The following is a 72,089-nucleotide window of genomic DNA, read 5'->3' on the forward strand; positions in this document are numbered from 1 at the left end:
ATTTGGCCCGTCATGCTCTCCTTTTACTACCTACGGAGGGAGAGAGAATGAGGAGGTTTATTGAGGGACTCACTCACCCTATCAGACTTCAGATGGCCAAGGAAATCGGAAGTGAGATTTCTTTTCAGGCGGCTGCTAATGTCGCCAGGAGAATCGAGATGGTTCTTGCACAGGAGAGAGGGCAGAGGTCTAATAAGAGGCCTCGTTAGTTCGGTGGTTTCAGTGGTGCCTCGTCTGGAGGCAGGGGTAATTTTTGTAGGGGTCATCCTCCTAGATTATTTCATTCAGCACTTCATGTATCTCCCGGTGCTTCAGGGAGTCACGGTCCTATTATGCCTTACTCTGGACAACCAGTATTCAGTGCACATTCAGCTCCTATCAGTGCACCACCACTCTAGAGTTACTACAGTGGTTATCCGGCCCATCTAGGTTAGCTTCAACTTCAGCAGCCACGGCATCAGGATGGGTGTTATGAGTGTGGAAACATTAGCCACATAAGGAGGTATTGCCCTAGATTGGCGAGTAACAGGTCTCGACAAGATTCTCGTGCCATCATACCGGCACTGGTTGCTTCACCGCTTGCTCAGCCAGCTAAAGGTAGGGGTCAGGGAGTTAGAGGTAGAGGTCAGGCTATTAGAGGTGGAGGTCAGGCCATTAGAGGTGGAGGTCAGACCGTTAGACGTGGAGGCCAGCCAGTCAAAGGCCGTCCTAGAGACGCAGTTCAGAGTGGTGGGACCCAACCCCAATTTTATGCTTTTCTAGCTAGGCCTGAGGCCGAGTCATCTGATGCTGTGATCACAGGTATTATTCCAGTTTTCCATAGAGATGCTTCAGTTCTATTTGATCCAGGATCTACTTATTCCTATGTGTCCTCCTATTTTGCTTCATATTTGATTGTGCCTTGTGATTCTCTGAGTGCTTCTGTGTGTGTATCTACACCGGTGGGAGATTCTGTTGTAGTAGATTATGTCTATCGTTCGTTTGTGGTTACTATTGGTAATCTTGAGACTAGTGTGGATCTTCTACTTCTTGATATGGTAGATTTTGATGTCATCTTGGGTATGGATTGGTTGTCTCCTTATCATGCTATATTGGATTATCATGCCAAGACAATGAACCTAGCTATGCCGGGGGTTACCTAAGTTAGAGTGGAAAGGATCTCCTGGCCATTCTGCCAGCAAGGTTATTTCTTATATGAAAGCTCGGCGTATGGTAGAGAAAGGATGTCTAGCCTATTTGGCTTATATTCGCGATCCCAGTGCGAATGTCCCTTCTATGGACTCATTACCAGTTGTTCGTGAATTCCCAGAAGTATTTCCTGCAGATTTTCCGGGGTTGCCACTCGACAGAGATATTGACTTCTCTATTGATTTGTCTCCGGGAACACAACCCATTTCTATTCCACCATACCGTATGGCCCCGCCAGAGTTGAAAGAATTGAAAGAGCAGTTGCAAGACTTGCTTGACCAGGGATTCATTAGGCCCAGTATCTCGCCCTGGGGTGCACCAGTATTATTTGTAAAGAAGAAAGATGGCTCTGTGCGGATGTGTATAGACTATCGGCAGTTGAACAAGGCCACTATCAAAAACAAATATCCGCTGCCAAGAATTGATGACTTATTTGATCAGCTTCAGGGTACCAAGGTATTTTCGAAGATCGATTTGAGGTCTGGTTACCATCAGTTGAAGATTAGGGTCTCTGATGTCCCTAAAACAGCTTTTCGAACTCGGTATGGGCATTACGAATTCCTAGTGATGTCATTTGGGTTGACAAATGCTCCAGTAACATTTATGGATTTGATGAATCGGGTGTTCAAGCCTTATTTGGATTTTTTTGTGGTTGTATTCATTAATGATATCTTTATTTACTCCAACAGTCGAGAGGAACATGAGCAGCATCTTCGAAGTGTGCTTCACACCTTGAAGAATAATCAGTTATATGCCAAGTTTTCAAAATGTGCATTTTGTTTAGACTCAGTTGCCTTTTTTGGGGCATGTTGTATCGGCAGAAGGCATAAAGGTGGATCCTAAGAAGATTGAGGCTGTTCAGAATTGGCCTAGACCTACTTCAGTTACAGAGATTCGGAGTTTCCTGGGTTTAGCAAGTTATAATCGTCGGTTCGTGGAAGGGTTTTCATCTATCGCAAGCCCATTGACCAGATTGACCCAGAAAGGTGTTCCATTCAGATGGTCCAACGAGTGTGAGATGAGCTTTCAGAAGCTCAACACCGCTTTGACTACGACGCCAGTGTTGGTATTATCGACAGGTTAAGGATCGTATACGGTATGTTGTGACGCATCTCACATTGGGCTTGGTGCAGTATTAATGCAAGATGGCAAGGTAATTGCATATGCGTCGCGGCAAATGAAAGTTCACGAGAAGAATTATTGTGTTCATGACTTAGAATTGGTAGCCATTGTTCATGCACTGAAGATTTGGAGGCATTACCTCTACGGTGTCTCGAGTGAGGTATTTACTGATTATCGTAGCCTTCAGTATCTGTTCAAACAAAAAGATCTTAATTTGAGGCAGAGAAGATGGTTGGAGTTGTTGAAAGACTATGATATCACTGTTTTGTATCACCCCGTAAAGGCCAATGTGGTGGCCGATGCCTTGAGTAGAAAGGCTGTGAGTATGGGCAGTCTTTCATATATTCCGGTTGGGGAGAGGCCATTAGTTGCAGATGTTCAAACTTTGGCTAATCAGTTTGTGAGGTTAGATATTTCAGAACCCAGTCGGGTTCTAGCTTGCACAGTCGCTCGGTCTTCTTTATATGAGTGCATCAGAGAGAGGCAGTATGATGATCCTCACTTACTTGTCCTTAAGGACACGGTGCGGCACGGTAATGCCAAACATGTTGCTGTGGGGAAAGATAGGGTTCTGCGAATGCAGGGTAGTATTTGTGTGCCTAATGTGGATAGGCTTCGTAAATTAATTCTTGAAGAAGCACACAGTTCCAGGTATTCTATTCATCCAGGTACCGCCAAAATGTATCAAGATTTGCGGCAACATTATTGGTGGAGGAGAATGAATAAGGATATAGTTGCACATGTAGCTCGGTGTCTGAATTGTCAACAAGTTAAGTACGAGCATCGGAGACCTGGTGGTTTGCTTCAGAAGTTAGAAATTCCTGTGTGGAAGTGAGAGCGTATCATTATGGATTTTGTTGTTGGGCTCCCAGGACTCAGAGAAAATTTGACGCAGGTTGGGTCATTGTGGACAGGTTGACCAAGTTAGCACATTTCATTCCAGTGGCAGTTACCTATTTTTCAGAGAGGTTAGCTGAAATTTACGTTCGTGAGATTGTCCGCCTTCACGGTGTGCCCGTGTCTATTATTTCAGATCGAGGTACGCAGTTTACCTCACATTTCTAGAGGGCTTTACAGTATGAGTTAGGCACGCGGGTGGAGTTGAGTACAGTATTTCATCCACAGACAGACGGACAGTCAGAGCACACTATTCAAATATTGGAAGATATGCTCCGCGCTTGTGTTATAGACTTTGGAGGTTCTTGGGATCATTTCTTGCCACTTGTGGAGTTTGCTTATGATAATAGCTACCAGTCGAGTATTCAGATGGCTCCATATGAGGCATTATACGGAAGGCGATGCCGATCGCCAGTTGGCTGGTTTGAACCGGGAGAGGCTCGGTTGTTGGGTACCGATTTGGTACAGGATGCCTTGGATAAGGTCAAGATTATTCAGGATCGACTTCGCACAGCTCAGCCTAGGAAAAAGAGTTATGCCGACCGTAAAGTTCGTGATATTGCATTCATGGTTGGAGAAAGAATATTGCTCCGGGTTTCACCTATGAAAGGTGTAATGAGGTTCGGGAAGAAGGGCAAGTTGAGCCCTAGGTATATCGGACCCTTTGAAATTCTTGAAAGGGTGGGTGAAGTAGCCTACACGCTTGCATTACCACCTAGTTTAACAGCGGTTCATCCGGTGTTCCATGTGTCTATGCTCCGAAAATATCATGGTGATCCGTCCCATGAGTTAGATTTCAGCTCAGTCCAATTGGACAAAGGTTTGACTTACGAGGAGGAGCCGGTGGCTATTCTAGCCCGGTAGGTCCGACAGTTGAGGTCTAAGAGTTATCCTTCAGTTCGGGTGCAATGGAGAGGTCAGCCGGTAGAGGCATCTACCTAGGAGTCCGAGTCAGACATGCGGAGTAAATATCTACACCTTTTCACCAGCTCAGGTATTTTTTTTCTAACTCCGTTCGAAGACGAACGTTTATTTTAGAGGTGGAGAATGTGATGACCCAAAATGTCATATTAAATTTAATAAGTAATTCTGTGTTCTAATACCTCAAAAAGCACCATTTATCATTCCTCGACTTGCGTGCACAGTCCCTAAAATTTTTCGTAAAGTTTTCAAGTGAAAAATGGATTAAAATGTGAAATAGAGCCTTAAAACTCAACTGAGTTGACTTTGGTCAACATTTTTAACAAACGGACTCGGATCAGTGTTTTGACAATTTCGGTAGCTCCGTATTGTGATTTGTGACTTGGGCGTATGCCCGAAATTTAATTTGGAAGTCCCTAACTCAAGTTATGGTCATTTAAAAGAACTAGCAATTTAAAGGCTAAAGACTTCCAAGTTTGACCATGGGGTTGACTTTTTGATATCGGAGCCGGAATCCAATTCTAGAAATTTGAATAGCTCAGCTATGTCATTTATGACTTGTGTGCCAAATTTGAAGTCATTCCGGATTCATTTAATATGTTTTGGCATACAATTTACAAATTGAAAAGTTTAAAACTCAAAGTCCGAATCGAGGTGTGAATTACAATTTCGATGTTATTTGATGTGATTTGAGACCCCGAGTAAGTCCGTATTATGTTACGGGACTTGTTGGGATATTTGGATAAGGTCCCGAGGGGCTCGGGCGAGTTTCCGATAGGCCACAGGATGTTTTGAACTTAGAAAATTTTGCTGGTATAACTGAACCTGTTGCAGGCCTCTGATCTCGCAATTGCGAGATCAGGCATCGCAAATGCGAACCTAGCAGGTATGACAATTGCGAGATTTTTATCGCGATTGCGAAAAAAGCCTAGGCCAGCAGTTCTCGCAATTGCGAGTTTATCTTCGCAATTGCGAAGGGCCAATTGTCGCAAATGCGACATAATCTTCGCATTTGCGAAGACAGCGGGATTGTGAAGGGCCTCGCAATTACGAGTGTTTCTTCGCATTTGCGAAGCTCAGGTCGCAATTGCGACACATGCAGCTGAACAAAATAACTTTTGGACGGAATTTTTGATTCATTTCCCAAATCTTCAAAACCTAAAACCTCAAGAGGCGATTTTGGGCGATTTTTAGGGGAAAATATTGGGGTAAGTGTTCCTTATCCTATATTGATTATATTTCATAATTTCATACTCATTTATATCATGAATCCATGAATTTATGGAAGAAAAATCAGATTTTTCTAAAATCTTCCAAATACAAAAATTTAAGATTTGAAGGTCCATTTGATATCGGAATTGGATAATTTTTGTATGGTTAGACTCGTCTCGGAATGGGTGTTCGGATTTCGTAAGTTTTTCCGAGATTTGAGACGTGGGTCCCACTGCCGAATATTTTAATAAATTTCGAATTTTATCCGGAAAATTAGTAAGTTCATATGGAATTAATTCCTATAATTAGTATTGAATATATTGAATTGTTTGTGAATAGATTTGAAGCTTTCGGAAATAAATTTAAAAGGAAAAGTTGTGGTTGAGTAATTGATTGGAATTTGCAAAGCGAGGTAAGTGTCGTGGTTAACCTTGGCTTGAGAGAATAGAACCCTTAAATTAATTATTATGTGAATTGCATGTGAATGGCGTATAGGCGAGGTGACGAGTGTCTATACGTCGCCAAATTAATTGTTTGCCTACTTACTTAAAAAATCATAAATTATTTTAAATCATGAATTAATTATTATAATAATTGTTTCTCTCCTATTCTTTGTCAAATATTAATTCTTGAATTCTTGCATTAATTGTTACATGCTATGTGAATTATGTGTCTTAATTATTATTTGACATTTAGTATATTATACATTAAACCGTCTATTTTCTCTCTGATTTTCATAATAACTTGCTATTTGTCATTATTTGTTTCATAATTAAATTATAATTATTGTATTCTTGTTGTCTTATAATTTTATATTAATTATTGTATTTATTGGAGAAATTTCTTCTAGAAGAATTAGTAAATGAATATATTGGAGGAGTGGGTTGCATGCCGCAACAGAATTGATCGAAATGAATAAATTGGAGGATCGGGTTGCACGCCGCAACGGACTTACTAAAAGTCAATATTTGGGAGATCAGATTGCACGCCGTAATAGACTTATTGAAAACTCAATATTGGGGGATCAGATTGCATGCCGCAACAGACTTATTTAAAAGTATATATATATATATATATATATATATATATATATATATATATATATATATATATATATATATATTGAAAACTCAATATTGGGGGATCAGATTGCATGCCGCAACAGACTTATTTAAAAGTATATATATATATATACTTGATTGAAAAAAATATATGACAGACTTGATTAAAAGGAAAAAATTGGGAGAGCGGATTGCACGCTACAATAGAATTGAATGTGAATATATTGTGAGAGCGGGTTGCACGCTGCAATAGAATTGGTTGAAATAATAATGGATTATGACTGCTGGGTTGGCTTCAATTATTATAAATGAGTTACATGATTTATTTCTACTATTTGTTGTTGTTATTAATATTGCGTACAGGTTAATGTAAGTGAACCGCCTTAGCCTCGTCACTACTTCGTCGAGGTTATGCTCAGCACTTACCAGTACATGGGGTTGGTTGTACTGATACTACACTCTGTACTTCTTGTGCAGATTTTGGAGTTGGTCCCAGCAGCGTACCATAGACTTGCTCGGATTTCAGCTACCAGAGGAGACTTGAGGTATAACTGCATAGCGTCCGCAGTTCTGAAGTCCCTGTCTATTGTACTTTAGCTCTGTGTTTATTTCCAGACAGCTTTATTTTATTCAAACCTTTATTTGTATTTATTCTATAAGCTCGTGCACTTGTGACACCAATTTTGGGATGGTATTTAGACACCGTTGTTTTTATGGATTATTTCACATTTGCTTCCGCATTTGCTTCCTTGTTATTAATAAATTTAAAATTGTTATAAAAATGGATAATATTATTCTAATGTTAGCTTGCCTAACAAGTAAAATGTTAGATGCCATCACGGTCCGAAGATGGGAATTTCGGGTCGTGACAACAATACATTCCAAACTCGATGTCATGTTGCATCCCAACGATAATCAAGTGTTTTGTTTCACCCCCCATCATTTCAAGCAAACTCCTTTCTGCCATTTTCAATGTTCCTTAGTACAGTAGCCACCATCCCAAACACAATCTGTAGACCTAGTCACTTTTCTACCATGATTCCCAAATCGCTCTAAACTTTCTTCAAACAAGTGGCTTCCTACCACATAATCCATATGCTACTCTGCCACTCCTACTTCGGTTAAACCATTTACTACTTTGAAATTAATAATTTCCAATAATTAAACAGTATAAAATTGAATTTAAAGGGTAAATGATGATAATTACATAATGTACGATAACAAACAACCAGTGGGAACTCCCAAATCCCTGTATCACAAGTGCATGAGCATTTTTCTAAGGAGTGCAATAATAATACAACATCTTACCCGAATGTAATAAGACAGAATAAAATAAATAATACAATGGAGACTCGGTGGACTGTGGTGCGTAGCCTGGAATGCAGCTCACATAATGTCTCCTCAACAGGTGCGCCTACGCGCCAAGATGATCACCAAATGACCTGTCAGATCTTGCACATTTAGTGCAGAAGTGCAGTATGAGTACGTAAATCAACGCGTACCCAGTAAGTATCTAGCCTAACCCCGGAGTAGTACTGACGAGGGGTCGACATCGACACTTATTAAAGGTCCAATAAAGCAATATAATAAAACATAAGCAGATATGAAGCATACGGCAATGATGGGTTAAATTTGTAAGTTACATAATCTTCCAAATATTTCCTTTAGAGCATGAATTCCTAAATCTCGTATTCTACATTAACATCTCATAAATGTCAAGTGCCAACATCAAATAAATAAGGAATACCATATAAAGAGCCGGGCATCAGTGGAAAGATTAGTTCGTGAATATTCGGACTACTAGCGATATACGCACGATACTGCTGAGGTCGTTCGGCCCGATCCAGAATAATGTGTACACTGTTGAGGGTCGTGTGGCACAAACCATAGATGCATCTATATACTACTGAGGCTTTCGGCCCGCTCCACAAGAAAAGGAAAGAAGTTACCTAATTACGAGATATGTGCTTACAATACAATACATGAGCAAAATATGATTATAATCTTTACCGTTCCTCCAATAACTCGCCCACAACTCAGAGTGATAAGGCTCGGTCTATTATACATATATTTATTTCTAAACCAAATTTAGTTATAACTTCAATTAATTAAGCCAACAGAATGAGTTCAAATAATTCAAATATTACATGATAGGATCCTAAGTCTACCCGGACATAAACATGCTTTAGCTATGTACGGACACTCGTCACATCGTGCGTACGTAGCACCCACAACCAGTTGCACATAACAATAAATATCACCTAGGATGTAGTTTCTCCCTCACAGGGTTAGACACGAGAGTTACCTCGCTTTGAAGTTCCATAACTGGCTCCAATGTCACTTTAACACCCCAAACGGATGCTCGTCACTCCAAAACTAGTCAATCAATGTGCAAATCCATAAATATTGTCACGACCCAAACAAACCCCTGTCGTGATGGCGCCTATCGTGGAACTAGGAAAGCCGACTCATTCCCAAAACAAACCGATATTTTCATTTCAAAGATAATTTCAGAGCCATTTAACATAAAAACCTTCGCAAAGGAGTTCAAATCAAAACAAAAGTGCGGAAGGAAAAGCCCGACATCGGGGTGTCACTAATCATGAGCCTCTACTATAATCTGTCTAACAATATCAAGGCTAACTTAGCCTGGAAAATAGCTAAATACAACTAGAGGAAGATAAGAGGGAGAAGAGCAGGGGCTGCGGTCGCCAAGCAGCTACCTTGCTATCCCCGAGAAAATCTGCAACCAAAATAATCAACAACCGCTACCGTGTCTAGCTACACCTGGATCTGCACACAAGGTGCAGGGAGTAACGTGAGTACGCCAACTCAGTAAGTAACAACAATAAATAAAGACTAAGCAGTAGTGACGAGCAATAAAGCATATAACGTTCATATCTGGAAATCTCAGTAAAATAGCACATGTTTTTAAAATCAGGATTTGAATCAAAGTATCTCGTTTAAACCCAGTTCTAGTAAAAATCATTTAAAGATATTTTTCAACAATTTTCAGACAAAGGAAAAATGCAAAGGTGAGCAAAATGATGAAATCATAAACAGCCCCTCGGGAAAAACATCACTCATATACAGCCCATCGGGCAAACCTCACAGTCACTCGTGCCAATCGGGCATACCTCACAATCACTCTTGCCACTCGGGCATATCTCATAATCACTCATGCCTCCCAGTCACTCAGCACTCGGCACTCACGCTCAGTAGGTACCGGCGCTCACTGGGGTGTGTACAGACTCCGGAGGGGCTCCTTCAGCCCAAGTGCTATAATCTGCACGGACAACTCACGTGCTGCACGGACAACTCACATGCTATAATAATAAAGTATGCTGCAGGCGGGCCCTCGGCCTCACTCAGTCATAAACCTCTCAAGCCACTTGGGCATTCCAGTAAAACAGGGCATTCGGCCCAAAACATTTATATGCATCAAAATAGAGTCATAAAACTGAGTTATGCGGTAACCAAGTATAAACATGAGTGAGTATAGATTTTCAATCAAAAATAATGAGAGGATAGTAAGAAAAAGCCCCTAAGGGTCCAAACAGCACTGGCGCAAGGCCCAAACATGGCATTCAGCCCAATTTACAGAAACTCTTTCTAAAACATATAAGTATCATATAGTTTCAACAACGTATTCAACTTTACAGTTGCTACGGGACGGACCAAGTCACAATCCTCAACAGTGCATGCCCACACGCCCGTCACCTAGCATGTGCGTCACTAAAAATAGTAGAATGATACAAAATTCGGGGTTTCGTACCCTCAGGACTAGATTTAAAATCGTTACTTACCTCGAACCGGTCAAATCTCAATCCCGCAATGTTCTTGCCTCTGGACTCGGCCTCCAAATGCTCCAAATCTATTCACAATCAGTATAATACCATCAATATACGCTAATGGAATAAATTCCAATGGAAAAGCTGCAAAATTAGACCAAAACCCGAAATTGGCTCAAACCCGGCCCCCGGGCCCAAGTCTCGAAATATGACAAAAGTTACAAAACTAGATAGCCCATTCACTTAAGAATCTAACCATACCAAATTCATCAAAATCCGACATCGTTTGGTCCTTCAAATCCTTAAATTACTCTACAAAAATTCCAAGCCCTAACCACTCATTTTCACTAATTACATGATTAAACAATAGTAAATCACCATATATACGAGTATTAGGGCTCAAGCAACTTACCTCACTGATAGCCCTTGAATCACCCTTCAAATATTACTCCAAAAGCTCCACAAACCGACTTGAAAATTGTGGAAATGTACCAAATTCGCGAAGTGTTCTATTTATGGTTTCTGCCCAGGTTTTCGCACTTGCGGGCTCTTTTTCCGCGCCTGCGGGACCGCACCAGCGGGTCAAGGTGCCGCATCGGCGAACTCCACTTAATTCCCCAGCTTCCGCACCTGCGCGTTTCCTCTGCTTCTGCAAAGCCTGCCCAGCATCTCCCTTTCTGCATCTGCGCCCCAAGTTTTGCACCTGCGGGCTCGCAGATGCGACCTCCAACTAGCACCTGCGCAACCTGCCTAGCCCAGCATTTCCCGCACTTGTGAACTCCCCACGCGCACCAGCGGCCTCGCACCTGCGACTTTTTCTTCCGCAAGTGCAAAAATAGCAGTAGCAGCAGCCTCAACAGCATTTTCCAACTTCGACAAATCCGTTAACCACCCGGAATCACCCCGAGGCCCTCGGGACCTCAACCAAAAATACCAACAAGTCATATATCAACATACAAACTTAGTCGAATCTTTGAATCACTCAAAACAACATCAAATCATCAAATTACCCTCGGATTCAAACCTAAGAACTTCTAAATTTCTAAATTCGGCAACCGATGCCGAAACTAACCAAATCACGTCCGAATGACCTTAAATTTTGCACACACATCACAAATGGCACTACGAACCTACTCCAACTTCCAGAATTCCATTCCGACCCTAATATCAAATTTTTCACTGCCGACCGAAATCACCAAATTTCTAATTTCGCCAATTCAAGCCTAATTCTACCACGGACCTCCAAATCACATTCCGGACGCGCTCCTAAGTCCAAAATCACCTAACAGAGCTAACGAAACCATTAGAATTAAAATCCGAGATCGTTTACACATAGGTCAACATCCAGTTGACTTTTCCAACTTAAGGTTCTAAATAAGAGACTAAGTGTCTCATTCCACTCCGAAACCACTCCGGGCCCGAACCATCTAACACGGTATATCATAATATAGCTTAAGAGAATAAAGGAAACAGAAATAGGGGAAACGAGGCTATAACTCCCGAAACGACCTGCCGGGTCATTACATCCTCCCCCACTTAAACATACGTTCGTCCTCGAACGTGCCGAGAGTTGTTCCAAAAGCCAAGAAATGGCTGTGTAACCTTCCCATGCACTCCAAGGGTAATCCCCCATAACCCTATCCCATACAGGTCTGATAGCACAGCATAACTGAAATTTCTCAATTCAACCTAGACCACAAACCTTCGAATCAAATTTCCAACATCTGAAATTTCCTATAAGATCAGAAGTTCGCATCTACATACCGTATACATCTGAACAAGCTGTACCAAAAGCCGTAATCATAACTCCAATACTCAAATTCAAATACTGCATAGCTCGAATGCTCGAAGCAATGATTTCTAATCACAATATCGGCTCAAATCAACCCAGTGCCAGTAATAAACCTCGTATCAGACAAAACCTCGTTCTAAAACCTTCGTACACTGCCGATGATGAAAGAAACATACCGAATTCATAACCATTCATTCTAGGCCCAATGATCTCGGCTCATTCAACACGACCACTCTAGTGACATGACACATCAATACAATCTAAAGCCACAACCCGTGCAATCCGTGCACCAGATAGCAATATTCTAAATGTACCCAATCGTAACAATGACCCAAACAGGAGAACCGTTCCGGAAGCTCGATGAGTACCACCCCGATGCAATGCTATGAACCCATCACACTCTGTAGAACCATAACACACGAATCTTACATGAGGGATCATATTTTCACATAACTCTGCTGCAATACGTGACCCTATCCAAATACTGGTCCATATGAAACACCTCAAGCCACCCTGCTAAAATCAATAACCATGCGCAATTCGACATCAAGTACCCAAAGTGCATTACCATAACCACAGAGAAGCAAATGACACCATGCCACACAAAACCCGAAAGAACATGACCAATACGCCATCAACCAAGCAATATCCAATACTATTCTTGCTCAAATTCTGCTATAAGGCCGCAATAGAACCGCACCATATGTGCATATAATAAACAAATCACAACTCCTCGTAGCGTAGAAGAGTAACTCACAGATTATTTCAGAACACGAATAAGTTTTACATCAACCGAATGGCACATCCTTCAACAATAGCAGTATGGAGCCAATCAATCCGGCTCGGTGTAGAATACACATCCTAATTGGGCCTACCAATGGGCCCCAAATCAACTATGGTCAGCCACCTATAGAAAAACAACCTCCGAAAGTCCACAATGACGGAATCATAATACCTTCTATCATCTGACTAGCTTCGGCCACAACTTCACAGTCCACAACCATGAAACAATCTGCTCCTGAGAACTCCCAATCTCCAATTCCATAGAACACATGAATCACCATATTTGATTCCACCTCCACTGCCCGAATGCCTAACACCTCTCTCATACACAATCATCCCACGAGAAATACGTAAAAAAAATTCTTCAGTGCCACCTCGCAAAAATTTGAATATCAACAGTCGATCAACTAGGAGAGTGCCGCAATACCAGTGAAGTACCCATAAATCAAAACACACTGCCCCTTCTAAAATGTACACTCTCATCAAGCTATACCAGATAGTAATATCATTTATCTAGTCATCGGAAACCGTTCATGCTGCCTAAGTATTTATGTCCTTCCCTTCAAAACTGAACTGTGACCTTGTACATGTAAATCCTATTCCCGCACAACACACCACATATGTTATGCCATCATATGACAAACATAAGAATTCGATTATCAACTCTGAGTCACTAGCAAATTACATACCTTATTAGTTAGAAACCTCTTTCTTGCTTCTTTTTAGGAGGAAATCATAACACACAACACGTTCCGTACATCGGTAGAAAATATTCGGTTCAAACCATGGTAGAACCCATCATGAACACTTTAAAATCCATTCGCACATAACCAAACTATCTGAACTGAATTCCTCCAACTCCACCAAGCCACATAGGTTTCCAAATTCGAGAGCATTGCCACGAAACACCTGTAGATACTAGCCACATCATAAGTACCCAAAGAATCGATCATACCCATTACTGTGCTAACCCAACCTACTACCAAGCTGTCCTATTTCTCCACGTTCTTTCTAAATTGCCTTTAAATTGCTACTTTTTCCTTGTTAGAACACTACTATCCTTAACTAAAACTTACCCCACGAACTCTAGCATAGAATCACGCCGCCCTAAGGCTTATAAGCCGCCGAATTCCCTTTTTATGTATCCCAAAGGTTCCACAACCAAAAATGCTTACTCCGAAGAGACTTTATGTGAACCTAAAACTGTTTCCTTCACCTTCTTGATACTGAAATTCATAATTCACAATGATATAAGATGCCACGAGTCTCAACACCGTTCAATGCAACTCCCAGTTTTCTAGCCATAATAATAAATCTGAATCCATTGGAACCATTCTCGAGAGTCATCCACTCTACTCAATTCTCGAATTAACCGACCAAACGGACCAAAATGACCTGTGCCCCATTAGCACACCAACACCCAAGGGAATAATGAGTAACTCACACTCCTACGTAATAGAGCAAATTTCCGCTCCATGTACACTACATTCTCTGTGAATAACCACTCAATTATTTTATGGTCCTCCTATAACCATAGAGTATAATACAACTTGTGTCCAGAAATACCTTTACCCGAGTCATCCTCGATCTCGACCTCTGCAAGTCATAACTGATTTACCGGTATACCCCGAACCGAAACTAATACGACCCATAACCGTGCAATCAACTCGTCGATAGCAGACTCCCCCACTTAGCCTTAAGCTGTAATTATATAAAACTAGAACCCGTAAAGATTTCTCCTTCTCAATTACCAAGGTCTCGCACCGTTAACCTGCCAGACTTCTCAAAGTCTTTTATTAAGCCTTTCATGAACATTCTGAATCTCCAGCCAAAATCATACACATGACCTCCTACCGGGTAACAAGTAATATTCCTCGCAAAAGCTTCATCAACATCACGCCACCGCTAGCTGCACACAGGAGATAACCCACATGTGGAATTCCTTACCGACATCTTCCAATGACACTGCACTGAGTGCAACGACCACTAAATCCGTAAATTCTCCTGAGTTCATGCTCGCCCACCATTTGTATAAGTCTGCACTTTCCCTATTGACATCAACTGTACGTCAACAATACCTTCTGAACTCATGTCATATTACACCTGACACGATAATCAGATCTTCATGCCTCTATTCATTTCAAACACACTCCTTTCTGCCATATTCATTTTTTTCCTTTGTACACTAATCATTACTCCAAATAGAGTCTGCGGGCCGATTCACATACTAACATGATTCCAAACCATTCTACACTTTCTCAAGGCGCACGACTACCCTACTAGTGAAATCATATGCTAATCTGCCACTCTTACTTTGGTTAAAATATCTCCTTTAAGAAACTTCTCAACCTCTACTTCTCCTACTTGACCTTCTAGTACTTCAATCACTGCGAAACACTTCCCGTCATGTCTTCCCTCATACTTTGCTACCCAACTGCTGTATCAAATAGAAATGTATCTCTGTCGCACCTTAACCAATAAAATGTTACCGACTCTAAGTCTCTTCGAAGATCATCTTTCTCGAGCCATCAATATCAAAAATACCCATTCGCAACCACAATTACTATACAATCACTTACTCTTCTTGAGTCCAAACTCATTGACAAGACATGAGAATTTAATTTGCCCCAAAATTTAACAACGTGAAAGATCCTTCAAAACATTCACACTCAAGACCGTACGTCATATCAAAATGAAAATCAAGCGCCCAATGGCCTTCCTTTACATTTCAAGGAAACATTTCTCGTCACATTCAAATCATCTTAACACATCCCACAGTTACATCATACTTATTACAAAGCCATTCTACCGCTCATCGAGCCACGAATTCCGCTCGTAGGGGCATTACCGGACATATGAGTCCAAATGTACAGGTTACAACTGAAGCTACGGAGCCAAAGCTACGATTTAAACCTGGCATTAAGTCTTCCAGACTAGCCCATCACCAAAACACATAATACACATCTCGAACCTCATTCATAGAATCACAAGCTGGCGATGCACAACTGATACCGAGCGCTTATGTGCGCATACGAATGCGTGGAAGAAATTCAAAGAGTTATGTTTTAAGCTGAATCAATTTCGCACGATAGAATACAAGAAAGTGAAATTTTCCTAAGGGTTCTGTAGCCTCTCAAAGATAAGTACAGACGTCTCCGTACCGATCCGCAAGACTCTACTAAACCCGCTCATGACTCGTGAGACCTATGTAACTTAAGCTCTAATACCAATCTGTCACGACCCAAACAAACCCCTGTCGTGATGGCGCCTATTGTGGAACTAGGCAAGCCGACTCATTCTCAAAACAAATCGATATTTTCATTTCAAAGATAATTTCAGTGCTATTTAACATAAAAATCTTCGCAAAGGAATTCAAATCAAAACAAAAGTGCGGAAGGAAAAGCCCGACATCGGGGTGTCACTAATCATGAGCATCTACTACAATCTGTCTAACAATATCAAGGCTAACTTAGCCTGAAAAATAGCTAAATACAACTAGAGGAAGATAAGAGGGAGAAGAGCAGGGGCTGCGGTCGCCAAGCAGCTACCTTGCTATCCCTGAGAAAATCTGCAACCAAAATAATCAACAACCGCTACCATGTCCAGCTACACCTGGATCTGCACACAAGGTGCAGGGAGTAACGCGAGTACACCAACTCAGTAACTAGCAATAATAAATAAAGACTGAGCAGTAGTGACGAGCAATAAAGTATGTAACGTTCATATCAGGAAATCTCAGTAAAATACCACATGCTTTTAAAATCAGGATTTGAATCAAAATATCTCGTTTAAACCCAGTTCCATTAAAAATCATTTAAAGATATTTTTCAACAGTTTTCAAACAGAGGAAAAATGCAAAGGTGAACAAAATGATGAAATCATAAACACCCCCTCGGGCAAAACATCACTCATATATAGCCCCTCGGGCAAACCGCACAGTCACTCGTGCCAATCGGGCTTACCTCACAATCACTCTTGCCACTCGGGCATACCTCACAATCACTCATGCCTCCCAGTCACTCAGTACTCGGCACTCGCACTCAGCAGGTACCTGCGCTCACTGGGGGTGTGTACAGACTCCGAAGGGGCTCCTTCAGCCCTAGCGTTATAATATGTACGGACAACTCATGTGCTGCACGGATAACTCACGTGCTATAATGATAAAGTATGCTGCAGGTGGGCAGCCCCGATCCACACTTATCCTCACAATCAGGCCCTCGGCCTCACTCAGTCATAAACCTCTCAAGCCACTCGGGCATTCGGCCCAAAACATTTATATGCATCAAAATAGAGTCATAAAACTGAGTTATGCAGTAACCAAATATAAACATTACTGAGTATAGATTTTCAATCGAAAACAATGAGAGGATAGTAAGAAAAAGCCCCTAAGGGTCCAAACAACACTGGCGCAAAGTATCATATAGTTTCAACAAAGTATGGAACTTTACAGTTGCTACAGGACGGACCAAGTCACAGTCCCCAACAGTGCACACCCACACGCCCGTCATCTAGCATGTGCATCTTTAAAAATAGTAGAATGATATAAAATACGGGGCTTCGTACCCTCAGGACTAGATTTATAATCGTTACTTACCTCGAACCGGTCAAATCTCTATCCCACAATGCTCTTGCCTCTGGATTCGGCTTCCAAATGCTCCAAATCTATTCACAATCAGTACAATACCATCAATATACGCTAATGGAATGAATTCCAATGGAAAAGCTACAAAATTAGACCAAAATTCGAAATTGGCTCAAACCCGACCCCCAGGCCCACGTCTCGAAATCCGACAAAATTTACAAAATTATATAGCCCATCCACTCACGAATCTAACCATACCAAATTCATCAAAATCTGACATCGTTTGGTCCTTCAAATCCTTAAATTACTCTCCAAAATTTCCAAGCCCAAATCCCTCATTTTCACTAATTACATGATTAAACAATGGGAAATCACCATATATACGAGTATTAGGGCTCAAGAAACTTACCTCACTGATAGCCCTTGAATCACCCTTCAAAAATTACTCCAAAAGCTCCACAAACCGACTTGAAAATGGTGGAAATGAACCAATTTCGCGAAATGTCCTATTTATGGTTTCTGCCCAGGTTTTCGCACCTGCGGGCTCTTTTTCCGTGCCTGCGGGACCGTGCCTGCGGGACCGCACCTGCGGTCGAGGCGCCGCATCCGCGAACTCCACTTAATTCCCCAGCTTCCGCACCTGCGCTCCAGGCCTCGCACATGCGGGCTCGCAGGTGCAGTCAAATCTTTCGCGCCTGCGCTCCAGCCTTGGCCTCACATTTTTCCGCATATGCGCAGAAATTCTTGCGCCTGCAAAAGCGCACTTGCGCGTTTCCTCAGCTTCAGCGAAGCCTGTCCAGCATCTCCCTTTCCTCATCTGCGCCCCAGGTTTCGCTCCTGCGGGCTCGCAGATGCGACCTCCAACTCGCACCTGCGCAACCTGCCTAGCTCAGCATTGCCCGCACCTGTGAACTCCCCACGCGCACCAGTGGCCTCGCACCTGCGACTCTTTCTTCCGTAGGTGCGAAAATAGCAGTAGCAGCAACTTCAGCTGCATTTTCCAACTTTGACAAATCCGTTAACCGCCCGGAATCACCCCGAGGCCCTCGGGACCTCAACCAAAAATACCAACAAGTCATATATCAACATACAAACTTAGTCAAACCTTCGAATCACTCAAAACAATATCAAATCATCAAATTACTCTCGGATTCAAGCCTAAGACTTTCTAAATTTCCAAATTCGGCAACTGATGCCGAAACCAACCAAACCACGTCCGAATGATCTCAAATTTTGCACACACATCACAAATGACACTACGAACCTACTCCAACTTCCGGAATTCCATTCCGACCCCGATATTAAATTTTTCACTACCGACCGAAATCGCCAAATTTCTAATTTCGCCAATTCAAGCCTAATTCTATCACGGACCTCCAAATCACATTCCGGATGCGCTCCTAAGTCCAAAATTACCTAACGGAGCTAACAGAACCATTAGAATTCAAATCTGAGATCATTTACACATAGGTCAACATCTGGTTGACCTTTCTAACTTAAGGTTCTAAATAAGAGACTAAGTATCTCATTCCACTCCGAAATTACTCCGGGCCCGAACCAACTAACCCGATATATTATAATATAGCTTAAGAGCATAAAGAAAATAGAAATGGGGAAAACGGAGCTATAACTCTCGAAATGACCAGCCGGGTCGTTACAGATATATACTCTAATACTTATAATAAATTAATTTATAACAATTTTCAACTCCACTCGAAAAGTCGACTACTGGCACTATATGATCTTGTAACCCCAACTGCTCTACGACCTTTGATATGATAATGTTGGCCGAGCTACCTGGACCAATCAACACACATTTAACTCGAGATTTATTGATAAGTACGGATATTACCAGTGCATCATTATGAGGTTGCACGATGCCCTCGGCATCCTCGTCGTTGAACAAAATGGTCCCTTTTGGGATATAATCTCTGGTTCATTTTCCCCTCATGATAGATAATTTAGTGCATTTTATCATCGGCCCTTGAGGGATATCGACCCCTCCAATGATCATGTTGATGATGTGTTGAGGTTTTACCTGTTCAGTCTGTTTGCTGGCGTCTCTGTTTTTGAAGTGGTTCTTGGATCGATCACTCAGGAATTCTCCTAGGTGCCCGTTATTAAACAACCGGGCAACTTCTTCTCTCAATTGCCTGCAATCCTCGATCCTGTGGCATGGGTGCCATGATACTTGCACATCAATTTAGGATCTCTCTGGGTAGGGTCAGATTGTAATAGTCGAGTCCACTTGGTATCCTTGATGTTCCCGATGGCCGACACGATACTGGAATCATCGATGTTGAAGTTATATTCTGACAATCTTGGTGCCTCCCTGGCCCCGAGTGATCTGTCGAAACCATTTTTGCTCATCAGACCTCGGCTATTGGTCCCTCGATCATTTCTCTTTTTGTTCCTCGTAAGGTGACGCCCGAACCTGTTTCCCCTGCGATCTCCACTTTATGGTTGATACCAGTCTCGGGTCGATCTTGATTCATGATCGACGACTCTCTTAGACATGTCGTCGGCTCTAACGGGATAAAGGGACCCAGAAGGGGTGCCGAGTTGGTCGTCCTCGACTCTGATTTTTCAATTGGTACCTGTTGTGGATGTCGGCCCAAGTTACTGCATTCTACTAAATTTTGTTTTAGCTGCTGCGAAACCAAGGAGTTTCAGGGGTTAAGTCCTTGAGTGAATGCCTGAACGACCCAATCATCGGTGACCGAAGGCAAGTCCATCCGTTCCATTTGAAACCTTGACACGAACTCCCTGAGCATCTCGTTATCTCTTTGCTTAAACTTCAAAGGGTCTGATTTTCTGGTTGTGACCTTGATGGCCCCGGCATGTGCCTTCACAAAAGCATCTGCAAGCATAGCAAACGAATCAATAGAATTTAAGGGTAAGTTGTGATACCATATTATTGCTACCTTTGATAGGGTTTCCCTGAACTTCTTTAGCAAAACCGACTCGATTTCATCATCTTCGAAGTCGTTTCTCTTGATGGAGCATGTATAGGAGGTCACATGCTCGTTTGGATATGTGGTTCTATTGTACTTTGGAATATCGGGCATACGAAACCTCTTTGGGATCGGCTTTGGTGCAGCTCTCGGAGGGAAAGGCTTTTGGATAAACCTCTTAGAATTCGGTCCTTTTAATATCGGAGGTGCTCTCGGAATTTTATCGACCCTGGAGTTATATGTTTCCACCTTTTTATCGTTGGCCTCAATTTTCTTTCGCCTGATTCCACCCGCTTCGTCAGAGCTTGGAGCATTTTCATTATCTCGGGGCAGGCCCCGGGCTCAGCTTCACCTGACCTTTCGGTGGTTTGCTCGTTTCTTCGGGTGTTCTCTCGGGATCGTTCGGGCTCGACCCTACCAAGGGGTTGCCTTGATTCTGTAGCTGTGCTATTGTCTCCTGTTGAGTTTTCAACATTTCAAAGATTAGCCGCAGACTTATCCCATCATCTTCGCCTTCAGGCGTTTCTCGGACTGTTGGTCGAAGGCCTCTACGGATGCTATTTTCGGGGTCAGTTGGCAAATGTGCATCGATGGCGACCTGTGAATTGGCGTCGATTGGATCGGCAACTGGGGCTCTGTTAGGATTAGAAGGGGCACCTTGTTGCTAGGCACCAGGTTGTTGTTTTCGCCATGATGGCCAGATTCAGCCTCAACGTTCAAATGAGCAGGCTAAGAATTTGACATCTTTAAGCAAACTTGAAATTGAAAACTTAAAGAACAAGCGTAAAATAGAGTGCGTTATGGAAATTTGTATCAAATCACCACTATTATCCTTAGCCCCACGGTGGGCGCCAAACTGTTTACCCTTAAAATGCATAACAATTGAATTTATACGCGGTTTTAAAAATATGTGGATTGATTCAACACAAATGATCAAGAATGTTAGATAAATGAATTAAAGGTACTGTGGATAACCAAACCAGTTGTGACGTTGAGTCCGGGCTCAGATTTAAGCTTAACAATAGTTTTGCCCTCAATCGGACCCTTGATTCGGCGCCAAATGCGTATGATGAACTATGATTAAAATAAAAACTTTTCAATAACTAGAAAGCAGAGAAACAAGTTTGTATTGCCTTGATATGCATGTTGCAGTGTGTCTATTGAATAAGAAACTTCTCCTTTTTATAGTAGTGAAGTTTTACCCCTAGTACAATTCTAAAAAAAGTAAAAATCCTCCTTGCACATCAATTACTGATACGCTACCGACATCAGGCGAGATCTGCGCCGTAATATTCGATTGGGTGCGGATATTACGATCTGTTAATCGTGTGCAATCGTTTGTAGTGCTTTTCGAGGTATTGGAGCTCGTACCGGGTTCGGGGGGTGTTGTCTTGTCGGGCCCGATAGCGAGCACTCCGTTCGGGCCTTAGTACGAGAAGTTCCCAACTTCGATTCCGATCCCATGTAATCATGTCCTTGCTTTGTTTGACCCGTCTGAAAATCGGGATATTTATTAGCCCCGATTTTACCCGTATACAGGTTATTTGTGTAAAGATCCCAACTTAATTTACATTGCTGGTTGTCATGTGGGTATTTAATTCTCTCCGGTGAAATAATTCTGAATTTTGCAGGAGAAGAATGATGCTGTAATATGTTTCGCTGTCCAGTTACATAAATAAATGCAGTAATGAATGTGTGCATCTAAGCAGAAAATTGTGAGCTTGGAGATTAGGTGTGAAATGTATTATGCAGCTATATATACTTTAAAATACAATACCTGAACAATCGCAACATTGAATAAAAATGAACTATATGATAATGACAAAAATTTGACTAGGCTAAGCTAGAGAAAAGGCTTGCATGCATTAGGTGTTTATATCAAATCAAAATATTTTCGCCACTAATTAAGTGATTTGAGGTTACAACATGCATCCATTAATTATACATGATTTAATGATAATAATGTATGTAGAGATATATATTTATTAAATTAGTGTACAAAATTGAGTGTGTAAGAATTTTTCTAAAGAGTTGGTCCAACAATCCAAATCTGGAGTGAATTGATAAAAATAACTTATTGACACTTGATGTTTATCAAATAAAAATATTTTGGATACAAAAATCCATTTTTTAACCACGATTAAGTATTATATATTCTCACTTTTATGACATTGATATTCTTTTTTGACGTAAACACCACATACTGTCAAGTACTTATCGTGAATGAATTATAACAACAAAAATTCTAGAAATAGGTCTCATATTTTGGACAAGCTGTTTTCTCCGGCTATTACATATTAATAATTTATAAATCAACGAGCTATGCTCTTTCCGTCTTCTCTTTACTTCGATTTTGATTTCTGCTTTTCTTCTCCTTTGTTTTTTGAACTGCAAAAGATAGATTAAAGAATTTGATAAAGAGTGAAAAATACAAATGATATAACTGAATAACTAACGCATATTATTCTTGCAGTTGAATTTTTGTCAGCTTTGTAATGTTATATGTTGTACTGATTTTGTTTACCATATTTGATTTTTCTATTCTTTGAAGGAAGGACAATATATTTACCATAATTGATTTTACTTTTTACGAAAAGAAAAATATAATTCTTTCATATTTAACTAGTCATTTTTCTTGAAGGAAAATGTTTTGACTTCTATATATTAAGGATCCTTCCTTCTTATTTAGTAGTATCCATAATGTAGCTATAAGGTATTTGAGAGTCTTGTTTAAGAGGAGAATTGTTGGGACAACTGTTAGCCTGCTACTTGTGTATGCCTCTTTGTGAAGTTGTTCTCTCGATATTTTGTACTCTCTTTTGTATAGTAGATTGTTCATCTCCACCTGTGGACGTAGGTCAATTGATCGGATTATGTTAAATATTTGTGTCTCTTTTGGTATATTTCTCTTTTGTTGTCTGATTTATCGTCGTTCAAGATTTGTTTTACTAGTTTCCGCATGACTGCTGATTAGTTTGATCCTAACACGTATGCTGTAAACTTGTATTTTATCTTGTGAGTTTGGATTAGTTTTTTTTACTTTACCTTTACTTAACAATCATGTTTTTTTTTTGTCAAAAGAAAAATATTATTACTACTAAGTTTTAGTAGATAACTAGATTTGTTTAGGATAAATCATACCTAGAAATGATTTTAACAAGAAAATAAAGTTTAAAAAAAAAAGGAACGGTCATTAAGCTTTCAAAAACTTCCAATTTACTTATGTATTTGGCTAGATCGTCCAATAGGACTAATAAGCACTAAGCAGTGGGGTCGATCATTTATTAATTGTAAGGAGTTGGCTTTGCTTTCTTTTGTGTTCTTTTAGTTTTGATTATGTAATTAAACCAAGGCTATCTCTTATTTATTTTTTTGGTCAAACGAAAAAATTGTATTTAACCATGTATAAATATGTACAACTAGCTCTTTTTGGACTCTTGAGCTAGATCCTCAAACAGACCCCATATAAAATCTAAAAAGACGGACTACTTCATAATCTATTCCTACACAACTCGATAACTATTGAGTATCTAGTGATCTAGACCATTTATATTTTTTTTAAACGATACAACCGGTCATTTTGAGTTTTAGCGTTTCATTAGGTGGTTTGAGACTTTGAGTAGCTTTATATGATATATTATGACTTGAGTGTATGGTCGATTTTGGTTTTTGAGTGGTTGGGGTTGATTTGGAAGAATAACTCTTGATTTAGAAGTTTTAAGTGGGAAGAGTTGACCAAGGTTTGACTTTTGGGAAAATGGACTCGGAATCGGGTTTTGATTGTCCCGATTGGTTCATATGATGATTATGGACTTGTACGTATATTCGGATTTGGTTTCGTAGGTTCCTAGAAGAATTCGACACTATTTGTCGAAAGTTGGCAATTTAAAAACTTAAGAGTTCATAAGTTTGACCAAGAGTTGACTTTGATGTTATTGGATTCCAATTGGTGTTCCGACACTTTGGATAGGTCTATATATTTGAATTGAATTCGTGTGCAAAGTTTAGAAGTAATCCTAAATGTTTAAGATTCGAACACTCTTTTGAAGTGTTTGAGCCTCGATTCATTGTTTTGATGTTTTCATGGGTGTTTTGAGGCTTTGGATAAGTTTGAATAATATATTTGTACTTGTTGGTATGATTGGATGGGGTCCCGAGGGGCTCGGGTGTGTTGTGGATCATTGGTTGAAAGACTAGTTAAGTTAAGGATTTGGAGTTTGATCATGGTCAATAACAAGTTAAGATGACCTCTTTTCGGTGTTTTGAGTGTGTGAGCCGGTTCGTAGTATATTTTATTATTGAAATGCATATATGATTTGTGTTCGGGAGGTTCCGAATGAGTTTGGGTGCTAAAACGAAGATTTTTTAATTGCTGGTTTTTTTAGTGTAAATAATTACAAAAATACCAGTTATGTCCCTAAAATTTTCAGACTTCCTTTAAACTTTAAAATATCATAATTTTAAATTCAAATTGGGTAATTCAAATGGCTATCTTGGTAGTATAGGATGAACACATAAGGAAATCCTAAGCTTTAGCGATAGGCAAAAAGAGACGACTGCACACGAAGCTATCGTGAAGCCATTAATGGCTGCTCCGGCCACTGACCAGCCTCCTCTGCGCGATTAGTAAAACTTACAATATTAAATGCTGCCATGCAGGCGTCGACTCACGTAACCCTAAAACTAATTGAGTATCTTCATGGAAAGCCCATTGTACGTTGGAAGAAGAATGAAGTGAAGCAATCCATAGCCCAGCAAGGATTACAATTGGCTGTTCTTGGCAAGTTTTCTTATGGCAAACCAGTTATTCAAGAACTATGCAAGGCAATACCAATTCAATATGAACTGAAGGGTCCTTGTTCTATTGGTTTGATCGAGGATAGTCATGTTCTTATCAAGCTTTCATTAATGGAGGATTATATTCAATTATTGTCGAAGCCATCCTTTTATTTAAAAGTTCAAGGAGATATGTAGCAGATGAGATGCACCAAGTGGAATCCATGGTAGAAACCTGAAGAAAAAACTCCTATAGCCATAACATGGATATCCTTTCAAGACTTGCCTCCCAACTTCTTTGGTAAGGAGTTCGTATTTTCTTTGGCTACGGCAGTTGGAATACCTTTACATGTTGACTTGGCTACACAAAATGGTACACAACCTAGTTGTGCTAAGGTTAAGGTGGAGGTAAATTTATTATCCGATCTTCCTCAAAGAATCAAAATCGTAGAGGAGGAGGATGAGACAGGACCAGAAGAATCAAAGTGGATTAAAATTAGGTATAACTACATGCCTAAATATTGTAAAACTTGTAAAAAATAAGGGCATAAGGAGAGTGAGTGCTGGGTAGTTAATCCTGAGCTTAGGCAATTTGAAGAAACTGTAGTTGAAGAGGGCAAAGGAAAGGAGCAGGTTGGTACTGCAACAGCTACTACAAAAGTTCTAACTAGCGGTAAAGTCCTGGGGAAATCACTTTCTAATACTGCTAGGCAAGAATGGATACGAAAGAGGAAGAATAAATATCAACGAGATAAAAGAGGGCACATTATTGATGAAACGGTGGGTAAAGAGGTGATCAATGTGGAGGATAAGGTCAAGGAGCAAGGTATGTCAACAAAGAATAAATTTGCTACTTTAGAAGTTAAAGAAATTGACCAACCAACATTGAGAATCACTGATGGAAAGGGAGATGATAAGGGCAAGGAAAAGGAAAAGAATCAACTGGAAAACGAATCAAACAAAGCAAAGGAGAAGAATCACTTGAAAAAGGTTAGAGATTCCAGCTCTAATCCTAAGGAAACTGGGATTACTTTAGAGGCAAAGGAAGGTACTTCAAATCCTTCTCGAGAAGGGGTTCATAAGGAGGCAGCTGTTTCAAACCCTAATCCCAAGGATATTGGGAATGAGGTCGATATAAAAAAAAGAAAGAACAGTAACTGGGTTGCTATAAGGTTTGGAGCTGCTCGTAAAGACATCAATGTTATCACAAATTACTCATGCCAAGAGACACCTTCACAAACAAGAGATGATTGTTCAAGGGGATTGGGAGCTACTGAAGCTACAAGTGATAGAAGAGCATCATGGGGGGAAGAAGTAGAGGAGCTGGAGATCAACAATGAAGCTGGAAAAAAATGCAAAAAATAATGCCCTAACTAGCAACCTACAAACAAAGCAACAGGGTGGTTTTGAAGAACTTGCTATAGGAAACTCTAGTGCAGGAAACTAAGGTTGATGTTTTATAAACAACCACAATGCAACATACAACAGGTTCAATTGGAGTAGGTAATGGGTCATCTAAAGAAGCTAGAAGCAATGAGGGAGCAGGTGGAGAAGGTACAATGATGAATAAAAGCAATGGAACAGTGAACCCTAACATAACTAGGCAGGTATCTTCCACAGCTGCAGCTCAAGCGATTGATGAATTAGGAGTAGGACCTATTGACAACACTCATACAAGGGTCTTAAATGAGTTAGTGGGGTCAGAGCATCAAACAGTTACTGGTAAGATGGGTGATCTCAATGGAACAGTAAATTCTGCAATTGGTGCAACAATGACTCCTAGTCTAGGGTCAGTTTATGAGCTTCAATTCATGGCTATTAAGGAGGCTATTTGTGATAAAGAGCAGAGCAGGCAAGTGATAAATCAGGAGCAAATTAAGCAGTCCATTATTCATAAAGCCTCAGGTGCTATTGAGGCAGTTGCCGTAGCTTGTGCCTCAGGTGTTGCGCAACCAATGCAGATTCAGATCAATGTGCTATTAGTGTCACCTAATCAGATTCTACACGACATTATCAAACACAATGTGGTACCTATGGATATTCAGAATACAATGTTAGGGCAAGTGCAGTTTGAGGATGAAGGTAAAGATGAGTCTGTTGCTGGCAACTTTAAGTCAATAACTAGAGAGGCAGATCTTTCTCCTAGAGTTGGAGACAAGAGCTGCAAGAAAGGAAAGAAGCAAGGATAGCATAAAGAAGTACAACAACCTAAAAGAATTTTGCCCAAGAGGTCAGTATGACAAACCCAATGATGATCAAAGCTTTGATATGGAACATAAGGCATGTGAAGACTCAACAGGCCTTCCAGATGGTGATCAATATGCAAAGGGAATTTGGATTCTTTGTGGTTGCTTTGATGGAGCCATTTTAGAATTCTAGACACATTCAAAGATATAGAATAAGACTCAATATGGAGGTTGTTTTTGCTAAGCTAAATGGGAAGATTTGGTTGTTTTTTGATGCTGTAGTAGTATGGAAAATAGTCATGAACACTCATCAGCAAGGTACTATCAAACTGTATCACCAGGACATTGGCCAACACATTATGTGTACTTTTGTATATGTTAAATGTTCTTCATTGGAGAGATTGGAGTTGTGGGATAGTCTTTATTACCTTGCAAGTGATATGGAGTTGCCTTGGATGGTAGGTGGAGATTTTAATGTGTTGCTTCATGAGGATGAGAAGATAGGTGGGCTTCCAGTCCATCCTCCTGAGTATGAAGACTTTGCATTTTGTGTGAATTCAAGTAGGCTGTTTGATCTAGGCTACAAGGGTAGTCCCATCACTTGGTGAAATGAAAGACCAAATTGCAGAATGTATTTTCAAGAGGTTGGATAGAATCCTTGTGAATTTGCCTTTCCAGAATTTGTTCCCAACTATTAAAGTTGAACACCTAATCAGAATTGGCTCAGGTCATGCTCCCTTGTATATGAGTTATGGTGAACAACGATCTAACTATATTAAGCCGTTTACGTTCTTAAACTTCTGGGCTAAGCATGAGAACTTTAAAGAGGTTGTGAGGCAGAATTGGTTTGCAGACTTCCTTGATGATCTTTTCCTCATGTTCAAATAGAAGTTGAAGAGGGTGAAGGCTGCATTGGCTAAATGGAGCAAGAATACCTATGGAGATATTTTCAAGCAACTTGCAATCAGGGAAGATATTGTAAGGGTGAAGGAGATGCTATTTGAAGAAGAGCCAACTGTGGAGAATAGAATTGTTTTACAAAAAGCTCAAGCTGAATTGAAGAGTTACCTAAGTATTGAAGAGCAATATTGGAAGCAGAAGGCTGGTATAACATGGTTCACTGAAGGAGACAGGAACACTAGATTTTTTTACAATTATGTAAATGGCAAGAGGAAAAAACTACAGCTGAAGAGGATTCAAGACAACAATGGAGCATGGGTTGAAAATCGAAAGGCTTTGGCTAAGGCTGATGTGGAGTTCTATGAGAGACAGTTCACACAAGAGGAAGATCCTGCAGATTTATCTTTGCTAGCTAATGTACCTACCATGGTGACAGGGGAGCAGAATTTTGAACTTGTAGATATCCTACTATGGAAGAAATGAAACAAGCTGTGTTTGAACTTAGTGGAGAAAGTGCTAGTGGTCCACATGGATTCACTGGTACCTTTTATAAAGAGTGTTGGGAGATCATTGGCAAGGACATTTATGATATGGTGCTACACTTCTATGGGGGAGCTGTATTGCCTAAATCTATTACTCACACTAACCTAGTGCTGCTGCCAAAGAAGCCTATGTTTCAAACTTTCTTAGATTTGAGGCCTATAAGCTTAAGCAATTTCATTATCAAAGTGATATCAAGAGTGCTTGGCAGAGTTGAATGACTATGAGAAGATTTCAGGGCAGTTGATCAATAAGGCAAAGAGATTATATTATATGCACTCTAAGGCAGCCAATGCACTGTTCCAAACAGTTGGGGATCTCACAGTCTTCACTAGAGGTGCATTTCTTATTACTTATCTAGGATGCCCTATATTCTATACCAGGGGGAGGAAGGACTATTATGATGATCTTATTAAAAAAGTGAAAGCTAAATTACATTCTTGGAAAGGGAAGCTGTAATATTTTGGAGGCAAGGCTGCTTTGATAAGTGGTGTTCTTCAAAGTATGCCTATAAACATGCTCTCAATACTAAATCCACCTAAGAATATCATAGAACATTTACATAAACTATTTGTAAGGTTCTTTTGGAGTACAAAGGAGGAAGGGAGAAGCAGGCATTGGGTATCATGGCATGAGTTGTGTCTTCCAAAGGAGGAAGGAGAGCTGGGTTTAAGATCATTGTTTGATGTCTCCAAAGCATTGTTTGCAAAGCTGTTGTGGAGGTTTAGGACCATAAAGTCTTTGTTGTCAAATTTTATGTGGAATAAATAATGCAAAAAAGAGTTGCCTACAGTAGTAACCTCAAAAAATCTCCAGATTTTCAGCCATCTGTTCTTGAACAAAAATGGTTCGAAACTCGTCGGAAACTCACCCGAGCCCCTCGGGGTCCCAAACCATATATGCACATCAGTTCAAAAACTTAATACGAACTCGCTCGCGTAATGAAAATACTAAAATAACACCTAGAACTACGAATTGGACACCAAATCAAATTAAATTTTTAAGAAAACTTATAGAATTTCTTTTTTAACAACCGGACGTCTGAATCACGTCAAACTAGCTCCGTTTCTCACCAAATTTGGCAGACAAGTTATAAATATAGTAATGGAGCTATACCAGGTTCTGGAACCAAAATACGGACACGGTATAAATAAAGTCAAACATTAGTCAAATCTCTTAAGTCATTAAACCTTTAATCTTAAAATTTTGACAACATGCGATAACTTAAGCTAGGGACCTCCGAATTCGATTACAGACATACGCCCAAGTCCCAAATTGCGATACGGACCTACCGAAACTGTCAAAATACTGATTCGGGTTCGTTTGCTCAAAATGATAACCAAAGTCAACCCAATTGAGTTTAAAGCTCTACTTCACATTTTAATTAATTTTTCACATAAAACCTTTTCGAAAAAATTTAAGGATTGCGCACGCAAGTCGAAAAATGATGAATAGTTCTATTTGAGGTCTCAGAACATAGAATAGTTTATTAAATTTAAAGATGACCTTTTGGGTCATCACATCATACTACACTCTGCATTTCGTGTGCAGATCCAGGTACTTTCGGATACGGCAGTTGCTAGATTTGTGGATTTATTTGTTGGAGACTATCGAGGTAGTTGTTTGGCGTTTGCATACCTTGACTCTCTTTCCTTTCAGTTATTTGTATTGTTTTATATTTCCACACAGTGTTTTATCAGTCACACTATGTTATCACTTAGATGCTCATGTACTCAGTGACACCGAGTTTTGGGAGTGTATTTGTATTAGTAAGTGTGGGGTTTTTCTATTAAATTTAAATATTATGTTTTCAAACGTAAGAGAAATTGTGGTTTATTGAGATTGTCAGCTTGCCTAGTATTGAGATAGGCACCATCACGACATACGGATTTTGGGTCATGATAAGTTGGTATCAGAGCCTAAGTTACATAGGTCTCACAAGTCATGAGCATGTTTAGTAGTCTTGCGGATCGGTACAGAGACATCTGTACTTATTTTCGAGAGGTTGTCGAACCCTTAAGAAAATTTCACTTTCTTGTATTTTATCATGTGAATTTGTTAATTCCGAAAACTAAATTTCTGTTATTTTATTCTCTCACAAATGGTGAGGACACATACTACCGGATCGGATGGCCAGCCACCGGTGCCACCAGTTAGGGACGCGAGAGGTCGGGAGGTCGAAGTGTAGCTCGTACAACAGTTCGAGCAGCACCTATAGAACCACCAGTTACTCCAACTCAGGAGCAGGTTCCAAATATAGTCGAGACAGTGGGGCTAGCTCAGGCACCAGTTATGCCTATTGTGATTCCAGGCCTTCATGAGGTTTTAGCACAAATTATGATTGTTTGCACTGGCCTTCCTCCGGTGGTTTCGGTTCAGGCCGCATCATCCACTTCTTAAGCCGGGGGAGGTACTTATATCCCTGTTGCCCATACTCTAGAGCAGGTATTGCAAGGACTTCAGATATCGGGGACACTACCAGTCCAGCCGTTGAAGCTGCTCAGGCTCAGGTGGGTCCTATTATGAATGAAGAGGAACATAAGAGGTTGGAGAGGTTTGGGAGACTCCATCCTCCAACTTTCAGTGGAACTGAGTCAGATAATGCTCAGGATTTATTGGACAGATGCCAACGGATGCTTCGTACAACGGGTATTCTGGAGACCAGTGGGGTCTCATTTACTACTTTTGAGATGACCGAGGTAGCCTTCATATGGTGGGAGACTTATGAGAGGAGCAGACCAGTTAGTGCAGCACCATTATCATGGTATGAGTTCTCCGTATTATTTTTGGAGAAGTTTGTGCCACAGACCCGCAAAGAGGAACTACACAGGCAGTCGAGTATTTACGTTAGGAGTACCTGTTCGTGACTCAGTATGAGATGCGATTTTCAGAATTGGCTTATCATGCAGTTTGGTTGGTTCCCACTGAGAAGGAGATGATCAGGAGGTTCATTAATGGCCTTAACTATTAGTTTCGTTTTGTTATGACTCTGGAAAATGTAGTGGGTGTTAAATTCTGTGAGGTGGTTGACAGTGCTCGACGACTAGAAATGGTCCGAACTCAGGAGCGTGAGGAGAAAGAGGCTAAGAGGTCTCGTGGTCTGGGTAATTCTAGCGGTGTTCCTTCTGGGGGGGACAACCCTGTCATAGTAGGGGTCGTCCTTATAGGCCCGCTCAGATGGCTCATCCAGCTCATCGTTGCGCATCAGCTAGCCATAGTTCATACAGTGCTCGACCAAGTCAGTCTTCTCTTAATGCACTTCCAGTTCAGAGTTCATCTAGTGCACCATCAGTTCATGGTTCATATGTACCAGGTTCTTCTGGTAGTTATTTTGGTTCTCGAGGTCCACTTCAGTACTTGCCGATATTCTCAGAGAAGGGTTGTTTTGAATGTGGAGATTTGGGTCACATAAAGAGATATTTCCCCCGCCTTTCGGGAGGTTCAGCTTAGCAGAGGAGTCAGACTACGACTTCAGCACTAGTTGCTTCACCACCCACCCAGACAGCTCGGGGTGGGGCTCAGTCAGCTAGGGGTCGCCCAAGAGGGGGAGGCGGATCAGGTGGCGGTTAGGCCCGATTCTATACTATTTTTGCCAGGCCAGATGTTGTTGCTTCAGATGCAGTAAACACATGTATTATCTCAGTATGCCACAAGGAAGTTTATATATTATTTGACCCTTGCTCCACATATTCGTATGTATCATCATATTTTGTTTGTTATCTAGACATGTCCTGTGAGCCCTTAGTTTTACTTGTTTGTGTATCTACGCAGGTGGGCGATACTATTATTGTGGATCGTGTGCATCGGTCGTGTGTGGTAACTATTAGGAGATTGGAGACTAGAGTTGATCTCTTATTACTTAGTATGGTTGATTTTGATGTAATCTTGGGTATGGATTGGTTGTCTCCATGTCATGCTATTTTGGACTGTCATGTAAAAACTGTGACATTAGTGATACCGGGATTACTGAAGGTCGAGTGGAAAGATTCTCTAAATTATGTCCTCAGTAGGGTAATTTCTTATTTGAAGGCCCAACGTATGGTTGTGAAGGGGTGTTTGTCATATTTGTCCTTTGTGAGAGATGTTGATGCAGGCACTCCTACTATTGATTTTGTGCCGATAGTGCGAGACTTTCCGGATGTATTTCCTGTAGACCTGCCGAGTATGCCACTCGACAGGGATATTGATTTCGGCATTGACTTGGTGCCGGGCACTCAGCCCATTTCTATTCCTTTGTATCGTATGGCACCAGGAACTTCTTGATTGGAAAGGGGTATTTTTCATATTTGGCCTTTGTGAGAGATGTTGATGCAGACACTCCTACTATTGATACGGTACCGGTAGTGCGAGCCTTTTCAGATGTATTTCTGTAGACCTGCCGGGTATGCCACTCGACAGGGATATTGATTTCGGCATTGACTTGGTATCAGGCACTCAGCCCATTTCTATTCCTCTGTATTGTATGTCACTTAGTTGAATTGAAAGAATTGAAAGAGCAACTTCAGGAACTTCTTGATAAAGGGTTTATTAGCCTAGTGTGTCACCTTGGGGTGCACCAGTTCTATTTGTGAAAATGAAAGACAGTATTTATGCGGATGTGTATCGACTATAGGCAGTTGAACAAAATTACAATCAAGAACAAGTATCATTTGTCGCGTATTGATGATTTATTTGACTAACTTCAGAGAGCGAGGGTGTTCTCCAAAATTGATTTGAGATGTACCACAAGTTGAAAATTCGAGATTTTAATATTCTAAAGACGGTAATTTGGAACCGTTATGGTCACTATGAATTTCTCGTGATGTCTTTTGGGCTGACCAACGCCCCAGCAGCATTTATGCACTTGATGAATAGTGTATTCCAGCCGTATTTTGATTTGTTTGTCGTAGTATTTATTGATGACATCCTGGTGTACTCACGTAGACAGGAGGAACATACACGACATTTGAGTATTGTACTACAGAGGCTGAGAGAGGAGAAACTTTATGCCAAATTCTCTAAGTGTAAGTTCTGGCTTAGTTCGGTAGCATTCTTGGGACACATAGTGTCTAGTGAGGGCTTCTCGTATATTGCATCGCCTATGATTAAATTGACCCAGAAAAGTGCTCCATTCATATGGTCAAATGAGTGTGAAGAGAGCTTTCAGAGAGCTTTCAGAAGCTCAAGACTGCCTTGACCACATGTCCAATTCTAGTTTTGCCTTCAACTTACGAACTCAATCATAGATAATTTGTATTAACAAGTGTAATTACAAACTCAATAGGATTGACAAACCGACCACAACCCTGGAATCTATATCCCCCTGGTTACGTGTTTGAATTTTGCAATAGTAGTTGTAATAGAAAAGTTAAACTTTTGATCATCTTGGACGGTAAGTTGATTTTAGTTTGCTTAGTTAACGATTAATCTAAGTCTCTGTGGGTTCAACATCCTACTTTCGAGTCATTTTATTACTTGACGGCCATGTAAACTTGTGTGTACTTGGGGAACCAACAAATAGTGTAAAAGCACGAAGGGTGATGCCGTGTCATTTTTATTATTTTATACTATCATTGTCATTATGAGAAAGAGTGTAAAAGCACGAAGGGTGTTGCCGTGTCATTTTTGAGTGTAAAAGCACGAAGGGTAATGCTGTGCCATTTTCAGTAAGTGTAAAAGCACGAAGGGTGGTATCGTGCCAAAAGAGAGTGTAAGCACGAAAGGTGATGCCGTGCCAATTATTATTATTTATTTATCAAATTATGGGAGGAATGAGAATAAAAGCACGAAGGGTGATGTAGTGCCATTTTCATATTATCAGTTGCTCATTTTATTGTTGTGGAATTAATTGGCTGATGAGTGATACTTCTCCTGCTGAAATTATTATATCATCCCCCTTCTCATGCTCCCTCCCAAATTTATAAAGTGTTATTTATTGTATTATTGTTGCTTCGTATTTGTATATACTTGTACAGGTTGTTTGCGTATGTGTCCTGTCCTAGCCTCATCACTACTTCGTCGAGGTTAGGCTCGAAACTTACGGAATACATGGGGTCGGTTGTACTCATACTACACTCTGCACTTCTTATGCAGATTTTGGAGTTGGTCCCAACGGCGTACCATAGACTTGCTCGGATTCAGCTACCCAGAGGAGACTTGAGGTATAACTGTACCGCATTCGCAGTTCTGAAGTCCATTTCTATCTTATCATAGTTGTGTATTATCTTTCAAACAACTTGAATTTTATTCAGAACTTTATTTGAATTATCCTAGTAGCTCGTGCACTTGTGACACTAGATTCAGGGATGTATTTTGATGATTCGGTTGATGTGGTCTTCCGCACTTTATTTCAGTAATTGACTTCCACTTAAATTGATTTGTTTAAAAATGGTTAAGACTTTTCTAATGTTGGCTTGCCTAGCAAGTGAAATGTTAGGTGCCATCACGGACCCAAAGGTGGGAAATTCGGGTCGTGACAGTTGGTATCAGAGCACTAGGTTACTTAGGTCTCACGAGTCACGAGCAAGCTTAGTAGAGTCTGAAGGATCGGTACGGAGACATATGTACTTATCTTTTAGAGGCTATGAAGTTTGGAAATAATATCACTTCTTTTTTTAATTCTACCGTGCGATCTTATTCTATCATCGATGATTGAACCATTCTATTCTTATTCTCTCGTAGATGGTGAGAACACGTAATACATCTACCGATGGACAAGGACCAGACCCTCGGTGGCAACTATGACTAGGGGTAGAGGCCGAGGTCGAGGTCGTGCCAGAGGCCAAGGTAGAGGTAGAGGCAGAGCACAATCTAGAGCTCGAGCAGCAGCACCCATAGTAGAACCTCAGGTGGATCTTCAGGAGGAGGTTCCAGTTCAGACTGTACCGGTTGAACCAGTTCAGGTCCCGGAAGGATTCATAGCTACTCTAGTACTTTAGGATGCTCTAGTCCGTTTGGTGAGTCTTATGGGGGGCATGGCCAAGAATGGTACATTTCCAGTAGCACCAGCCGTCTCATAGGCTGGGAGAGGAGCACAAACTCCCACTACTCCCGCTCCGGAGCAGATAGCTCCCCCGTATAGTAGAGACGGAATAAAGTGCAGTATTAAACATAGATATAAGCATAAGTAAAGTTTTAAAATACCATAATTGAAAGTAATTTTGCCATGCCCTAGACAGTATATGTACTTAGCTGCTCATACTAAGTACGCATACTGCCAACATGGCTCTGATACCAAGTAGATACGGAATGTAAGATGCCTTTAATCTTAGGCGTACATATGTGTGGCTTGATTTGTTCGACACACAAAGGTGGTCGACAATCAATAATGGGTGGTCCGGCTTTTCAAAAAGTAAACAGTAAAAGTTGTTTTCTTTCTAAAAGTGAACAGTAAAAAGGATAAGATTCCTTTCTTGATGCAGACTTCTCGGTCGTGGTTGATGTAGACTTCTTAGTGGTAATTGGGGTCCATGTATGCCAAAGCTATTCCCTTTGGGTCGCACATGTCTCCGTTACTGCTTTCTCCTGTAGAAGCAGCATCTTCAATCAATTGCATGATCTGGCTTTCTTCATAGTTATCTATGTTTTGTAAGGCTTGTTTTAGCTTTTCTTTGAGAGCTGTCTTGGAAGATGAAGCTTTGGTTGAGCTTTGCTGGATGTTCTTCAGAACTTTGAGGACTTGTTGTTTAGGAGTCAACCCTTTGATCTTGACTTCTTTGGACAAATATTTGATTCTATCAAATTCTGCCTTAGTAAAGTTCCAACTGATAATGAAGGAAATTCATTTTTGGATAAAATATTTACACATTTTAATGTGCTCAAGTAAAGTAGAGATGGCTTCTTTAGTTTGAAAATCATCAAACCTGTTGAGGAATTGTTATGGGAGGATTTCTTTGTTTCCTCCGAATAGGTTCCACCACTTGTAGAACCACCTGGGAATTGTAGCCTTAGTGACTTCTAGGCTATATTTGACAAACCAAGTATGTCCTGGTCTATGATATAGGAAATTGAACCAAGCAGCTTTGTAGTCATGCCAGTTGTAAGTTTGGGGACGATGCGTCATGGTTAGTGCTACTGGTGTGTGCAAATGATCTACAAACCACTCAAAAGGTGATAGAATTTTTTTATAGTAATCCTAGAGTAATTAATAAACCCTGGTCTATTATCGCACAAAGTATGTTCTACTTCAATGGAGTCTGTGTCGATGAGAATAGCTTCATAGAACCTTCTTGTCTTGTATGGACTATCAGTATCCACATAATTAAAATCTGTAAAGCATGGTTTGATAAGGTCTTCTAGTCTGAGACCTTCATATTCCTTGTCTAGAGCTAATATGGGTAATACCTGAATGGTTATATAATCAAATTTCTCTTCTTTGTGAAGATCTTCTGATGCCTTCTTTGCTGAAGGGTTGACTGCTTCTGCGAAAGTTTCTGGAACTTTCATGGCGTAGCTTTCCTTGGTCTGAACTGAGGAGCTAGAGGCTGATCCTTTTTCAAAAGGTTTATTAGGTTGGGGGTTGGTAAGTTTCTCTGAGGGAACTGGAAGGGGTACTGGTAATTTTGGATACTCAGCTAGAGCTGTATATCGGTTTTGAAAAGAAAGTTGTGGCCTTTGAGGAGCTGTTGCTTTACTGGGAGTAATTGGAAGAGGAACAAATGGTCTAGCCATTTGAGGTTTATTGATTTCCTTTCCTTTGGAAGGGGTGTTAGGCTTGAAGGGCCCTTAATTTTTCCCTATAAAAATTCTCTTGTTACAAAATCAAGTAAAGAATTATTTTCTCCTTTAATGAAATCAATTTTAAAATCAAAGCTAGATAGTAGAGCTTGCCATCTAGCAAATATCTGTTTTGAAAGAAGATTTTTGACATCTTTTTGAAGAATTTCTTTAGCAGACTTACAGTCTACTCTTACTAAAAATTCTTTGTTAATAAGATCATCTTGAAATTTAGTAATACATAGTACTATAGACAAGACTTCTTTCTTAACAGTATAATAGTTTTTCTGAGCGGAATTCCAGATTCCTGAAGTAAAACGAACCAGTTGTTCAGAGGACTCAGTGGAAATCTGTTGTTTAAGAATACCTCCGTAACCTATGTCTGAAGCGTCCGTTTCAACAATCATAGAGGCTTTTGGGTTAGGGATTCCTAAGCAGGGAAGGTTTTGTACTAAACCTTTGATCGGATGATAGACTGTGTTTGTTCTGAACTCCAAGGGACTGGATTCTTCCTAAGTCATTTGTAAAGAGGTTCACAAACCTGTCTGATGTTTTGGATAAAATCAGCAACGTAGTTGAGACTTCCTAAGAATCTCTGGAGCTGAGTCTTATCAATAATCTCATTAGAAAATTTGGATGAGAACTCAATGGCTCTACAAATGGGTTTGTAAGATCCTTGATATAGGTCATGACCTAAGAATCTAATGGATGTTTGGAAGAGTTTAATTTTCTTGGCACTAAGGACCAATCCATTTCTCTTAACAACTTTGAGAAAAGTGTTGAGATGCTTAAAATGAGAATCTATGTTTTCAGAGAAGATAAGAACATCATCTATGTAAACAATAGACATATAACTATAATCGTTAAAGATGGAGTTCATGATGTTCTGGAACTCAGATGGGGCATTCTTGAGTCCAAATGGCATTACATTTCATTCGTATTGACCGAAAGGAACATTAAAAGCCATTTTGTATCTGTCTTTCTCGGCTACTTGAATTTGCCAGAAACCAGATTTCATATCGAACTTACTATATACATTGGCCTTGCAAGTTTTTTTCAAGAGATCCCTTTTATTAGGAATGGGATATTTAATCCATTTAAGGACAACATTCAGGGGTTTATAGTTTATAACTAAGCGTGGAGCACCTTTTTCTTTTTCTGCACTTTTGTTAACATAAAACGCAGAACAACTCCAAGGAGATTTAGAGGGGCGGGTAATATTATTTTTAAGAAGATTTGAAATCTCAGTTTTGCAAGTTTCCATCATTTCATGATTCATTTGAATAGGTCTCGCTTTGGTAGAGATGACATGTTCATTGAATCCTTCAATGTAAGGAAGTTCGACTAAATGCTTTTTTCTTTCCCAAAAAGCGTTAGGAAAATCAGAGCATATTTCTTGTTCAAAATTATTTTTAAGATTGGCTATTTTAGTAACCGTCTCCGGGGTTTTAAAAATCTGCTCGATTTTCTTAACTTTTATTTCATCCTTTAAAAAGGTTACATGCTGAGACAGTTTGTTTATACGAAAAACAGTGTTTTTTCTAATAAAATTACTTTCTTCTTGTGAAAGAGTTTTAACAAAAGGAAAATGTAATTCTTAACCATCTTTGGACGTCCATATCTCTTGAAGTATAGACGTCCAGAGATGGTTAATACTCGTGAAGTATAGACGTCCAGAGATGGTTAAGAATTACATTTAGGAAAAGAATTACATTTTCCTTTTGTTAAAACTCTTTCACAAGATGAAAGTAAATTTATTAGAAAAAACACTATTTTTCGTATAAACAAACTGTCTCAGCATGTAACCTTTTTAAAGGATGAAATAAAAGTTAAGAAAATCGAGCAGATTTTAAAAACCCCAGAGATGGTTACTAAAATAGCTAATCTTCAAAACAATTTTGAACAAGAAATATGCTCTGATTTTTCTAATGCTTTTTGGAAAAGAAAAAAGCATTTAGTCGAACTTCCTTACATTAAAGGATTCAATGAACATGTCATCTCTACCAAAGCGAGACCTATTCAAATGAATCATTAAATGATGGAAACTTGCAAAACTAAGATTTTAAATCTTCTTAAAAATAATATTATCCGTCCCTCTAAATCTCCTTGGAGTTGTTCTGCGTTTTATGTTAACAAAAGTGCAGAAAAAGAAAGAGGTGCTCCACGTTTAGTTATAAACTATAAACCCCTGAATGCTGTCCTTAAATGGATTAGATATCCCATTCCTAACAAAAGGGATCTCTTGAAAAGAACTTACAAGGCCAATGTATATAGTAAGTTCGATATGAAATATGGTTTCTGGCAAATTCAAGTAGCCGATAAAGACAGATACAAAACGGCTTTTAATGTTCCTTTTGGTCAATACGAATGGAATGTAATGCCATTTGGGCTCAAGAATGCCCCATCTGAGTTCCAGAACATCATAAACTCTATCTTTAACGATTACAGTTATATGTCTATTATTTACATAGATGATGTTCTTATCTTCTCTGAAAACATAGATTCTCATTTTAAGCATCTCAACACTTTTCTCAAAGTTGTTAAGAGAAATGGATTGGTCGTTAGTGCCCAGAAGATTAAACTCTTCCAAAATTCCATTAGATTCTTAGGTCATGACCTATACCAAGGATCTTACAAACCCATTTGTAGAGCTATTGAGTTCTCATCCAAATTTCCTAATGAGATTATTGATAAGACTCAGCTCCAGAGATTCTTAGGAAGTCTCAACTATGTTGCTGATTTTAGCCCAAACATCAGACAGGTTTGTGAACCTCTTTACAAACGACTTAGGAAGAATCCAGTCACTTGGAGTTCTAAACAAACACAGTCTGTCATCCGAGTTAAAGGTTTAGTACAAAACCTTCCCTGCTTAGGAATCCCTAAACTAGAAGCCTCCATGATTGTTGAAACAGACGCTTCAGACATAGGTTACAGAGGTATTCTTAGACAATAGATTTCCACTGAGTCCTCTGAACAACTGGTTTGTTTTACTTCAGGAATCTGGAATTCCGCTCAAAAAAATTATTCTATTGTTAAGAAAGAAGTCTTGTCCATAGTACTATGTATTACTAAATTTCAAGATGATCTTATTAACAAAGAGTTTTTAGTAAGAGTAGACTGTAAGTCTGCTAAAGAAATTCTTCAAAAAGATGTCAAAAATCTTGTTTCAAAACAGATATTTGCTAGATGGCAAGCTCTACTATCTAGCTTTGATTTTAAAATTAATTTCATTAAAGGAGAAAATAATTCTTTACCTGATTTTCTAACAAGAGAATTTTTACAGGGAAAAAATAAGGGCCCTTCAAGCCTAACACCCCTTCCAAAGGAAAGGAAATCAATAAACCTCAAATGGCTAGACCATTTGTTCCTCTTCCAATTACTCCCAGTAAAACAACAGCCCCTCAAAGGCCACAACTTTCTTTTCAGAACCGATATACAGCTCTAGCTGAATATCCAAAATTACCAGCACCCCTTTCAGTTCCCTCAGAGAAACTTACCAACCCCCAACCTAATAAACCTTTTGAAAAAGGATCAGCCTCTAGCTCCTCAGTTCAGACCAAGAAAAGCTACGCCATGAAAGTTCCACAAACTTTCGCAGAAGCAGTCAACCCTTCAGCAAAGAAGGCATCAGAAGATCTTCACAAAGAAGAGAAATTTGATTATATAACCATTTAGGTATTACCCATATTAGCTCTAGACAAGGAATATAAAGGTCTCAGACTAGAAGACCTTATCAAACCATGATTTACGGATTTTAATTATGTGGATACTGATAGTCCATACAAGACAAGAAGGTTCTATGAAGCTATTCTCATCGACACAGACTCCATTGAAGTAGAACATACTTTGTGCGATAATAAACCAGGGTTTATTAATTACTCTAGGATTACTATAAAGAAAATTCTATCACCTTTTGAGTGGTTTGTAGATCATTTGCACACACCAGTAGCACTAACCATGACGCATCGTCCCCAAACTTACAACTGGCATGACTACAAAGCTGCTTGGTTCAATTTCCTATATCATAGACCAGTACATACTTGGTTTGTCAAATATAGCCTAGAAGTCACTAAGGCTACAATTCCCAGGTGGTTCTACGAGTGGTGGAACCTATTCGGAGGAAACAAAAAAATCCTCCCACAACAATTCCTCAACAGGTTTGATGATTTTCAGACCAAAGAAGCCGTCTCTACTTTACCTGAGCACATTAAAATGCGTAAATATTTTATCCAAAAATGAATTTCCTTCATTATCAGTTAGAACTTTACTAAGGCAGAATTTGATAGAATCAAATATTTGTCCAAAGAAGTCAAGATCAAAGGGTGGACTCCTAAACAACAAGTCCTCAAAGTTCCGAAGAACATCCAGCAAAGCTCAACCAAAGCTTCATCTTCCAAGACAGCTCTCAAAGAAAAGTTAAAACAAGCCTTACAAAACATAGATAACTATGAAGAAAGCCAGATCATGCAATTGATTGAAGATGCTGCTTCTACAGGAGAAAGCAGTAACAGAGACATGTGCGACCCAAAGGGAATAGCTTTGGAGTACATGGACCCCAATTACGACGAAGAAGTCTGCATCAACCACGACCGAGAAGTCTGCATCAAGAAAGGAATCTTATCCTTTTTACTGTTCACTTTTAGAAAGAAAATAACTTTTACTGTTTACTTTTTGAAAAGCCGGACCACCCATTATAGATTGTCGACTACCTTTGATTGTCGAACAAATCAAGCCACACATTTGTACGCCTAAGATTAAAGGCATCTTTCATTCAGTCTATATAAGACCTCATTTCCCATTGTAAGAGGCATCGAAAAATTTACCAATTTTCGAAAACCTCTCCCCCTCTGTATTCTCTTAATTTACGCTGCTATGTTTTAATTGATTCAATAAAACTCTTGTAAGTTCTTAAGGGCTTTTCTTACTGTTTTCTAATTTTTTAATACTGCACTTCATTTCGTCTCTACGAGCTCAGGCAATTTGAAGAAACTGTAGTTGAAGAGGGCAAAGGAAAGGAGCAGGTTGGTACTGCAGCAGCTACTATAAAAGTTCTAACTAGCGGTAAAGTCCTGGGAAAACCACTTTCTAATACTGCTAGGAAAGAATGGATACGAAAGAGGAAGAATAAATATCAACGAGATAAAAGAGGGCATATTATTGATGAAACGGTGGGTAAAAAGGTGATCAATGTGGAGGATAAGGTCAAGGAGCAAGGTGTGTCAACAAAGAATAAATTTGCTGCTTTAGAAGTTGAAGAAATTGACCAACCAACATTGAGAATCACCGATGGAAAGGGAGATGATAAGGGCAAGGAAAAGGAAAAGAATCAACTGGAAAACAAATCAAACAAAGCAAAGGAGAAGAATCACTTGAAAAAGGTTGGAGATTCCAGCTCTAATCCTAAGGAAACTGGGATTACTTTAGAGGCAAAGGAAGGTACTTCAAATCCTACTCAAATCATAAGGAGGCAGCTGTTTCAAACCCTAATCCCAAGGATACTGGGAATGAGGTCGATATAAAAAAAATAAAGAATAGTAACTGGGTTGCTATAAGGTTTGGAGCTGCTCGTAAAGACATCAATGTTGTCACAAATTACTCATGCCAAGAGACACCTTCACAAACAAGAGATGATTGTTCCAGGGGATTGGGAGCTACTAAAGCTACAAGTGATAGAAGAGCATCATGGGGGGAAGAAGTAGAGGAGCTGGAGATCAACAATGAAGCTGGAAAAAAATGCAAAAAATAATGCCCTAACTAGCAACCTACAAACAAAGCAACAGGGTGGTTTTGAAGAACTTGCTACAGGAAACCCTAATGTGCAGGAAACTAGGGTTGATGTTTTACAAACAACCACAATGCAACATACAACAGGGTCAATTGGAGTAGGTAATGGGTCATCTAAAGAGGCTAGAAACAATGAGGGAGCAGGTGGAGAAGGTACAATGATGAATAAAAGCACTGGAACAGTGAACCCTAGCATAACTAGGCAGGTTTCTTCCACAGCTGTAGCTCAAGCAATTGATGAATTAGGAGTAGGACCTATTGAAAACACTCATACAAGGGTCTTAGATGAGTTAGTGGGGTCAGAGCATCAAACAGTTACTGGTAAGATGGGTGATCTCAATGGAACAGTAAATTTTGCAATTGGTGAAACAATGACTCCTAGTCTAGTGTCAGTTTATGAGTTTCAATTCATGGTATTTAGGAGGCTATTTGTGATAAAGAGCAGAGCAGGCAAGTGATAAATCAGGAGCAAATTGAGCAGTCCATTATTCATAAAGCCTCAAGTGCTATTGAGGCAGTTGTAGTAGCTTGTGCTTCAAGTGTTGCGCAACCAATGCAGATTCAGATCAATGTGCTATTAGTGTCACGTAATCAGATTCTACATGACATTATCAAACACAATGTGGTACCTATGGATATTCAGAATACAGTGTTAGGGCAAGTGCAGTTTGAGGATGAAGGTAAAGATGAGTCTGTTGTTGGCAACTTTAAGGCAATAGCTAGGGAGGCAGATTTTTCTCCTAGAGTTGGAGACAAGAGTTGCAAGAAAGGAAAGAAGCAAAGATAGCATAAAGAAGTACAACAACCTAAAAGAATTTTGCCCAAGAGGGCAGTATCACAAACCCAATGATGATCAAAGCTTTGATATGGAACATAAGGCATGTGAAGACTCAACAAGCCTTCCAGAGGGTGATCAATATGCAAAGGGAATTTGGATTCTTTGTGGTTGCTTTGATGGAGCCATTTCACAATTATAGACACATTCAAAGATATAGAAGAAGACTCAATATGGAGGCTGTTTTTGCTAAGCTAAATGGGAAGATTTGGTTGTTTTTTGATGCTATAGTAGTATGGGAAATAGTCATGGACACTCATCAGCAAGTTACTATCAAACTGTATCACCAGGACATTAGCCAACACATTATGTGTACTTTTGTATATGTTAAATGTTCTTCATTGGAGAGATTGGAGTTGTGGGATAGTCTTTATTACCTTGCAAGTGATATGGAGTTGCCTTGGATGGTAGGTGGAGATTTTAATGTGTTGCTTCATGAGGATGAGAAGATAGGTGGGCTTCCAGTCCATCCTCCTGAGTATGAAGACTTTGCATTTTGTGTGAATTCAAGTAGGCTGTTTGATCTAGGCTACAAGGGCAGTCCCATCACTTGGTGAAATGAAAGACCACATTGCAGAAAATATTTTCAAGAGGTTGGATAGAATCCTTGTGAATTTGCCTTTCTAGAATTTGTTCCCAGCTATTAAAGTTGAACACCTAATCAGAACTGGCTCAGGTCATGCTCCCTTGTATATGAGTTATGGCGAACAATGATCTAATTATATTAAGCCTTTTACGTTGTTAAACTTCTGGGCTAAGCATGAGAACTTTAAAGAGGTTGTGAGGCAGAATTGGTTTGCAGACTTCCTTGATAATCCTTTCCTCATGTTCAAATAGAAGTTGAAGAGGGTGAAGGCTGCATTGGCTAAATGGAGCAAGAATACCTATGGAGATATTTTCAAGCAACTTGCAATCAGGGAAGATATTGTAAGGGTGAAGGAGATGCTATTTGAAGAAGAGCCAACTGTGGAGAATAGAATTGTTTTACAAAAAGCTCAAGCTGAATTGAAGAGTTACCTAAGTATTGAAGAGCAATATTGAAAGCAGAAGGCTGGTATAACATGGTTCACTGAAGGAGACAGGAGCACTAGATTTTTTTACAATTATGTAAATGGCAAGAGGCAAAAACTACAGCTGAAGAGGATTCAAGACAACAATGGAGCATGGGTTGAAAATCGAAAGGCTTTGGCTAAGGCTGATGTGGAGTTCTATGAGAGACAGTTCACACAAGAGGAAGATCCTGCAGATTTATCTTTGCTAGCTAATGTTCCTGCCATGGTGACAGGGGAGCAGAATCTTGAACTTGTAGATATCCTACTATGGAAGAAATGAAACAAGTTGTGTTTGAACTTAGTGGAGAAAGTGCTAGTGGTCCACATGGATTCACTGGTACCTTTTATCAAGAGTGTTGGGAGATCATTGACAAGGACATTCATGATATGGTGCTACACTTTTGTGGGGGAGATGTATTGCCTAAATCTATTACTCACACTAACCTAGTACTGCTGCCAAAGAAGCCTATGTTTCAAACTTTCTCAGATTTGAGGCCTATAAACTTGAGCAATTTCATTATCAAAGTGATATCAAGAGTGCTTGGCAGTGTTGAATGACTATGAGAAGATTTCAGGGCAGTTGATTAATAAGGCAAAGAGATTATATTATATGCACTCTAAGGCAGCCAATGCACTGTTCCAAACAGTTGGGGATCTCACAGTCTTCACTAGAGGTGCATTTCTTATTACTTATCTAGGATGCCCTATATTCTATACCAGGGGGAGGAAGGACTATTATGATGATCTTATTAAAAAAGTGAAAGCTAAATTACATTCTTGGAAAGGGAAGTTGTAATATTTTGGAGGCAAGGCTACTTTGATAAGTGGTGTTCTTCAAATTATGCCTATACACATGCTCTCAATACTAAATCCACCTAAGAATATCATAGAACATTTACATAAACTGTTTGCAAGGTTCTTTTGGAGTACAAAGGAGGAAGGGAGAAGCAGGCATTGGGCATCATGGCATAAGTTGTGTCTTCCAAAGGAGGAAGGAGGGCTGGGTTTAAGATCATTGTTTGATGTCTCCAAAGCATTGTTTGCAAGCTGTTGTGGAGGTTTAGGACCATAAAGTCTTTGTTGTCAAATTTTATGTGGAATAAATAATGAAAAAAAGAGTTGCCTACAGTAGTACAGTTTAGGAAATGATCACATATTTGGAAACAAATGCTGAATGATAAACAGGAAGTGGAGCATGAGATTTGATAGGAGATGAAGGCTGGTACCACTAATGTTTGGCATGAAAACTGGACAAGTCTAGGAGCACTGTAGCACATAGTACCTCCAGATTTTCAAATTAATGAGGAGTTAGAAGAGGTGGTTGAACTAAGACAAGAAGATGGTTGGAATGAGGAGTTGATTGACCAATCATTTACAGAAGACATTATAGATCACATCAAGCAATAGGTACAGTTTGAAGGAAGTGATGAATTCTGGGATAGTCCTTGGTGGAAACCTACTACTTCTGGCGAGTTTACTGTGAGTAGTGCTTGGCATCTTGTAAGGCACATGGCAAATCCTAATCTGGAATTCAAAAATATGTGGATAAAGGGACTGCCATTCAAGATCTCTTTCTTTCTCTAGAGGTTATGGAGATTCAAACTGGCTACAAATGACATTTGGAGAAGGCAAGGGTACATTTATATGTCCAGGTGTTAGTGCTGTACAGCACTACAAGAGGAGTTCTATAATCATCTCTTCTTGGCTGGAGTTACTGCAAATATGGTGTGGATGACCTTTCTAAATACAGCTGAGATCACTGTTCCATTGGTGCAGGTACATCAGGTGATTAGGGTATGGTGGAATGCTAATTGTTGTCCAAAGTTGAAGCCTCTATATCAAGCAGCTCCTACAATCATTACTTGGGAACTTTGGAAGACGAGAAACACAAATAGGAATGGGGGATCAGTGTCTTTGCAAAGAGTCATTCATGAGATCAATAAGACATTGTACTTATTGGCAAACACTAGGTATAGTTGGCTACCTCACATACCTTATCTTTGGCCGGATATGATCAAGTTCTTTGAGGAGTACAAGCCTATTATTGTGACCAAAAGAGTGGTATGGAAATTCCCACACATTGGATGGTACAAGTGCAATACAGATGGAGCATTAAGAGGTAACCCTGGCCCTAGCTCCATAAGTTTTTGTGTGAGAGACAGTGCAAGTGACTTGGTGTATGCTAGGTCACAACAATTGGAGGAAATAACAAATATAGTAGCTGAGGCTAGGGCAATTAGGGATGGACTGTCTTTTTGTATCGACCATGACTTGCACCCTCTTATAATGGAGACAAACTCTCTTGTGATGAAGAAGATTATTGATGGAGTTTGGGATCCACCTTGGTGCATTGTGGCTGAAGTTAAGAGAATCAAGAAGTTGAAGGAGCATTTCAATGTCATATTCCAGTATGTGATGCGGGAGGAAAATACACTGGTAGATTTTTTAGCTAACCTTGTTTTCTCTTTTACAGGTACACTCTAGTTTCATTCCTTCTCTGAACTACCTATTGCGGGGAGGAGACTTCTCAACCTTGATAAATCACAAATTCCTAATCATAGGGTTAGGATTGAAAAAAGAAAGGCACCTAATTGATGATTAGGTATGGTAGTGCATTGAAGTTGTTTATTAGCATTGGAAATGGTGATCAATCAAGCTACATCTTGAAGTCCTGAAAATTGTAGTACATGCTGAGTTTCAGAGCAATCACATGGTACTTGGAAGGTAGGTTAGTTCCAGAAGTGGATGGTGTTGGTTGGAGAGTCACATATGCCATGTCCTTTGGAATGAAAAACTTGGCGCCTAGTGAAAGCGTTAAATGTACTACTTTGTTTTTCCCTTGGCTTGTGGATACACACACCACCATATGTTGGGAGTTGACTACGATATCTATTGTAATAGTTAGTATTTGCAGACTTCTTAGCTTTAGCTTTACAACTTTTAGTTTTGGTGTAGGACAAATTGTAAACATTGGATTCCTATTTTGGTTTATTATATATATTAGCCACTAGGCATCCAGCCTAGTGGTATATTTGCTAAAAAAAAGAGGCTATCTTGGGTGTAATCTCGCAAGGATCATGTTGGACTTATCAAATGTGAGTTTTGGGATCATCTAGAATCTGATTCGAGGTGGGACAACTGCTGTATTATTTTTTACTTGTTTCGGAATTTAGTTACTTTTTCTCATAAGGGTTTGGAGCTTAGATTTGGGCAATTTTGGAAGGAATTTTCACATTTATATTGGGATAAGTAATTTTGACCCGAATTTGATTATTTTACATAATTCTCTCTTTGATTTTGGCGTTTGATTGATGAATCTAAAAGAGAAATTGGAGTTTTTTGGTCAAAACTTTTCTAAAGTGAAAAATTAGATTTTGAACATTGATTCGGAGTCAGATTTGGATGAAACTAGTATGGTTGGAATCGTATTCGAATGAGTTATCAGAATTTGTGAGTTTTGTCGAGTGCCAGGGTGTGGGCTCGGGTTGAGTTTGAGTATTTGATTAAAGATTCGACCTTTATCATTTGAGTTTGTTTCCTATAGCACTATTTGATATTTTGAGTTGCTTTTGGCTAGTTTCGAGCCGTTCAGAGGCCGATTCGTGTGTGATGGCTCTTCTTAAGTATCGATTTGGCTTGCTTGAGGTAAGTATCTTACTTAAACTTGGTTGAGGCACTAGTTGCCTAAGTTATATGTGATAGCTACATGTGCTCCAGGGTATTTATTCATTCTCGGAGTAGTGTTTAGGCTATTGTATACCTTGAGTTGATTGCTAAGCTTCATGTTATGATGTTCCTCCTATTGTACCCCTTTGTGAGCTATTTGTACTGTGTTTGAGGTTACATAGAGGTTAATCTTCTGAATGAACCGGACAAATTGCTACTTTCGTGATGTAATTGTCTGATTGAGATGTGATAGCATACTTTGCACATGCCTACACCACAACATGTCACTTATACCAGTCCAGGAGTATGAAAATTTGATGTTCATTGATCATGTACATGTATTCTTGTATATCTGCTTTCTGTGTGATATGAATTGGACTAGAAACTTGTGATCACGCCGAGCGGATTGCATTATTGAGCTTGTGACCACGCTATGCGAATTGTGATATTGAGCATGTGACCACGCCGGGCGGATTGTAATATTGAGCCTGTGATCACACCGGGCAAATTGTGATATTGAGCTTGTGACCACGCCAGACAGATTATGAGAGCACGTGAGCTATCCGCGCAACATCTGGATATGGATCTATCTGTCACGCCCCGAACCTAGGAGCGAGACAAGCACCCCGTGCCTCACCTAACCTGGCGTACCAAATTGCGACTAAGGGACTCTGAACACATAATGTCATACTTTGGCCATGGGGCCACCTTGCAAGACAATTTGCGAAGCAAAATATAAAACTGAATGGAAACTAGCACTAACTAAATATCAATATAAAGCTAGGCCGACAAGGCCGTCATAGCTACTACAGCTGACAAACCACCAATTTATACAAACCCAACATAATGCACTAACCAACAGGATATGCCTACAAGCCTCTACTGATAGATGTACTGTGATCGGAACAGGGCCCCGACCTACCCATAACATATATACAGATATACATAAGATGTACACAAAACTCTAGTCCTGGCAACTCCGAAAGACGTGGAGCTTACCGATCAGGCGGAACTCGGAAAACACCTACTGAGGAGGTCTACCCGTCTGTCTGTCTGAACCTGCACGCATGAAATGCAGCGCCCCCAAAAAGGGACGTCAGTACGAAATAATGTACCGAGTATGTAAGGCAATAAAATAACTGAAATCTGAAACTGAACTGATAATATGATAACTGAAATTAACTGGGAGTCAAAGATGATCTGGAGATATACTTACCTGCTGATACTGACTCAACTCCTTCAATATAGTAAGTAAAATAATTGTACGGCCTTATAAGGCTCGGTATATATAACTGCTCTGCCATAGTAGGCTCGCTTATAGGCGCTCGGCCATACTAGGCTATGTATCTCGACCATGCTGGGCTCGCTCATAGGCGCTCGGCCATAGTAGGCTCGGTATATAACTTTCCATCTGATCAGAGGTTGCCCAATAGGGGCCTGCCCATCGATTATAGCTCGATGGTAATGAAAATACTGTAATACTGTATATATAGGCTTGCTGCTCTCTTGACTGAAAGAAGACAATACTAAAATTGAATATAGAGTCTCGATAAGGAATAATATTGTAACTTATGAGACTAGAATAGTGTGAATAAATTCATGAATATGAACTTCTCTTTTTGTCTCATTACTAACACATGTAGCTACGAGATCATGCCAAAATGAAGGAAGGCTTAGCCTTAACATACCTTATCACAATCTTTTCAATCACCAAGTTGAACTCACCTCTTCGCACCTTAATCTACAAGAATGATAATAATACTATCGTTAAGTTATGAAAGGTACAACTATCGCACAACGAACGACAAACCTATTTTGTATTAAAACGGGCAGCATCTCCCCTATAATATGCCCTTCCTCCAACTTCAAGATAACACCAACAATACAAGGACAGAACAATAACAACATATATACATCATTTTCCAGCCCTATATACACCATCAAATGCTACAAAACAGCCCAACACACCCCAATCTCTTCGTACACAAAATGACCACCGTAGTAGTGTCAAACGACCCGAAAATGTTATGACGAACGACCAGCCAACCACCCTACATTTATATGGTGTTTATAAACCCCCTTCCTCCTCCAAAACTCCACAAAATAGTAATAAAACACGCAGCCCAACAGCAACACAAAACAGTCCACAAAACAGTCCGCTACAAGTGAATAACTCGAACTCACGGCTTCCGATCACCATCCCGTGAGTTCTTACAAGTATAGAACGACTTACCATGAATTTACAGAAGAAAAAATGGATGAAAGAGAGCAGTAAACTCACCTTATTTGTTGGATAACTCAGCTCCTATCTTGGTTCTTCAAACTCTAAGTTTTACCTCCAATTGGAACTTGAAAGGGAGAGAAAATCAATTAGGGTTTGTGGGAAATTTTTGGGAGGATTCTTTGCAGAGCTTATGTCTGGTTATTATGCTCTATTTTAAGTCTAATATATGAAGAAAATAGGCCCTTAAAAGGCCTCTTTGGACGACCCGAAATGGCCCATTTTTGGGCTTTCATTTAAGCAAGTAGGTGACACACCTACTTGTCACCTAGCAGCTTGCGCAGTATCGCAAAAATGCACATATCTCTCTACTCCGATGTCGTATTGACAAATGGTTTAATGAGTTGGAAAATAGACTCATAGATCTTTAATTTGATGTGTGGAACACACCATAACTCTAAGTATATTGGGAGAAAATTGCAGTTACATTTGACCCAAAGTTTCAGTAAAACCTATGAATGTAACTTGTGATGACTTTCATCGACTTTTGTTCCACAACTCGCTTGACTTAAAAACATAACACACGGATGTAATACGACTAATATAAATCATAACATAATCTCTTTATCATGTTAATCACCCTAGTCTCACCCCAAAGGTACATGTTATAACATTCCCAACTTGTCGACTTTCGATGAAACATTGTTTTATTTAATTGCTTTAGCGTCTGAACTGTCCAACCCTCTTTGTACTTGTTGTTCATGATCTTCAATATTTGTAACCTCAGAGGTAACATGATTAACTTACTTTATATACTTTTAAATATTATCTCATTTTTTTGTCCTACATTAGTTTGCTTACGACGCATTTTTACATACGAAAATATAGGGTGTAACATCACTCCCCCCTTGGGAACATTCATCCTCGAATGTTTACTCTTGGAGACTTTGGAAACTTTTTCCAGAGTATCCTTCGTACACTAGGTTAAAACCAACCTGCACGTAGCCAGAAACATACTATGCATGCCACACATGGCCAATCTTTATAAATAGCAGCAATTTGCCTCACCGACCGTAAATCATAAATATTGAAAGTGAAAAATAAAAGCTTACCTGATGACCTGCTAGCCTACATAGAGCTATGTTGTAGCGTCCCATCTCGAACCATATCTTCATTTTGAAATAGGTGGGGGTATTTAGACTTCATTTCTTCCTCCGATTCCCACGTCATCTCTTCTACATTCTTGCTCCTCCATAAAACCTTTACGGAAGCTACCTCCTTATTTCGTAGATTGCGGATTTGTCGGTCTAGGATGGCAACTGGAATTTCCTCGTATGACAAGTCCTCTGTAATCTGTACATCATCCGTGGGCACCACTCGGGTAGGATCGCCAATGCACTTCCGTAGCATAGATACGTAAAAAACCGGATGGACAGACTCCAATTCTGAGGGCAACTCTAACTCATAAGCTAGTTGGCCCACTCTCCGAATGATCCTATAAGGCCCAATATACCGTGGGCTAAGCTTTCCTTTCTTGCCAAACCTCATCACGCCCTTCATAGGTGATACCTTTAAGAATACCCAGTCATTAATCCTGAACTCTAAGTCTCGTCGCCGCACGTCAAAATATGACTTCTGACGACTCTGAGCTGTCAACAGTCGCTCCCGGATAACCTTTACTTTCTCTATGGCCTGCTGAACCAGGTCTGGACCATGTAACCCAGATTCTCCAACATCAAACCACCCTATAGGAGATCTGCACTTACGCCCATACAAAGCCTCGTACGGAGCCATTTGGATACTGGAGTGGTAACTGTTATTATATGCAAACTCGATAAGAGGTAGATGTTCATCCCAACTTCTTTTAAAATCCAACACACATACTCGTAACATATCCTCGAGCGTCTGAATTGTGCGCTCGGCTTGTCCATCAGTCTGTGGATGAAAAGCTGTGCTGAGATTCACCTGAGTCCCTAGACCTCTCTGAAATGACCTCCAAAAATGTGCTGTAAACTGAGCCCCACGGTCAGATATAATAGAAACTGGTACTCCGTGTAGCCGCACATCTCCTTAATATATAACTTTGCATAATCTTCTGCTGTATATGTAGATCTGACCGGTAGGAAGTGAGCTGATTTCGTGAGCCTATCGACTATCACCCATATGGAATCGAACTTACGATTAGAACGAGGTAAACCCATGATAAAGTCCATATTTATCGCCTCCCATTACCATGTCGGGATCTCTATAGTCTGCATTAGCCCTCCGGGCTTCTGGTGTTCTACCTTCACTTGCTGGCAACTAGTACATTGGGCGACAAACTCAGCAATGTTCTTCTTCATATCATTCCACCAGTACATATCCTTAATGTCATGATATATCTTCGTCGATCCAGGGTGGATAGAATACCATGAATAATGTGCCTCTGACATAATCCTGTCTCGTAGCCCTGCTACATCTGGAACACACAAACGACCCTTGTATCTGAGAACCCCATCTCCCTTGAGCTCTAACAATGGCTTCTTCTGCTGCGGAACTCGCTCTCTCAACTCGACCAACACTGGGTCCTCGTACTGCCTTTCCTTGACTTCAGCTATGAGGGATGATTTTGCAGTGTTTTGGATTACAACTCCACCATCCTCAGAATCTACTAACCGAACCCCCAACGAAGCCAATTGATGAATATCTCTAGCTAATTGTCTTTTCTCGGGCTCTACATGTGCTAAGCTACCCATAGATCGGCGACTTAAGGCATCTGCTACAACATTAGCTTTCCCTGGATGGTAGAGAATGTTAACATCGTAATCTTTCAATAACTCAAGCCATCGCCTCTGTCGCAAATTCAACTCTTTCTGCTTGAAAATATATTGTAGGCTTTTATGATCAGTAAATATATCAACATGAACACCATATAAATAATGCCGCCATATCTTAAGTGCATGGACAACCGCAGCTAACTCGAGGTCGTGGGTCGGATAATTCCTCTCGTGCTTCCTCAACTGCCTTGAAGCATATGCAATTACCTTCCCATGTTACATCAGGACACATCCTAACCCGACACCTGATGCATCACAATACACGGCATAACCCTCTAGACCCTCTGGAAGTGTTAGAACTGGAGCTGAGGTCAACTTGTTCTTAAGCTCTTGGAAACTCCGCTCACAAGCCTCTGTCCATTGAAACTTAGTTTCTTTCTGTGTCAACTTCGTCAATGGTGCCGAAAGGGAAGAAAAACCCTCTATGAACCTCCGATAGTATCCTGCTAAGCCTAGAAAGCTACGAACCTCTGTCGGAGTGGTAGGTCTAGGCCAAGATTTCACGGCCTCAATCTTCTGAGTGTCCACCTTTATCCCTTCATCTGATACAATATGCCCCAAGAATGCTACAGACTTCAACCAGAACTCACATTTAGAAAACTTAGCATACAACTTACGATCACGGAGGGTTTGGAGTACCGCTCGCAGGTGGTCCGCATGCTCATCCTCTGAACGGGAATAAACCAGAATATCATCAATAAATACTATCACGAACAGATCTAAAAATGGCCGGAATAGGCTATTCATCAAGTCCATAAATACAGCGGGTGCATTAGTCAACCCGAAGGACATGACAAGGAACTCGAAGTGGCCATATCGGGTCCTGAAGGCTGTCTTCGGAATATCTTTTTCCCGAACTCTGACCTGGTGGTACCCCGACCTCAAATCAATCTTGGAAAAGCATCTAGCTCCCTGCAACTGATCAAACAAGTCATCGATCCTTGGAAGTGGATACTTATTCTTAATAGTTACCTTGTTCAACTGCCTATAATCGATACACATCCTCAGCGAGCCGTCTTTCTTCCGCACAAATAGTACCGGTGCACCCCAAGGTAAGGTACTGGGCCTAATGTAACCTTTCTCCAGCAAATCTTTTAACTGCTCCTTCAACTCCTTCAATTCGGCAGGTGCCATTCTATACGGAGGGACGGATATTGGTTGAGTTCCTGGAAGCAAATCGATGCTAAAATCAATCTCTCGCTCTGGAGGAATACCTGGAAGCTCATCTGGAAACACATCTGCATACTCTTTGACTATGGGAATAGACTGAAGTGTAGGTATCTCAGCATCTGCATCTCTAACTCGCACAATATGATAAATGCACCCTTTTGCGATCATTTTCCTTGCCTTCAGATAGGAAATAAACCTACCTCTGGGTGTTGGTGTATTACCTACCCATTCAAGGACTGGCTCACCCGGAAAATGAAATTTGGCTACCTTTGCTCGGCAATCAACTGTGGCATAGCAAGCTGCCAACCAGTCCATGCCCATGATAGCATCAAAGTCCATCATCTCTAGCTCAACTAGGTCAGCTGAGGTCTGACGACTACAAATTGTCACCGTACAACCTCGGTAAACCCGTCTAGCAATAATCGATTCTCCGACCGGTGTAGATACCGCAAAAGGATCACTTAGTATTTCAGGCACTATACCAAACTTCCTCGCGACAAATGGGGTAATATACGATAAAGTAGATCCTGGGTCTATCAAAGCATAAGCATCGTGAGAGCAAATGGTTAATATACCTGTCACAACGTCTGGTGAAGACTCCTGGTCCTGTCGACTCGCTAAAGCATAGATACGGTTCTGATTACCACTTGAACTGGAACCTCTACCTCTGCCTCGACCTCTACCAGCCGAAGACTGAGACTCACGCCTTGAAGGATGCACGGACATAGACGATCCTGTTGCTGAACTCGCTGGTTGTGCCATTCCCCCAGAATCTCTATTTGGGCAATCTCGCATCATATGCCCCGGACGCCCACATGTATAACAAGCATCAGAACCTGCTCGGCATTGACCCAAGTGTCCTCTACCACAGATGTCACACCGCGGAGGAAATGACCATGTCTGCGCAGAACCTCGTTGTCGCTGCAAACCCGACGCCCGTGAGCTCTCACCTGGTCCTGACTGAGTATAGCGGTCATACCCGTAACCCTGTAACTGAGGTGGCGGAGGCCTAGGTGGCCGTCCGAAGTACTGGGTCCTATAACTACCCTGAGATTGCTCCTGAGACCTGGGAAATCTCATCCTCTTACGTTGCCCTTGCTCAGCCCTCTCTGTACCCTGCTGCCGACGCCTACCCCTTTCTATATTCTGGGTGAATGCCTGAATCCGGGAGATATCCATACTATCCTGCAATGCAGCGGTGGCACATGCCTCGGTTAACTCTGGGGCTAACCCTGCTATAAACCTGTGAATCCTGTCCCGCATAGTAGAAACTATGGATGGTGCATATCTGGCCAATGAGTCAAAACGGAGACTATACTCTCGAACACTCATATTACCCTGCTTGAGGGCTAGAAACTGATCGACTCGAGCCTGTCGGATCTCCCGCGGTAAGTACTGGTCAAGGAAAGCATCTAAAAAATTCTCCCAAATAGCTGGAGGTGTATCACGTCCCCTGGACCTCTCCCATCCCTCATACCAAAGGATGGCTATATCTCGGAGTCGAAAAGCTGCTAGCTCAACTGCCTCTTTCTCCGTGGCATGCATAACACGAAAGATCCTGTGAAGCTGATCTATGAAATCCTGCGGGTCCTCCCTCTGATCTGTCCCCGTGAACTCTGGGGGACTCAAAGCAATAAACTCTCGGACCCTTGAACTCCCAGACCCCTCAGAAGTTCCTGCACTAGCTGATGCCCTAGCATGTTGCTGGGTAGCTACCAACTGTGTCAACAAATGCACCGCACTCCTTAAGTCCTGATCTGATGGAAGTGGAGGGGGAACTGGATGTGCGGTTTCCCTAGGAATCTCTGTAGTTGGTGGAGGAGCCGGTAATGGCTGAGTAGGGGTCTCCCCTTGAGCCTCAGACTGGGCCCCATCTACTGGGGGTACCCTGTTGGTCCCCTCACCTACTACTGTATCTCTCCTCTGGCTAGCCGTAGTCTTCCTAGTCACCGTCATCTGTGCATGCAAACACCAACACATAAGTTTAATTCAAATTTCCTATAACTCAGTTCTATAGCACGATTTAGATTTCAAAGAAGTGTAACCAACTCCTAAATGCCCTGTAGTTCCTTGCTTATATAATGTGGTGCACAACACAATCTATAAACAAGACCCTACTAGACACGGCTTGTAGACTCCCTAGGACAGAACTGCTCTGATACCAAGTTTGTCACGCCCCAAACCTAGGAGCGAGACAAGCACCCCGTGCCTCACCTAACCTGGCGTACCAAATTGCGACTAAGGGACTCTGAACACATAATGTCATACTTTGGACATGGGGCCACCTTGCAAGACAATTTGCGAAGCAAAATATAAAACTGAATGGAAACTAGCACTAACTAAATATCAATATAAAGCTAGGCCGACAAGGCCGTCATAGCTACTACAGCTGACAAACCACCAATTTATACAAACCCAACATAATGCACTAACCAACAGGATATGCCTACAAGCCTCTACTGATAGATGTACTGTGATCGGAACAGGGCCCCGACCTACCCATAACATATATACAGATATACATAAGATGTACACAAAACTCTAGTCCTGGCAACTCCGAAAGACGTGGAGCTTACCGATCAGGCGGAACTCGGAAAACACCTACTGAGGAGGTCTACCCGTCTGTCTGTCTGAACCTGCACGCATGAAATGCAGCGCCCCCAAAAAAGGGACGTCAGTACGAAATAATGTACCGAGTATGTAAGGCAATAAAATAACTGAAATCTGAAACTGAACTGATAATATGATAACTGAAATTAACTGGGAGTCAAAGATGATCTGGAGATATACTTACCTGCTGATACTGACTCAACTCCTTCAATATAGTAAGTAAAATAATTGTACGGCCTTATAAGGCTCGGTATATATAACTGCTCTGCCATAGTAGGCTCGCTTATAGGCGCTCGGCCATACTAGGCTATGTATCTCGACCATGCTGGGCTCGCTCATAGGCGCTCGGCCACAGTAGGCTCGGTATATAACTTTCCATCTGATCAGAGGTTGCCCAATAGGGGCCTGCCCATCGATTATAGCTCGATGGTAATGAAAATACTGTAATACTGTATATATAGGCTTGCTGCTCTCTTGACTGAAAGAAGACAATACTAAAATTGAATATAGAGTCTCGATAAGGAATAATATTGTAACTTATGAGACTAGAATAGTGTGAATAAATTCATGAATATGAACTTCTCTTTTTGTCTCATTACTAACACATGTAGCTACGAGATCATGCCAAAATGAAGGAAGGCTTAGCCTTAACATACCTTATCACAATCTTTTCAATCACCAAGTTGAACTCACCTCTTCGCACCTTAATCTACAAGAATGATAATAATACTATCGTTAAGTTACGAAAGGTACAACTATCGCACAACGAACGACAAACCTATTTTGTATTAAAACGGGCAGCATCTCCCCTATAATATGCCCTTCCTCCAACTTCAAGATAACACCAACAATACAAGGACAGAACAATAACAACATATATACATCATTTTCCAGCCCTATATACACCATCAAATACTACAAAACAGCCCAACACACCCCAATCTCTTCGTACACAAAACGACCACCGTAGTAGTGTCAAACGACCCGAAAATGTTATGACGAACGACCAGCCAACCACCCTACATTTATATGGTGTTTATAAACCCCCTTCCTCCTCCAAAACTCCACAAAATAGTAATAAAACACGCAGCCCAACAGCAACACAAAACAGTCCACAAAACAGTCCGCTACAAGTGAATAACTCGAACTCACGGCTTCCGATCACCATCCCGTGAGTTCTTACAAGTATAGAACGACTTACCATGAATTTACAGAAGAAAAAATGGATGTAATAGAGCAGTAAACTCACCTTATTTGTTGGATAACTCAGCTCCTATCTTGGTTCTTCAAACTCTAAGTTTTACCTCCAATTGGAACTTGAAAGGGAGAGAAAATCAATTAGGGTTTGTGGGAAATTTTTGGGAGGATTCTTTGCAGAGCTTATGTCTGGTTATTATGCTCTATTTTAAGTCTAATATATGAAGAAAATAGGCCCTTAAAAGGCCTCTTTGGACGACCCGAAATGGCCCATTTTTGGGCTTTCATTTAAGCAAGTAGGTGACACACCTACTTGTCACCTAGCAGCTTGCGCAGTATTGCAAAAATGCACATATCTCTCTACTCCGATGTCGTATTGACAAATGGTTTAATGAGTTGGAAAATAGACTCATAGATATTTAATTTGATGTGTGGAACACACCATAACTCTAAGTATATTGGGAGAAAATTGCAGTTACATTTGACCCAAAGTTTCAGTAAAACTTATGAATGTAACTTGTGATGACTTTCATCGACTTTTGTTCCACAACTCGCTTGACTTAAAAACATAACACACGGATGTAATACGACTAATATAAATCATAACATAATCTCTTTATCATGTTAATCACCCTAGTCTCACCCCAAAGGTACATGTTATAACATTCCCAACTTGTCGACTTTCGATGAAACATTGTTTTATTTAATTGCTTTAGCTTCTGAACTGTCCAACCCTCTTTGTACTTGTTGTTCATGATCTTCAATATTTGTAACCTCAGAGGTAACATGATTAACTTACTTTATATACTTTTAAATATTATCTCATTTTTTTGTCCTACATTAGTTTGCTTACGACGCATTTTTACATACGAAAATATAGGGTGTAACACTATCCCCCTAGGGTCACCCTCTCATGTGTCTTCTTGATGGTGTACACACGGATTGTTAGAAATCAATGGGTTTCTAGTTGATGTGGGCTTTGGGAAAGCTGATTAGTGGTTTGGTTTAATTACTGAAATTCTGATGTGGGCCTAAGAGCAGTAATATGATTTTTATTTGGATCGGGTTACACGCTGCAACAACTTGTTTGATTTGTTTATTGCATTTCGTCTTTACTTGCAATTTCCTTGGTTGATTACCTGATTTATTTGCATATCTTCTTTATATGTTGGATTCTTGACTGAGCAGAGCGCGTTACATTATTGTGTGCACTAAGGTGATTTCTTCTTCTTATTATTATTATTATTATTATTATTATTATTATTATTATTATTATTATTATTATTATTATTATTATTATTATTATTATTATTATTATTATTATTATTATTATTATTATTATTATTATTATTCACTTTTTGAATTTATGAATTGTATAGGTGATTAGCGAGTATCATTTATAATTCTTGCCATTATTACCTCACCGAGGTTAGTTATTGTTACATCCCGTAATTTTGTACGCTGGGTTTGTCATAAGATAATCGACATAAGTTCAAGGACAAGACTATTTTTGAGGTTATAATTACGTATGATATTTATAACAAGTGATAAGTAAGTGTTGTGAAGGTCATAGGGTAAACAAATCGAAGAAAGCGAGTTTCGTTGATGTTTGATATTTTGGGATAAAATACGGTTCAAGCAATAATACTCCGTATTTATGGACTAGTGCTATACAAGGTACCACACGATCATGATAGTAAGGTATATGAAGTATATTAGTATTTAAGTGAATCGAGACCTAGAAATTATTGTATAAATAATTGGTTAATATTGGTATAAAGTCATGGAATATGGGATTAGTTATTAAGTGGATAAGTGTCATTTGTATGAATCCACGCGGAACCATGAGAATAAGGGGGGCTCATGACTAATCAACTTTATAAGGATTAAGGTGGCAGCAAGTAGGGGATTCAATATTGACTAGGCAAGTCTTGGAGCTAGGTGGCAAGATTAGGGAGTTTTGGTGGCTTAGTCATCAAATTATTGGGGTGGATAAGTAGTCAAAATGTTTGGATAGGCTTGACTTGATAAGCCTCCCAACGTGGCAGCCAAGGAAAGCCCAATAAATGACTCTTAAGTCATAGAGCAAGATGTCACATTTTTGAAATTGGTGGATAAGTTAGGTGGGAACATCACCTCCCCCCCTCCCCCCCCACGTGGCAACAAGTGAAAATGATTCAAACACCCAAATGGTGACTCTTTGGTTTATGGGATTAGGTGGCGTTATAGGGGAAATTGTGGGCTGCCACATGGCATGAAGTTGGCCAAGGGTGTCACTAATTGTTCATATATGAGTCATAGCACTTAAAGTACATGGTTTACACGTGTAAAGTTTGGTGATGAGTCATTAGGTGTGCACCTAAAGGATTACACGTGTAGAATTGAAAGGAAGTCTTTAATGCTAGTATTATAACATCCCGTACTTTAGTACTAGGATGTAACCACGTGGCTACATAGTAAGGAGCAACAAGTGACTAATACAAGTTATCATGGAGGTGGCATCTTTATAGCAAATTAGGAAATTGTGGATAAGTATTGCTAGTAGTAGAACTAGATAAAGATTAGGTAGAGTAAAAGGGTGGATACGTGTACAAATTAGGTGAGGTTATGGAATGGGTGTCTAACTTTATTAGATGACCATGTGTCATAAATTAAGGAAAGAGTGGAGGGGGGAGGATCCCATGTGTAGTTGTGAGAGATAATATTTAGTGACTAAGCACTACTAGAGGTAAAGGTGGCATTCCTATAAATGGTGACTCTTGATTTATGTGGTTAGGTGGCATCTTTAAAGGATTTTTGGGCATAAGTAAGCCACAAAAGTAGGTCCCACAACCCACAATTATAATAGTTCTTCCTACATTATTAAGTGAGATGTATTTACATAGCTAGCAACGAAAAGGCTCTCACTTTGCTTACTATATTCCACAACGTTTTCTAGTCTTTTTAAGAAGGAGTGTTTGGTTCTTGTTCAAAATTAAGAAGGAGCAAAAATTGTTCTTGGAAAGCTCAAGTGAAAGTAGTTGATAATTTCTTCAAGTAAGGTATGCTAAGGTTATCCCTTCTTTTCTTTTGGTATGATCCATATGATACAAATGAAACGAGCAAACACACAATTTTCATAAATGACTCTATTCATAGAAGTACTAGGTGTGCCTATGTTCTTGATTTCCCATGTGCCCTACTATCATATCGTTTGTTCATGGGTTTCATGACATTCCGAGAGATCTTATTGACTCACTTTATTATGCATTGCATTCATTTATACATGTCTATTGACCTATGATCAGATGGCATTATATACACGTATATTATATGTATATGGGGTATGAGAAAAGTTACGACGTTATATACGCACCACCACCTGATCAACTGGTATACGTTGATGATTTTGTCCACAGAGGCTGAGATGATATGATGGGATGCCCTCAGAGGCTCTATAATGTTATGTACACATAGACTTATGCATTATATGACATTTATACGCATATGCATGACATTATAAATATTTCATGATTTACAAAGCTATCCAGACTTACAGGTTGAGTCCTTTATTCCATGTTTCTTTCATGTGCTTTAAACACTGATTTACATGCCTTACATACTTGGTACATTATTCGTATTGACGTTCTTTTGTTGTGGACACTGCATTCATGCCTGCAGGTATAGATAATCAGTTTGACGAGCCCTCATAGTAGATGAGGTTAGCATTCAGTGAAGGATCAGTAAGACTCCACTTCATTCGGAGTGCAGGCGAGTCTATAAGTCATCGTGTCAGAGTTTTGCTATAGACTTATGGGTAGGCCGGGTCTCTGTCCCGACCATGTTTTGATGTTGAATAATCTTAGAGGCTTTGTAGATACACTGGTTCATTATGTACAGAATGTCAGAGGCCTTGACGGCCCATATGTATTCATGCTTTAAGAATAATGTTTCATTGATACAACGTTTGCCCACTTATAGTTATACATTACGAGTCATGGCCATGTTGGCCCATGATAGTTGCAGAAGAAAAAGAAATGAGTTACAGAGTGGTTTCTCGGTCCAGTACGGCATCGGGTGCCAGCCACGCTCCCCAGGTTTGGGGGGCGTGACAGTTATGATACTTGATGAGTACATGGGGTCGGTTGTATTCATACTATACTTTTGCACCTTGCGTGCAAATCTTGGAGCTGAGATGTTGTGGATGACGAAAGTTGGCGCTGAAGATGTACCTGCCTTTTCTAGATATAGCTACTACTTGTCCTTGGTAGTTTTAGATTTGAATTATATTTATGTACATTCCAAACAGATGTTGTATTATTTTCATACTAGCTTTGTAAAATCTAAGTCTTAGTGGCTCATGACTTGTATTATCAATCCTTGGGTTGTTGTATGAATATTCAATTATTTTACTTATTGATTTCTTACTATTTTTATTAGAATTGTGTTAACTGTTATTTGGCTTACCTAGTGGGTTGGGTTAGGTGCCATCACGACTAAGTAGATTTTGGGTCATGACATGCAACTGCAAGGTTATTTCCTTAACTATCATCTTGTAATATTGTGTTTTCTTATTGAACCTACGACTGTTCCTTTCCACCCAGATATGATAGATAGTGGCTGGAAAGAGGAATCCTAAGATAGCTTTTCTTGGCCTGATGTTGTTCACCTAAGTTGATAACCGTGTAACCTCATTATCACATGTTCCAATTTGTCTTTGAAAACCCAGGCAGTGTAGTAGGGCCTTCCATATGTGCTGTGAGTAGGGGCAATAAAAAAATAGGTGTGCATGAGTTTCTTCTTCTGACGCTGCACACAGGACACTTTTATCCATTAGTATCCCCATATACTCAATTTGTCTACTATTGAAAGCCTATGCTGAACAACTAGCCATAGAATGCACTAGTGTTTAGGAACTAAGCGAGGTAGCAATGTCAGGTTTTTCCAAGGAACCTTTTGGTATTAGGGTAACAAAGCTCTGTAAGATTTATTAATGTTGAACTCTCCATATTTGGTGAGATTCTACAGCACAGTAGTGATATCAGTATCCATAGGAGCAGTCATGGCTTGTATAGCGAAGCTTTGTACCCATTCCCTTGCATCAAATACTTTCCTTACAAGCCAGCTGGCCTATTTAGGACTGCTCAAGGTAATCAAGTCCCTATCCTTTATGTAATAGTTGTGGACCCATAAACACTTATAGTTTGTCCTTCTTTATTGAAACCGCCCACAAGAGCTTGCATATAGAAACTTTGTTCCATAGGCATAGGCATGATGAATCAAGACAGTAAAGAGGGAAGATTCATGAACCTCTAATTAATGTGGAAGAAGAATCGGAACCGTTACAGAATCTTCATGAACAGTTACGGTTGCCAATTATAACGCTTCATTAATGTTATTAATGCTCATAATGATTCGGTCATAAAAGGGAAAAAATGTTATATTTGTAAATTCCTATATAAGGGAAGGAAATTTCACTTGTAAGGGGACGTTCTGATTATTATTGGAAGATAATTATTTTCTTGTGCTTTCAATTGATTATTTTGTCAATTCGTATTCTAATTTCCTTTCTTATTTCTGAGAGAATTTTGAATTTCTTGATTATCAGTAACTCGAGTACTTATAACAATAGGCTTTAACTAAGAATCCAATTCTTTGGTTAAACAAATTGGTTCCGTTACCGGGAATCTGATAATCTTCTCTTACTTTCCAAATCACTCTCTTTCAACTGAATCATATCGAATGCCAATGATAACAAACAACAGGTGGTAGGAACTCTAGTTCCGTCACCTCAAGGAACCCCACGCAATTCAAGAGAAACATCACCAGAAAGATCCACTACTCATAATAATGAACAACATGGAAATGAACAAACTGTCGAGCAGGATGCTATGAAGCAGTTAATCATTGAGTACGTGAATAATGCTCTCCAGGCTTTCGTGAGCGGACTACCAAGCTGTGCCACCCACACCTCCACCAAACAATACTGCAACTGTGGAAATTCCACGGTCAGGGTTGGTTAATTCGGGAAGCGGAGGAACTCCTAACGAGTCACGTGATGAGAGACCAGGTACGCCTAATTATTCTGATTTACAAACTTTAATACTAACCTTGCAGAAACAGGTGAAAGAACAAAATGACTGTATTGAGAAAATACCCGGCGTACCACCTGTGATCAAAGGAGTTGATTTCGACAAATATTCACAACAACCATGGAAACCAAGCGCAGCTCCATTACTAATTCCCCAAAAGTTCAAAATACCTGACATCCCAAAATACGATGGAACGACCGATCCACGTGACCACGTTACTGCATTCACCACGGGAGTAAAAGGCAATGATTTAACCAAGCAGGAGATTGAATCTGTGCTGGTCAAAAAGTTTGGGGAAACGCTTACTAAAGGAGCGTTAACATGGTACTCTCTTTTACCTAAAAATTCTATTAACTCTTTTGCTGAGCTTGCAGATCTATTTATAAAAGCACACTCGGGTGCACAAAAAGTTGAAAAGAGAATGGAGGATATATTCAAAGTAAAGCAAGGAGATACAGAATTGCTTCGAGAATTCGTAGACAGATTCCAACGTAAAAGAATGTTGCTACCAAGAGTACCTGATAATTGGGCAGCCATGGCATTTGCAAGCAATTTAAACGAGAAAAGTCCAGAAGCTACGAGGAGGCTTAAAGAGAGCCTACGAGAATTCCCTGGCACGACATGGAATGATGTCTATAATAGGTACAATACCAAATTATGGATCGAAGGAGATATCGTAGATCAGTCAAGGGTCAAAAAAAAAAATAGGTTCGAGGCGGTCAGAATCTGAGAAGAGCTCCGGTAAGAATAGGTACGAGCCTTATATGGGACCTTCATGGCGAGAAGCTCGTTCCAAATTCAAAAACGTGCGGGCTGATCATATGTACGCAAATAGAGATTCAGGTTCGTCATCGTCGAGATTCAGAAAAGATCGAGGTGAACGCAACAGAGATGCCAATACAAACGCAAGGTTTGGGGACTACAATTTTAATGTGAGTACCTCCGAGTTGGTCACTGTTTTAAGAAGCATGGGGGATAAGGTACGATGGCGTAAAGAGATGAGATCAAATCCAAATAGAAGAAACCCAGACTTTTGGTGCGAGTTCCATAATGACCACGGCCATAGAACATTAGACTGTAGATTATTACAAGGTGAGGTGGAACATTTATTGAAGTAGGGCTATCTGACAGAATTGTTCAGTGGGAAAGGCAAACAAGCTTACATGAAAAATAGGCAAGAGCCCCCAAAACCTCCGTCTCCAACGAGAACAGTAAATGTGATAAACAGCGGAGAAGAAGTCAACGTCGTAACCTATACAGCTGCGAGAAAAACAACAAAGTTCATAATAACTCACGGGAAGCGAACTCGCCAAACTCTGGAAGACGACAACATAACATTTGATGATGCAGATGCCGATGGATTAATGATTCCTCACAATGATGCACTGGTAATATCTTTACTTATATATGATACTAATGTAAAACGAGTTTTGATTGACCCAGGTAGCTCCGTGAACATCATTCTATTACGAGTGGTGAACGAAATGTTGATGGGCGGCCGTGTAGTTCCAAAAGCACGTACCTTATCTAGGTTTGATAACTCAACCGTTGTTACAAAGGGAGAGATTAAACTAAGCACATACGCAGAAAGGGTCATCAAAGAAACAAAATTTCAAGTGATAGACACGGATATGGCCTATAATGTGATTCTTGGGAGGCCGTGGATTCATGATATGGATGTTGTGCCATCCACATTACATCAGGTTATCAAATTCCCTTGAAAATGGGGAATTCAACAAATTCGAGAAGATCAACAAACTTCAAGGAGCATCAATTCAGTGATATAACCAAGTCAAAAAGATACGAATGCAAGTAAAAAAAAACGAGTGCAAGTCAAAAAGATACAGGTGCAAGTGAGAAAGATGTGGTAAATCAAATTTCAACATAAATTGTATCAAAACAAATAGACGTGGACTCCAGACCAGATGTAATTCAAGAGCCAGAGGAGAACGAAAATATTAAAACAACGATTGAGGAGCTTGAAGTTGTTCCACTATTCAAACAATGGCCAGATCGAAGAATTCGTATCGGAGCAAGGATAAATCCAGATAGGAGAGGTAAGTTAATTGAATATTTAAAAGCTAACGTGGATTGTTTTGCATGGTCCCATTCAGATATGATAGGTATACCTTCAGAGGTGATGACTCATAAATTAAATGAAGATCCATCATTCATACCTGTCAAACAAAAGAAGAGGAAGCAAGGATCATTCAAAGATCAAGTGATCGATGAAGAGGTACAAAACTCTTAAAGATCGATTCAATACGCGAGATAACATATCCTAAATGGTTAGCTAATACTGTGGTAGTTCCGAAACAGAATAGTAAATGGAGAGTTTGTGTGGATTACACTGACTTAAATAAAGCATGCCTGAATGATTCATTCCTTTTACCGCATATAGATTAATTGATTGATGCTACTACATGCCACAAATTATTAAGCTTTCTAGATGCATATTCTGGTTACAATCAAATAAAAATGGACCCCCTAGACGAAGAAAAAACTTCACTTTTTACAAACAGGGGGACTTATTGTTACAAAGTCATGCCTTTTGGCTTGAAAAATGCTGGAGCCACGTATCAGAGGTTGGTGACCAAGATGTTCCAAGAACACCTGGGGAAGGTGATGGAAGTGTACATTGATGATATGTTGGTCAAATCTACACAAACGGAAGATCATTTTCAACATCTTTCAACTACCTTCGAGATCCTCCGTAGATATAATATGAAACTAAACCCAGAAAAGTGCGCTTTCTTTTGGCATAGCTTCAGGTAAGTTTCTAGGCTTTCTCGTATCTAATAGAGGAATTGAAGTAAATCCTGCACAGATTAAAGCTATTGAAGAAATACCTGATATACTCACAAGCAAAAAAGAGGTATAAAGATTGACAGGTAGGATTGCAGCTCTGGGAAGATTCATTTCAAGATCTTCAGAGAAAAGCTTTAAATTCTTTTCAGTATTGAAGAAGCAAAATCAGTTTGAATGGACTGAGGAATGTCGACAAGCCCTCAAAGATTTAAAGGCATACTTAACAAATCCTCCCCTACTGTCTAAACCAAGGGATAGAGAAAGACTATTTGTATATCTTACAGTTGCAGAAGAAGGTATAAGTGCAGTTTTAGTAAGGAAGGATAAAGGTAAACAATCTCCTATTTATTATGTTAGTAAATCTTTATTAGATGCTGAAACTAGATATCCTCATCTAGAGAAACTAGCTTTAGCATTAGTTATGGCAGCTAGGAAATTGAGACCATATTTTCAATGTCATCCTATCTCTGTAGTAACTGCATATCCATTAAGGAATATTTTGCATAAACAAGAATTGTCAGGCAGACTAGCCAAGTGGACAATAGAACTAAGTGAATATGACATTATTTATCAACCTAGAACTGCAATAAAATCTCAAGTTTTAGCAGATTTCGTCGCAGATTTTAATACAAAAATAATTTCTGAAGTAGAAAAGGAATTACAAATTTTTACTGGAGCTAATCCAGGTACGTGGACTTTATTTACTGATGGCTCTTCAAATGTCAAAGGAGCCGGTTTAGGTATTGTCTTAATCCCACCCTCAGGTAAAAGTATAAGACAAGCAATTAAATGTTATCCTATTACTAACAATGAAGCAGAGTATGAAGCTGTAATTGCAGGTTTGGAACTAGCACGAGAACTCCCCATAGAGCAAATCATGATTAAAAGTGACTCTCAACTGGTAGTCAATCAGATGCATGGGACTTACACTGGTAGAGAGGCATGAATGCAACAATACTTGGAAAAGGCACGAGAACTGGTCAGGAAATTCCAATCATGGAAGGTCGTGCAAATACCCAGGGAAGAAAATGCATAAGCAGACGCGTTGGCTAACCTTGCTTCAGTTGCAGAAGTAACAAGTGAAGAAAATGCTATTGTAATATATTTATTTCATTCAGCACTTGACCAGGATAAACATGAGGTAAGCTTTAATAATTTAACCCGGGATTGGAGAAACGAGATTGTTAATTTTTTACAGTACGTGATCATACCTGAAGGCAAGAAAGAATCTCAAGTGCTTCGACGAAAAGCTGCTCATTACTGCCTAATTCGAGATAATTTATATCGAAAAATATTTGGCGGTCCTTTAGCAAGGTGCCTTGGACCCAATCAAACGGAGTACATGATGAGGGAAGTACATGAAGGACATTGCGGAAATCACGCAAGTGGAAAATCTTTAGTGAAAACACTAATCAAGGCAGGATACTACTGGCCTACAATGGAAGAAGATGCGGAAATTTTGTAGCCAAATGTGAAAAATGTCAACGATATGCCAACAATATGCATCGACCTGCAGAGTTATTACATACAGTTATTTTCCCATGGCCATTTATGAAATGGGGAATGGATATAGTAGGGCCTTTACCACAAGCTAAAGGAAAGGTACGGTTCTTATTAGTATTAACAAATTACTTTTCAAAATAGGTAGAGGCAGGAGCTTTCAAATAGGTACGAGAGAAGGAGGTGAAAGACTTCATTTGGCGAAACATTATATGCCGGTTTGGAGTCCCAAAAGAAATCATATGTGATAATAACCCACAATTTATAGGCTCAAAAATCATGAAGTTCTTTCAAAGTTGGCAAATCAAATGAATAACCTCTTCACCTTACCATCCCGTGGCAAATGGACAAGCTGAGTCAACGAATAAGATTATCATTAATAATTTGAAGAAGAGACTAGAAAAATCGAAAGGGAATTGGCCTGAAGAATTACCAGGAGTGTTATGGGCTTATAGAACCACAGCAAAAACAGCCATGGGAGAAACTCCATTTTCGCTTGTGTACAGTTCAGAAGCTTTAATCCCGGTTGAAATAGGAGAACCAAGCACAAGATTCACATCGGCAACGGAAGAGTCGAACGATGAGGAATTAAGAGCAAACTTGGACTTACTCGAACAAAGAAGAGAAGCAGCTTTAATATAGATAGCAGCACAAAAGAAAATTATAGAACGATACTACAGCAGAAAGGCTCACCTCAGGTACTTCAAAATTGGGGACTTCATTCTTAAAAAGGTCTTCCAATCAACGAAAACAATCAGAGAAGGAAAGTTAAATCCAAATTGGGAAGGACCCTATAAAGTTTGAGGTATCGCTGGAAAAGATGCCTACGAGTTAGAAACTATAGATGGCAAGGTTTTACCCTCGAGTTGGAATGCTGTTCATTTAAAGAAATACTATTTCTGAGCAAAAAAAATACCCACGGTCAGGTATCGTTCAATTACGATTTTTGTTATGTACAGTTAAAATTACACTAACAATTTTAGATGATAGGCAAAAAGCTAGCCCACACCAAATGATGATATTAGACCTGAAGGACACGCGGAAGCAACATTATTCCCGGTCTAGGGTTGCAACCTTTCTGATGGAAATATAAAGGGTTAAGCAGCCATCATCTAAATTATATATACCTCTGAGTCCCTTATATTTTTCCTTTTGAGGAAAAAGACCGCATGGAAGGAATAATCAAGTGCTCGAGATTTCATATTTCAAAGCTCAAATACTTGGGGGACTATATAATATACATATGATACACTTGGAGGACTATATATATATATATATAAGGAAGGCAAAGAAGACTGGAAAAGTCAGAATTCAAGCCAAGCCTATGGTCTACCCAACAAATCAAAATTTAAGAGCAAAGTCAAGAGCCAAAAATGCAAGCCTGATTCAAAAACCTATGAAAAATACACTCGTAGATGTAAATTTCAAAATCTTACGAATGTTTAGGTTAAAGGCAATATTTAGTCATGGGTTGCAAGATATACCCTTGAATTTTGTAAAATCTGTTGTAAAGAAAACAGTTACGAAAGAGTTATAGATGATACTTGAATACATGTAAAGTGTTATACAATTTGAAAGTTCGAATGATACAAAACTTCCTCAAAGTTATTCAAAGAAATGTGTGTGTGTTCCTATTTCTTCTTTCGTATGTTTATACCATTATGAAGTTGAGACGTCTTCTTCATTAAGTGTTGTTTATAAAAGGGCCCTCTTTTATAATTCGTGCCTGTTCAAAAAGTCACGGAGTATTGAAGCATTTTTAAATGCATAATAAAAGAGTAGAACAGAAACTCAAAATGAAATATTATATAAACCCGATTAAAACTAAGTGTAAACTTAGTTCAAACACAAAATGAAATATTATATAAACCCGGTTAAAACTAAGTGTAAACTTAGTTCAAACAAAAGTATTTGATATTGAACCCCAAAACGGATCAGGGGTAAAACTTGCCAACCATTCCACAAATAAATAAAAAACAAACACAATAAACTTTCCAAACACAAGTTCACTATGGGGCAGATTCTAAAGTAGCACTATCAGCAGCGGGAGAAGTCAAGATGGCATCATCAGCAGCAGCAGAAGGTTCGACTTGAGCAGAAGAGATTTGAACACTAACTTCACCAGGAGTAAGTTCATCACCCTCGGGAATGCCGACCTCAGGTGAAGAAACGTTTTGACTCTGCTGAGTTTTTTCAATCGTTTCCTTAGTTTTTGCAATCTCAGCAGTCAAGTCAAAACCTTCCCGGTTAGCATCCATCAAAGTCTCGAGGCGCGTGTTCAAGAAAGCCCAACTTACATCAAGAGTTGATTTATTCTCAAGGGCCTCGTAATCCCTCTCCCATTGCTCAATTTCGGCCTTCAACTCTTCTTTTTCAGTCAAAGTAGCATCATAAGAAGTTTGTAAAGGGGCGAGTGATCTCTCTAAGAATTGGACCTTGTTAGAAGATGCACGGAGGTCTTCTTGTGCTTGAGTGAGAGTTTGAACAAGCTCCCCGGCATAGACTTCCTTCTGATTAAGCAGTTCTTTCAGACCCCTAATTTCCTCAGTAGCTTTAGAAAGTTGCTCGACAAATGAAGACTCAAGGAGGTGTTTATCCTTGCCCACTTGACTGGAAGAGGCTTTTTCAATCGCCAATTCTGCTGCCATCACTTTCACTTGCTGTTCCAAAGCACACTTTTCCTCATCTAAAACTTTTTTTTCTAACTGAAGGCCTTCAAATTGTTCTTTCCAGTTGTCCGCTTCCGTATGATAGTCATTGACTAACTGCTCAGTATGGACAATTCTCTTCATCAGCTCTGTGCCTATCAGGTTGATCTACAAAAGAAAGGGAAAAAATGATTATCAAACAAAGATAAAGAGATCACAAGGAAAGTAAAAAAAAAAAACAAGGCTTATACCTTCAAAGATGAATGGACAATGTCATTCATCCATGTCAAAGAACTGTGGTTTTCCAATTCA

The 72,089-nt window shown here is 39.9% G+C and overlaps 2 protein-coding genes across 2 annotated transcripts; both read left to right on the forward strand.

The window, feature by feature from the left end:
• Nucleotides 1-27,874: 27,874 nt before the first annotated feature.
• On the forward strand, nucleotides 27,875-28,648 carry LOC142163906 (uncharacterized). Its single transcript, XM_075221059.1, has 2 exons — nucleotides 27,875-28,093; nucleotides 28,154-28,648. The coding sequence occupies exons 1-2, from the start codon at nucleotides 27,875-27,877 to the stop codon at nucleotides 28,646-28,648; spliced, it is 714 nt and encodes a 237-aa protein (XP_075077160.1).
• A 15,381-nt stretch (nucleotides 28,649-44,029) lies between these two features.
• On the forward strand, nucleotides 44,030-45,350 carry LOC142163907 (uncharacterized). The gene is made up of 3 exons (XM_075221060.1): nucleotides 44,030-44,518; nucleotides 44,856-44,984; nucleotides 45,066-45,350. The coding sequence occupies exons 1-3, from the start codon at nucleotides 44,030-44,032 to the stop codon at nucleotides 45,348-45,350; spliced, it is 903 nt and encodes a 300-aa protein (XP_075077161.1).
• The last annotated feature ends 26,739 nt before the right edge of the window (nucleotides 45,351-72,089 follow it).

This window comes from Nicotiana tabacum, chromosome 9 (genome assembly GCF_000715075.1).
Source record: "Nicotiana tabacum cultivar K326 chromosome 9, ASM71507v2, whole genome shotgun sequence".
Lineage (NCBI taxonomy): Eukaryota > Viridiplantae > Streptophyta > Magnoliopsida > Solanales > Solanaceae > Nicotiana > Nicotiana tabacum.

What these genes read in the sequence shown, in the direction of transcription:
- LOC142163906 (XM_075221059.1), top strand. Translation starts at nt 27,875, where the DNA reads ATGAAAGACCAAATTGCAGAATGTATTTTCAAGAGGTTGGATAGAATC. An exon ending in AGCATGAGAACTTTAAAGAG is followed by an intron (nt 28,094 to 28,153) that starts GTTGTGAGGCAG and finishes ATGTTCAAATAG; the next exon opens with AAGTTGAAGAGGGTGAAGGC.
- LOC142163907 (XM_075221060.1), top strand. Translation starts at nt 44,030, where the DNA reads ATGATGATCAAAGCTTTGATATGGAACATAAGGCATGTGAAGACTCAA. An exon ending in ATGAAGACTTTGCATTTTGT is followed by an intron (nt 44,519 to 44,855) that starts GTGAATTCAAGT and finishes ATGTTCAAATAG; the next exon opens with AAGTTGAAGAGGGTGAAGGC. An exon ending in TATTTGAAGAAGAGCCAACT is followed by an intron (nt 44,985 to 45,065) that starts GTGGAGAATAGA and finishes TATTGAAAGCAG; the next exon opens with AAGGCTGGTATAACATGGTT.